Source organism: Capricornis sumatraensis, chromosome 12 (assembly GCF_032405125.1).
Source record: "Capricornis sumatraensis isolate serow.1 chromosome 12, serow.2, whole genome shotgun sequence".
Taxonomy (NCBI): domain Eukaryota; kingdom Metazoa; phylum Chordata; class Mammalia; order Artiodactyla; family Bovidae; genus Capricornis; species Capricornis sumatraensis.
The window spans coordinates 24,191,335-24,263,423 of NC_091080.1; positions in this window are offsets into that span (position 1 = coordinate 24,191,335).

Sequence of the window (72,089 nt, forward strand, 5' to 3'; positions counted from 1 at the left end):
AAGGGATTCTCCAGGCAAGAATATGGGAGTGGATTGCCATGCCCTCCTCCAGGGGATCTTCCAGACCCAGGGATCAAACCTGTGTCTTCTGTGTCTCAGAAGATTCTTTACCGCTAATCCACCGGGAAAGTCCATAGTGAGCATATGTAACAGAAAAGTGAAAATCTAAAGCATGACATTATTCAGTGATGCCAATGGTGGAACCCGGCTCATCTTTCCTTTTTTCTTTCATTGATCAGATGTAGCTTTTGTGTCATCTCTGCTAGAGCTCTCAAGAGACATTTTCCACTAAGCAATTACAGAGAAAGTAAAGGAACAACTCAGTGATAGGTGTGTGGCCCAGATTTTGGAAATTTTTAAAGACATTTCATCATTGGTAAATTTAACCTCTAGCAAACTGGAAGCATCACATAAAATTTCCAGGAAGGACATTCAACTGATTATTCTCCTAAAGGAACATGTTTCTGTAATATTTTAAAGATCAACTATAGAATTGTTTAGATTATGAATAAATAGAACACATACTCTCAAAAACTTAATAACCGACTGAGAACAGCCTTTGGAGTGGAAAGAGAAATAATCTGTAGATCAAGTCAGGTCTTGAGGTAAAGTGATGATAGCAGAGGGGCCACCACATTGTGGAATCACTTCCTTTCCTTTTCACATCAAGAAAATAAATTCTCAAAATGCATCTATTTTTTAAAAATTTGAATATAACTTCTTCACAATGTCGTGTTAGTTTCTGCTGTACAATGAAGTGAATCAGTATATGTAGATACCCTCTTCATGGCCCTGCTTCCCCTTCTTCCATCCCGCCCATCCAGGTCATCACAGAGCACCAAGCTGAGCCCCCATACCAAGTCATGCTAACCAAATCAGTGAAACACTCAAGTATAAATCAGATGTAAGTGTATTTATCTGTGCAAAGCAGAATATATCTATCAGAGTCTGTTATAATTGTTTCTTTTACTTTCATATCCACTTCTTGGAATCTGGGAAAACAAAAACACCTCACAGTTGAAAACTGAGAGTAGAATTGTAACAGAGAAAACTGACTATGGGAAAATTCCTAATGAACAAACTTGACTTAACCAAAAGCACAGCTCTCAGATATGAGTGATTTTATAACTGCCTGATGACTCTTGGGCCGGATGTCCTTCATTTGTAAATTGAATCTGGCACTTTCTTGATGTGAACCATTGGTTGAGACAATTGACTTTCTAAGACTCACAAAAATACAGTGCCTACCTCCTAAGGTTGTTATAACTTTGACTAAAATAATTAGTGTAAAGAGTTTAGCATTGTGTTTGATTAAGATAATTAGTTTAAAGAGCTTAACAGTCACATAGTTAATAAATTAGATCCATAGACCCTTTGTTGAATTTCATTTTCCCTCTTACCCTTGCATGTTTTCCTTTTCCTTCTTCCTCTCATTCTTAAAAAACTACATCATTTTCCCCTTAAAACTGAGATAAATCTGTATCTGAGAAATACTTAGTATTATTGTATGTATATGGTTTTAAAAGTTTACATAAATGACATTATACTCTAATCTCATTCTGTTTCATTCATTTTTCATGTTACTAAAGGAGAATCTACTTCATTAGTTTTGACTGTTAGTTACATGATATCTTGATATGTGTATAAGACACATTTTATTTATCTGCTCACTTGGTGATAAACATAGTGGCTTGCATCTCTTTGCTTCTCCCAAATAACTCTGTGATCAACAGACAAGTGCATTGTTCCTTGGGAAGGTACAAGTTTTTCTCTCAGGTATATTTCCAAGTGTGAAATTGCTGGGTCATAAATTCATGTGTTTCCGTATAATGGACCTGAAAGGACAGCTTATACTTTTACATACTTTTCCAGTAGAGCAAGAAGGGGAATGGGACTGGAGATGGAAAATGAAGGTAATGAAACAAATCAAAGACCTCTCAGATGGCTACTAATAATGTGAGTACGATCATCTCAGTCCTATGCACTTGAGGTCCTTAAAACTGAAATAAAAAGGAATATGACTTGGGACTTCCCTGGTGGTCCAGTGGTTAAAAATCTGCCTGCCAATGTAGAGGACATGGGTTTGATACCTGGTCCCGGAATATCCCACATGCACTGGAGCAACTGGAGCAACTAAGCCTGCGAGCCACAACCACTGAACCTGTGTGCCTAGAGCCCGTGCTTCGCAACAAGAGAAGCCCCTGCAATGAGAAGCCCCTGCACTGCAACGAAGAGTGTAGCCCTCGCTCACCAAAACTAGAGAAAGTCCACACACCGAACCAGAGACCACGTGCAACCAAAGAAAAAAGAATACGACTTGGTGCATCAACAATATAAACACAATGCTTACTACAATGGCTCAGCATCACCACCTGTGCTCCAGAGCCAGGATGTCAGCCTCCCATTATCCTATCAAGATGCTGCAATGAGATGCTGTCTGTGAAGTCCTTGAAACTCTTGAGACAGATTCTATATGAACAATGCAAATATTACTCTGAAAAAACAGCTCTTAAAATTTTGATGATTGATCTCTTTGTTAACCAACACTGGAGACAGCCATGACTTAAATAGTCTCTTTAAGCCTGACTGTGGCTGATTCTCAACTAGCCTATAAAGATGTCTTAAAAGTGGACACTTGTGCCTATTTCATCCAACCAAAGAATGAATGGAAGGTCTCACATTGAAGTCACATGTAATTTAGACAAATATATTAGCAAGAGGTATAGAGTCAGTTTTGAAGTAAGCAGTAAGTGCAAAAAGGAACATCAAACAAGGTTCAGGTGTTAGTTTAAATTTACACTCATAAATGGATATGCCTTTAAAAAAACCAAACATAGAAAATCACTAAAGCTATTTTGTCTATGCCAAAAGATTAAAATAACAATATCTTACATTTTCAATAGCACTTTTTCTTTTTTTTTCTTTTTTTGTAGATCCAGAGTCAAACAACAAGTATGACAGCTTTTCAAACCTGGATAAAGTGATTATTCCTTTAGGAATTAGAGACAGACCTGAAAAAGGGCTCCCCAGGTGGCTCAGTGGTAGAGAATCTATCTGCCAATACAGGGACACAAGAGACAGAGGTTTGATCCCTGGGTTGGAGAAAATCCCTGGAGCAGAAAATGCAACCCACTCCAGTATTCTTGCCTGGTAAATTCCATAGACAGAGGATTCTGCCAGGCTACAGTCCACAGGGTCTCAAAGAGTTGGACATGACTGAACACAGCACAGCACAAACCTGCAAAAGGGGTCATAATGATTTTCTTCAGAAACACTAAGAGAACTAAAGCAAAAGAACTGGACATGGAACAACAGACCGGTCCAAAATAGGAAAAGGAGTACATCAAGGCTGTGTATTGTCACCCTGCTTATTTAACTTATATGCAGAGTACATCATGAGAAATGCTGGACTGGAAGAAACATAAGCTGGAATCAAGATTGCAGGAAGAAATATCAATAACCTCAGATATACAGATGACACCACCCTAATGGCAGAAATAGAAGAACTAAAGAGCCTCTTGATGAAAGTTGAAAGAGGACAGTGAAAAAGTTGGCTTAAAACTCAACATTCAGCAAACTAAGATCATGGCATGTGGTCCCAGCACTTCATGGGAAATAGATGGGGAAACAGTGGAAACAGTGACAGACTTTATTTTTTCGGGGTTACAAAATCACTGCAGATGGTTACTGCAGCCATGAAATTAAAAGACACTCCTTGGAAGAAAAGTTATGACCAACATAGACAGCATATTCAAAAGCAGAGACATTACTTTGCCAACAAAGGTCCATCTAATCAAAGCCATGGTTTTTCCAGTAGTCATGTATAGATGTGAGAGTTGGACTATAAAGAAAGCTGAGCACTGAAGAACTGATGTTTTTGAACTGTGGTGTTGGAGAAGACTCTTGAGAGTCCCTTGGCCTGAAAGGAGATTCAACTAGTCCATCCTCGAGAAAATCAGTCCTGAATATTCATTGGAAGGATTGATGCTGAAGCTGAAACTCCAATACTTTGGCCACTTGATGTGAAGAACTGACTCATCTGCAAAGACCTTGATGCTGGGAAAGATTGAAGTTGGGAGGAGAAGGGGATGACAGAGGATGAGATGGTTTGATGGCATCATCGACTCAATGGATATGAGTTTGAGTAAGCTCCAGGGATTGGTGATGGACAGGGAGACGTGGCGTGCTGCAGTCCATGGGGTTGCAAAGAGTTGGACACGACTGAGTGACTGAACTGAACTGATCACCACTAAGTTTGAAAAACCTCTCCATTTTGTAAAATTGAATTTTATTTAATTTTTCCCTCTCTTTTTGTCTTTACCATTACTTGTCTAATATATGTGCACCCCTCAAACTGATCTGTATATATTCTATTTATAATATTTAAACATATATTTTATGTAAATATATCAGAGCTGAAGAAGGGACAATAATTTGTGATTAAATCCAATCTCTTAATCCAGTTTTTTGGAGTTTTCTGTGAAACTTTGTCCTCAGCGATTTGCCCCTTTTAACTCTAACTAGTTGTATGTTTACTGATTTAGAGAACAGGAAAATTCACCTCCTCAAATAGGGCATTTTCTGAGTTGAAATCTTTTTAGAGGGGTATTTGATGTGTCAAATAGCTGTGACCCTTTTAGAAGTAAGTAATAACTGCTGGTATAAAAATACCAGTTAAGATGTATACTCACCTCTGTCTATATATAGGATGTGTTTACATACCTGATATTGTACAAATATGTGTAGTACAGCATAATTTTCCAAATGTAATCTAGATGAATCCCCTTTTCTGGGGTAAGAAAAGCGACTTGTAATATAATCTGTTTGTCATAGCCCTCAAGTAGTATCTTCTGGGCTTGAAAGCATGCTGGAGGTTGTGTGTTAGCTTACAACTCAACATGAGGTCTGCACCAAACTCCTCTCTCTGTCTCCTCCATCACACCAGGATATACACCTTGGAACAGTCATCATATCATCTTACTTCACCAACCTTCTTCCTTGTGTCATTCAGTTCTAATAGAAGTTGCACTGTTCATAACAGAGATACTCTGATTCTAGAATTCAAAGACTGGAATTTGAGACACACACATGAAATATAACCTATTTTAGCTCTAAGAGCTCTGATGAACATTAAGGAACAGGTTTTTAATTTTTTGTTTTTAATATGATCCAGCAAATCTGTAGCATCTTCTTTATAAAGCAAAGCATCAACAACCACCCATTGGCTGGCTCCTGCTCTGCCTTGGGTCATCTGAAGTCAATTACTGCCATCCTTGGAGGGTGGTAGAAAAAGCCAGTGAAATCAGGCACTAATTCAATGACATGCTCATTGTTCCACTCATTTAGGCAAGCGGTTTTCAGAACAGGGAAGCATTCTGTATACCCCTGGGTATTCTCAATTAATTCAGAAAATAAATGTAATGATTCGATCCTTTGCTGTTTATCTCTAGTTCTCAGCTGTCATCCTGGGGTACAAGACCCCAGAGTCTTCTTGCTCATGAGAGGGCTAGTGAACATTCAGAAAAGCCTAAATGTACTCTCGCTGGGTCACAGGGATTTGGAAGGAAGAGCATATGCTGTGGTATTTGTGGTTCTGCCTTGTAGAATTGATATCCTTAATTATAGGCAGCAGATGGGGCAGTGAGTGAATGAATGACCTTGTAAGCTCATCCCCCAAGTAGACTTAATGCCATCACAGCTCAGAGGCAATCACTGTCCAATCAGCTCCAGGTCAGCGTGTGATGGGGCTATGAAAAAGAGATTGGCTAGGTCAAATTCATGGAATCAAAGAAAAGGAATGAATGGTGGCTACTTAGGGTCAAGGAGAGAAGGAGATGAGGAGCTGTTCACCAAGGGGCTTAAAGTTTCAGTTAAATAAGAGGAGTAAGTTCTAGAGATCTGTCCAACATTCTACATAGGTCAGCATGCCATATTGTACACTTAAACATCTGTTAAAGGGTGGATCTCACATTATGTGTTTTTACCACAATACAATAAAATTTAAAGAAAAAATTAAAAAAACCCAGCAGAATCAGACTCATTTTCCCCATGACTTAGTGGTAAAGAATCTGCCTGCAATGTAGGAGACACAGGTTTGCTCCCTGGGTTGGGAAGATCCCCTGGAGGAGGAGAATGGCAACCTACTCCAGTATTCTTCCCTGAAAAATCCCATGGACAGAAGAAGCCTGGTGGGCTATAGTTCATAAGGTTGCAGAAAGTCAAATCTGACTGAGTGACTGAGCTTGCAATCTTAGCAGATTACAGGACCCAAGAATCGATATCAGTGACAGTCTAAAGCATGACTCAGGCCAGAGGGAACCAACAATGAAAAGAAAAACCTTTCTCTTTTCAGAGTAATAATTCTCTGCTTTCAGAAACACTGGATGCCTCTTTACCCCACATTCCTATGGCAAAATGCTTTTCTCATCTACAAAACACTGGTTTACAGTTTACTAGAAGCTTGCAATTGTTTCACTACCTAGTAACCCACATTTACAATTTCTATCACAAGAGCGGCATAGATGAAGATGGAGTACAACACCTGAAATAATAGGATTTTACAGGAAATAATGTAGATGAAGCCTTTTGCCCTTAATGACCCATAATAAAATGCTCTTGTTACCAAGCTCTGCAGGCGAGCCTAGTGAGGTTACCATGGTAACATGCAGCTGCGCCTCTACACTGTTGCTTAATGATCAGTGTGATGTCAGGCCCTTGAGATAACCACGAGATTAGACGAATCTTTACAGCCACAGTGACAGTCCACTTGGGACTTCAGTTATGTCTGGATGAAGGCTCCTGTGTCCAGGTATAATTAAAATACACTCAGACTTATGATTGGAAATGCTTTCAGCAGAGAATTAGGTCATCTTTTTAATTCTCTGTTCACTCTCATTTCTCCACATGAGTGGCCAGTCAGAAGTGTGCCAGAAATGGGGCAGGCCTGGCACATCGTGGAGGATGACGCCTCCACACCTGTGCTGGGTGGGTGGCATGGATGGGATAATTGGCTGGTCCATTCTGGTCCACATCCAAGAAAGACATGATGAAGACCTTTCATCCCTTCTTCCCATGTTCCCTGCATCTACCTTCTGCCGTGGCTGAGCCTGAAATTCTCACTATGATTCTTTACTCAATTAATTAAAAAAGAAAAAAAGCCAGGATGTTTTGAGTATAATTTTCAAAATTTGTCATTTGGGAGGAAAAAACAAGTCCTTGAAGACTGTCCTTTTCCTTCTCCTTTTTTTTATTCCTCTTTTCCTTCCCCCATTTTTCTGTCTTAAAAGTGTATTATTAGTGCCATTATCTGCCAATTACCAGGAACATGGGGATGAATAAGGCTCAGTCAGTTCAGTTCAGTTTAGTTCAGTCACTCAATCGTGTCTCACTCTTTGTGACCCCATGGACTGCAGCATGCCTGGCTTCCCTGTCCATCACCAACTCCTGAAGCTTACTCAACCTCATGTCCATCTCCATTGAGTCTGTGATGCCATCCAACCATCTCATCCTCTGTTGTCCCCTTCTCCTCCTGCCCTCAATCTTGCCCGGCATCAAGGTCTTTTCCAATGAGTCAGTTCTTCACATCAGGTGGCCAAAGTATTGGAGTTTCAGCTTCAGCATCAGTCCTTCCAATGAATATTCACAACTGATCTCTTTTAGGATTGACTTGTTTGATCTCCTTGCAGTCCAAGGGACTCTCAAGAATCTTCTTCAATACCATGGTTCAAAAGCATCAATTCTTCAGCGCTCAACTTTCTTTATAGTCCAACTCTCACATCCATACACGACTACTGGAAAAGCCATTAGTTTGATTGTATAGACCTTTGTCAGTAAAGTAATGTCTCTGCTCTGTAATATGCTGTCTATGTTGGTCATAACTTTTCTTCCAAGGAGCAAGCATCTTTTAATTTCATAGTTACAGTCACCATCTGCAGTGACTTTGGAGCCCAAGAAAATAAAGTCTGTCACGGTTTCTATTGTTTCCCCATCTATTTGCCATGAAGTGATGATCTTCGTTTTTTGAATGTTGAGTCTTAGGCCAGCTTTATCACTCTCTGTTTCACTTTCATCAAGAGGCTCTTTATTTCTTCTTCACTTTCTGCCATAAGGGTGATTTCATCTGCATATCTGAGATTATTGATATTTCTCCCAGCAATCTTGATTCCAGCTTGTGTTTCATCTAGCCTGGCATTTCACATGATGTACTCTGCATATAAGTTAAATAAGCAAGGGGACAATATATAGCTTTGACATACTCCTTTCCCAGTTTGGGGCCAGTCTGTCGTTCCGTGTCTGGTTCTAACTGTTGTTTCTTGACTTACATACAGATTTCTCAGGAGGCAGGTAAGGTGGTCTGGTATTCCCATCTCTTTAAGAATTTTCCATAGTTTTTTCTGATCCACACATTCAAAGGCTTTAGCTTTTGAGTCAAAGGCTCAGTACATTTGCTCTAAGGAGCCTACAGGTTATCAAGTGGGATATGGCATGTAAGCAAACAGGGAAGATAGAGACAGACAGGCTTCCCTGGTGGCTCAGATGGTAAAGAATTTGCCTACAATTCAGGAAACCCAGGTTCGATCCCTGGGTTGGGAAGATCCTCTGGAGAAGGGAATGGCTACCTACTCCAGTATTTTTGCCTGGAGAAATCCATGGACAGAGAAGCCTGGCAGGCTACAGTCCATGGGTTTGCAAAGAGCTGGACACGACTGAGCGACTAACACACACACACACACACACACACACACACACACACACACACACACAAGAGACAGAGGCATGCACAAGGCCCACGTGAATAAATGCTACCTGAGGGAGAGCAGGACTGGCTTGGAGAGAAAGTGATGCTTGGGAGACTTTTTGAAAGGGAATTAGTGGGATTGGGGGAGGGTGGTAGAGGGGACAATGTGAGTAAAGACTCAAGGCATAGAACGTTTTGAGAACTGCAAGTAATTCAGAATGGCTGGAGCTATGGCCTTGAGAGCAGTCCAGGGGAGAAATAAGACACAGGTAGGTAGGCAGGGTCCAGATTCTAATGAGTTTTGCCTTCATTTTTCAGGTAAATAGGAGCTACTTTCCTTGAAAATAGGAAAGAAGACAGAGAATTATAATTGCTATCTAGGAAGATTATTCTTCTAGCAAAGAAAAGCATGAACATGGGGCAATTAGGAAGCTATTGAAATAATATGACTATAGAAGACATTTAACATGTTTTTTTTTTTTCATTTATTTGTTTTCTGTCTAGCATCTGCTTTTTGGAACAGAACTGCCTGGTTATCAACCCTTGGCCCATCTTCATGGGAGGGGACATAGGACCCAAACCCAGCCCATTATGGTACCCTAGTCCTGGTTCACTATGATTGGTCTGGGGAAGGGCACCTAATCTGAGCAGCACAAAGCAGCAGGCTTCTCTCATGAAACTTCACACACAGACTTCTGGATGTAGAATTCTTCTTTTTCTTTCTTTTGTTTTCTCTTCCTTCCTGATGAAAGGATGCAGCCTTTGATATCCAGAAGCCCCCTCTATTGCTACATACAGAGGGCCCTTTGATCATCAAGCCAGTTAGATGAAAATACATTAAAAGGTAGGAAAACCGAGCTTTATTGACATTCTTTGAGCCCCCTAGGATCTAGGACTTACATTCAGCTGTGTTGAAACAAGTATACCAGTGGACTTTCCAGTCACATGCATCAAAAAGTTCCTTTTTGCTTGAGCAAACTGGGGTTAGCGTTTCCTGAATAAGATAATCTGGTAAAAATGGTGAGACCCTGAGTTGGGGCTAGAGAGGATGGTTTCAGTGATGTTAATGAAACTTCAGGTATTAGAGAAGTAAAGTGTGTGAAAAGTACTAACAGAAGCACCTATAAAGTGCTGGAGGATCACATGTTAGACACACCAGCCATGAGCCTTCAACTCCAGCACAACTAGGGGTCATGAAGTTTCTGCTTTGGTGAGTATATTGATGAAGAGCATTTCTTCTTTCAAGAGGCTCTATCTCCTTTGGAGTGACCAGATTTATAGGAGTTTAACTTTATATTGAGCTGATTTTGTCTTCATGCTCAATGGCCCTGGTTCATTTTTCAGTTCAAACTTAATAGAATATATTTAGTCTTTCTTTTACAGAAAATCCTGTTTACATTGTAATAAGGCTTCCCCTGTGGCTCAGCTGGTAAAGAGTCCACCTGCAATGTGGGAGACCTGGGTTTGATCCCTGGGTTGGGAAGATCCCCTGGAGAAGGGAAAGGCTACTCCAGTATTCTTGCCTGGAGAATTCCATGGACAGAGGAGCCTGGCAGGCTACAGTCTATCTACGGGCTCGCAAAGAGTCAGATTCAACTTAGCAACTAAACCAGAAACAGTTATCACTATGTAATGTTATCAACTATTTGTTTATCTTTTTTTAATATAAATTTATTTATTTTAATTGGAGGCTAATTACTTTACAATATTTTATTGGTTTTGCCATACATTCATATGAATCCATCATTGGTGTACATGTGTTCCCCATCCTGAACCCCCCTCCCACCTCCCTCCCCATCCCATCCCTCTGGGTCATCCCAGTGCACCAGCCCCAAGCACCCTGTCTCATGCATCGAACCTGGACTGGTGATTCATTTCACATATGATAATATACATGTTTCAGTGCCATTCTCCCAAACCATCCAACTCTCGCACCCTCCCACAGAGTTCAAAAGACTGTTCTATACATCTGTGTCTCTTTTGCTGTCTTGCATACAGGGTTATTGTTACCATCTTTCTAAATTCCATATACATGCATTAGTATACTGTATTGGTGTTTTTCTTTCTGGCTTACTTCACTATGTATAATAGGCTCCAGTTTCATCCACCTCATTAGAACTGATTCAAATGTATTCTTCTTAATGGCTGAGTAATACTCCATTGTGTATATGTACCACAGCTTTCTTATCCATTCGTCTGCTGATGGACATCTAGGTTGCTTCCATGTCCTGGCTATTATAAACAGTGTTGAGATGAACATTGGGGTACACATGTCTCTTTCAATTCTGGTTTCTTTAGTGTGTATGCCCAGGAGTGGGATTGCTGGGTCATATGGCAGTTCTATTTCCAGTTTTTTAAGGAATCTCCACACTGTTCTCCATAGTGGCTGTACTAGTTTGCATTCCCACCAACAGTGTAAGAGGGTTCCCTTTTCTCCACACCCTCTCCAGAATTTATTGCTTGTAGACTTTTGGATAGCAGCCATTCTGACTGGCATGAAATGGTACTTTATTGTGGTTTTGATTTACATTTCTCTGATGATGAGTGATGTTGAGCATCTTTTCATGTGTTTGTTAGCCATCTGTATGTCTTCTTTGGAGAAATATGTGTTTAGTTCTTTGGTCCATTTTTTGATTGGGTCATTTATTTTTCTGGAATTGAGCTGCAGGAGTTGTTTGTATGTTTTTGAGATTAATTCTTTGTCAGTTGCTTCATTTGGTATTATTTTTTCCAACTCTGGAGGCTGTCTTTTTACCTTGCTTATAGTTTCCTTTGTTGTGCAAAAGCTTTTAATTTTAATTAGATCCCATTTGTTTATTTTTTCTTTTATTTCCAATACGCTTGGAGGTGGGTCATAGAGGATCCTGCTGTGATTTATGTCAGAGAGTGTTTTTCCTATGTTCTCCTCTAGGAGTTTTACAGTTTCTGGTCTTATGATTAGATATTTAATCCATTTTGAGTTTATTTTTGTGTATGGTGTTAGAAAGAGTTCTAGTTTCATTCTTTCACAAGTGGTTGACCAGTTTTCCCAGCACCACTTGTTAAAAAGATTGTCTTTTCTCCATTGTATATTCTTGCCTCCTTTGTCAAAGGTAAGGTGACCATAGGTGCATGGATTTATCTCTCGGCTTTTTGTTTTGTTCCATTGATCTATATTTCTGTCTTTGTACCAGTACCATACTGTCTTGATGACTGTGGCTTTGTAGTAGAGCCTGAAGTCCAGCAGGTTGATTCCTCCAGTTCCATTCTTCTTTCTCAAGATTGCTTTGGCTATTCGGGGATTTTTGTATTTCCATACAAATTGTGAAATTACCTGTTCTAGTTCTGTGAAAAATACCATTGGTAGCTTGATAGGGATTGCTTTGGGTAGTGTACTCATTTTCACTGTATTGATTCTTCTGATCCATGAACATGGTATATTTCTCCATCTATTTGTGTCCTCTTTAATTTCTTTCACCAGTGTTTTATAATTTTCTATATATAAGTCTTTTGTTTCTTTAGGTAGATATATTCCTAAGCATTTTATTCTTTTCATTGCAAGAGTGAATGGAATTGTTTCCTTAATTTCTGTTTCTGTTTTCTCATTGTTAATGTATAGGAATGCAAGGGATTTCTGTGTGTTGATTTTATATCCTGCAACTTTACTATACTCATTGATTAGCTCTAGTAATTTTCTGGTGGAGTCTTTAGGGTTTTCTATGTGGAGGATCATGTCATCTACAAGCAGTGAAAGTTTTACTTCTTTTCCAATCTGGATTCCTTCTATTTCTTTTTCTGCTCTGACTGCTGTGGCCAAAACTTCCAAAACTATGTTGAATAGTAGTGGTGAGAGTGGGCACCCTTGTCTTGTTCCTGTCTTTAGGGGAAATTCTTTTAAATTTTTCACCATTGAGGATAATGTTTGCTCTGGGTTTGTCACGTATAGCTTTTATTATGTTGAGGTATGTTCCTTCTATTCCTGCTTTCAGGAGGCCCTTTATCATAAATGGATGTTGAATTTTGTCAAAGGCTTTCTCTGCATCTATTGAGATAATCATATGGTTTTTATCTTCCATTGTCATTAAATAGTCACCTCTGTGTGAACAGGTACCTTGTGTGTTTTGCCCACCATTTATTCCCAGCACCAAAATCAGTGACAGAAACAAAGTAGACACTCAGTAAACATTTGCTGGGGAAAAGTTTCTAGTTTCTAGCTCATCAGCATCTCAATGCATCTCTTGTTTGCCTACAGCTCAACTAACATTCAGTAGCCAGTGCAGGGTGCTCTGGTATCAGTAGAGCCATCACAGAATGGAAGTGGGTAGTTGCCAACTTTTTCTGGATCTTTATATCTATATGATGTGCCCCTACATTGTACTGGCTTTGGGGGAGCTGTGCTACATTGTCGCCCTATGTCAGTCATCTCAAACCATTAAGTCTTTTTCATGAAGCAGCTGCTAAGCTCTGTCTTCCCATTCTGTAATGGCATTGCTAGGTTATTACATTTTTTGATCCTTAGTTCAGAATTTCACATATATCCATACTAAATTAAGCCCAATGAAGGTCAGTATGATCTTTTGCTTGTGACAATGTCATTAATTTTTTAGTTCCCCCAGCTTTCTACCAACAACATAATCAATGAATCTGACTTTAGCCTTCCAGAAGTAAAGCTTTCTGCATCACTTATGTCCAGTCTCCCCAAATCCTAGCATAAGGCCTGGTGTTTAGAGCATACTCAGTTGAATGTTTATAGCATACTCAGGTAAATATTTATTGGACAACTTGAAAAACATATCTCATAGTTTTCAAGTTTTGATTAAAATGTTAAAAAAGGACAGAATATTTTAGCTTTCTTCCAGAGACATTCTTTTCTGGTATCTATCTCTCGATGTGTATTAATCCAAATGTATTTGGATTCAGCTCATATTTCTCCTTCATCTTTGTCATAAAGAAGGTTTCGGGGATATTTTTCTGTCATCGAGGTACACTGCACTTACACTATAGAAACAATTTCAATGAAAGATGTGTTTATACTGATATAACTTAATGTTAAGGAACTGTACTGGCTCTCAGTAACTGTCAGCTCCTCTTCCACAGGTTCCAGAGTTTCCTTTTCTGAGCAGCATGTCTGATTAGCCCTCTTGTAGACACTCCAGTGGGAGCAGAATTTCTGGGAGGCAATTGTGAATCTACATTGACTTTTCAAGTTGCTGCAGCAGATCAGGATGCGTTGCAGGATGGGAGTTATAGGAGAGAAGCAGCTACTAAAACTCCAGATGGTATATTTTTAAAGTATTTATATTTATATTTTTAAAGTATTTATATTTATATTTTTGGATGAGATAAATTCTCATTTTGTTTAGAAAAGCCATCACATATCCATATACATTCAAACTATAGCCACTGACAATTATAAGTAGGCATGTTCTAGGTATACCTCTAGGGATGCCTCTATCCCCTGTTTAAGCAGGAGGATAATTTCTGGCACACTGCTCATCCTAGGTTTGGTCCAAGAGTATGCTGAATGGAGGAGGTAGGAAACAGGAGCTGGAGATTACTGTGCTCCACTCACATCCCCTGCTAGGGCCATCTGAGTTGAGTATGTTGGTTACATCAGCATTATTTTTTCCTCTATGCTATAGTAATGACTCTGGAATACTATGAAGGACCTTTCTTAGATTTTAATATCCTTCAAAACCAAAGAGCATATGGAACAGATCAAACCCTTAGCCTCTTTCAACATAAAGTGGAATGATCTTTCTGACTTGAGTGGCTTCCTCCAGAACCCATGGCATAAAGAGCCACATTTCCTTGAAATCCACAGGACGTTTAGTAACAACCATGGCATCTCCTGAATGATTTATGGCTACCTGTTCTCTGTCGGTTTTGGCAGGAAGAAGGGAATTCAGATTTGGCTATATATGGTCCACTTCAACAGGCTTGTTGCATCATTTTGGTCACGCTAATTTGAGGAGGCTGTCACTTTCCTCGAGACTGTGTCGGTATGATTACTATCACATCTCTATTTCATAGTCTGTAAATTAGGAATGGATAAGAATGCAGACAGTTCACAGACATGTTATTTTTTCTCATTTTTCTTTCTCTTTCAGGCACTCTTAAATGGCTTACGAAAATTGTTGCCAAACTTTATTTTTTGCTTCATAAGGCATAAGAGAGTTTATCTATCCCACCTACCTGTGTCCCGTTTCTCACCCTCTTCTTTTCTTTCTCTCTCTCTCTCTCTTTAGAAAATGCTCAGAAAAGCATGAGTATCACAGGGTCAGAATATCATTACAAAGTACATTACCACTATAATGAGCTAAATGGTACCTCACTGTCTTAAAGAGTCTCTGCCTTGTCATATGTGTTGAACTGATTGCTGGAAAATACTAAACCGTAGGGAAGATTTTAATTCATAGCCCTTCTGGGGACAAGGAGGGCTCAGTGATTAAAAAAAAAAATCTACCTGCAATGCAGGAGATGGGATTTGATTCTTGGGTCGGGATGATCCCCTGGAGGAGGCCATGGCAACCCACTCCAATATTCTTGCCAGGAAAATCCCATGGACATAGCAACCTGGCAGATTACAGTCCATAGGGTCGCAAAGAGTCAGACACAGATGAACTGACTGAGCACAAACACACACCAGGGCCAAGGAAAGAGTCTGGCTTATTTGAAGTGCATTGAGCTTAATGATATCAAGTACCTCCCTCAAAGAGTACTATTTGAATAAAAAGAATGGATAGTAGTAATAGCCCCATAAACATTTGCTGACATGCATTTATGGATTCAGTGAAGACACCTTACTTTCACTGCTTCCCTATTTCTCCACCAGATGGCAGAAGAAGGGCCAATACGAGATGTACCAAAGGCAGGAAATAAACTGTGATATGTATTGCTATGATTTTATTTTTATTATATGTCCTAGATGGAAATATCTGGAAATGAAGAAAAGGTTGTAGAGACTTAAGTGACTCTTAGAATTTAGGTTGGAGATTAAGCCAGGGATTACAGACCAAAGGATATATTAATCCTCTTTGTGGTATCCTGATGAAATGGCTACTGGGGACAGGAGAATGACTCAATGGGTTCACCCATTCTCCCTTTGTATTTAGAAATATAATAAGAAAGACAAGAGGATATGAGAAATGCTCATTTATCCAGTACTGTAATGGCTCCAGGTCTTACAGGAATTACATTTTCTACTCCTATTTACTGTTACTTTTGAAGCTAAACCCTTAAAATCTATCTCGCTGGATAGTTAAAATGTATGAGGAAATAAAAAGGGTTAGCTGGGGACCCGAGGGCCATCAGCCAATAAAAAGAAGAGCCTGCATTCTTACAGCCGGTAAATGTTTAACATCTTGGCACTGTCAAGTGTTGCCCAAGTTTATTTACCAAGTTCTTAAACAGACTGGGGAAAATACTTTATTATTCCTGTATAAATGGATTTAAAAGGGGAAATTTGTAAAAGACAGTGTGCTTCAGTCAGAAAACAATGCCAGTCCCCTTCACTCTCCTCCATATCAAACACCGACAGCATTTCTCATGATTTACACAGTCTGTCTTTTGAGATAAATGTCCATTAGATTACAGTTGAGAGAGAAAGGGAGTGAACTGTAAAATAAATTGTTTTGAGAATATTCTTTTCAGGTAATAACCTGCATGGTAGGAGTGGAAAATTAATTTTAAGACAGTGGATCAGAGATATTTTTTATCCATATTTGTGAAGAATATTTTAAGAAGCACACACATATTTATGATACTTTTTTTTGCACAGCCACTCTGTTTTCTGAGACTTTGGCTTTAACCTTTTCTAGTCACCATAGCAACAAAGATACAAAAACAACATCCACACTAAGAGCTGAATATATGAGGAAGAATTTCCAATGATACACACAGAATGTATATTTGACCTAAGCATTACAAAAAGAGATTAATGTAATCTTAAACATAGTAAATTGTCTGAGTGAGTCATAAAATGGAAATAGTGTATATGGCTAGGAAAATGTAATCTCATAAATGATCTGAAGAAAAATAGTGTTGGATTCCCCTTCTCTCCAGAAACTCCTTCTTGCCTTCTCCCTTCTCACTTCCTGATGTAAAGAATGTCATGGGGAAACTTGAAGAAAATCATTCTAAGGCTTTATTTTTCTTCTTTCTAAAGTCTAAGTCTATTTTCTGAAATAAACTATTTATTTTTAGACAAATCATAAACCTGTAATCTGAGACACAGGTCTTGCGAAAACACTTCAGCACTTCCAATTCCTGGCTGTAAATTGCTTTCCTAAAAACCCTTTTAAATGTTCACTCTGCATTCTGAAAGAAGAAAACAGATGCTGAAATTTCACCCTGATAAGCTCTGACTACTGTCTAGGGTGTTTCTCGCACAGAATCCGTGAAAGCAGGGGGATGCATAGATTCTACAGTGGAATAAAGGCTAGACCCACGCTCACAGTTCTGCCCTGGACTTTGAGTAGCATCTTGAAAGGAACCAAAAAGAGGTCCTGCTCTCGCTGTGACAAGGGTAATACCAGCAGTGAGATGAATGAGCACTGGGGAGTTTTTGGGCAAGGGTGAAGAGCCACGGGAGAGAAGCAGGGAAGTGTGAACGTCACAGACACAAAGAGAAGGGCAGCAGGGAGCCTCACACAGATGCTAAATAAACGCTCTTGGATATGATTGAGTGATCAAAGTGTGGTGTTCGTGTCAGGCAGTCTTAGCATCATCACCTACGGATGCCTTTGGCAAGCTAGATCCTGACTTATTTGGGGGGTTGGACTGTTGAAGGAATGCTGTGCCCTTGGGCTCATTGTGAATGGGCAGCCATTCCTCTTGATTGAGCCACACTCCTCTGGTTTTGGAAGCCTGTGTTGAGCACCTGCCCTGTGAAGAGCTGTCTCAGGTGTATTTTTCAGACTCCATGGCAGTTGCTACAACCTAGCTCTTCAGTTTTCTTATGTCTAAAATGAGATACAAGTCCACCAGTAATAAGTTACTTATGTAAGTAACATTTAAGTACAAAATCTAACTCATAATACTGCATGGTGGTAAAGAAAAAAATTTAAGCAGCTGTTGTAAAACTTTAAGGCCCTTTTCATCAGAATATTCTTCTGCTAGCATCCATCAAGGAGGTGGCATAGCAGAGTAGGGAGAATGTTGGCCTGAGAGGCCGGAGAAGCAAATTTAAGTCCCATATGGTTGGAGACCTGCCGTGAGACCTGAAAAGACCTCTCAGCCTCTCTGCTGTCCAGTTTTCTCATTGGCAAAAGTAAAATGCTGGTCTAGAACACCTTATTTTGAATATTTGATTATTCTCATGAGAAGTAACTAAAGAATTGAGAGTGTAGTGTCTCTGGTAAGTCAATTCTACTTCTGACTCCCTCAGATAATCCTCTAGACACCCAGAAAAAAGGGAGATACATTTACATTCAAAATTTCCAGTTGGGTTTGGGAAATCAGAATTAAAAGCCAACACATCTTACATTCCAGAAAACATGGCCCTAGGGTGGGAAAGAGAGAAGCCAACTGCTATACAGTTAACACCAGACCTGTCTCTGCTCCTGACCTGCCTGGCCACCCCTGTCCAGGTCAATCACTTGGAAAGGCTAGCAACCAAACAGCCATGTGCATAAAGGGTGTGGGTATGACAGCAGGTGGGAGAAAGAGATAAAAGACTTTTCTGGTCCCTAAGTAAATAAAATTTCTTAGTATTGAGTGGAGAAGAATACGCATTATTATTGGTTACCTAAGACCAACTTTTAGGACTTTCAACACTCTTAGATTTTTCCAGTTAAAAAACAATGTGGTGTGTGCACATACATATGCATTGTATGTACATGTATATATTATATCCTGGGCTTCCCTGGTGGCTCAGCAGTAAAGAATCCACCTGCAATGCAAGAGTCACAGGAGCTGCTGGTTTGATCCCTGGGTTGAGAAGATCCCAGGGATCCCATAGCAACCCATAGCAACTCACTCCAGTATTCTCACCTAGAGAATCCCATGAACAGAGGAGCCTGATGGTCTACAGTCCATAGGGTTGAAAAGAGTCAGACACCACTGAGCAACTTATCATGCCCACATTATCCCTTATATAAGAATCCCAGGGAAGTGCTAACCTTTCCACTAGTAGGCTCCTCTTTGATTCTACATCTTACTCTTTGTCTTTAGCAATAAGGCATAAGCCCAATGAGATACAGAGATTTGAAACGTGCCAAAGTCTTTTCTAGATATTTTTCTTTGTGTGAACACTCCCTTCATCCCGCCTTCTGCCACAGTTCTCCCACCATTACAAAGTATAAGTACAGAACTTGAGAATTCTAACTACTGTGGGAAATTGTAATTGCCTACACATCTTATATTTGCTACTGTTTCCATGACAGACTGCCTTCTTTCTAGGAGAAAGAAACATTTCTAAAAGATCATCATTATATCACTTTGAAAGATTAAAAAAAAAAAAAAGATGGAGGCTCTGGGAAAGTATTAAGATGGAATAACACTGTATGGATCTAAAATTACTTATAACATTTATAAAATTCCTCAAGCACTTCTAATCTGCTAAAATTTAAAGTTCAGCCTTTTCCTTGCGTTTCTTTTTTTTTGGCACAGAATACAAAAGGGTAAATAACTTTTGAACATTTTTTGGTGATACCATAAGATTTGGATTTATTGATGTGGATCAATGTGGAATGATACATTTTATGCTGAAGAGGTCATTGCTTTTTTGGCATAGAATAGAGAGGTTATATTATCTCTTCAGTGATTCTCACTTGGACTATATTTCTCTTTGCTTTCCCCGTATTGTTCTACAGTTACTCACATAAGGATTTTACAGCCATCAATCTATTTGCCAATTCTTTCTGTAATTTCAACATCAGTTTTTGATCCTCCTAGAAACTTGTGAAGTGATATGTGATGAATGTTAATTTATATCCCAAAGAGATATTGTTCCTCAGCCTAGATACACAGGATTGGATAGTTTCAGAAGACCCAGTTGAGAATACATAGGATACCACACACAAACACACACACACACACAATTAATAGCAATAATGAAAATGACTCCCCTCTCCTTATTCTTCACCTCTGTTTCTCTTATGGATCATCCACCAATAAAATTAGAGATAATGTTATTAAAAGATAAAGTTCCCACACTTGGCCATATCTTTATATAAAGTAGCTCACAATTAATTACTGACAACTGTGAGTGAGTTTATCATAGTCTCTGAGTTCTGACAGAAGAGATAGATTTTTGTATGAACCACTAAGTATCTGAAAGGGCATGGGGAATGTTACAAGGGAAAATTATTTGAGTGAGGAGAGCATGCTGGGAAGAAAAGAGAGAGAAGGTGTTGAAGAAAACTCTGCAGTATCGTATTAAGTCTAACAGGACCGGATCCAAATTCTGGGTCCTTCGTTCAATACTTGGTTTTGTATGCTTGAACTAGTTATTTGATATCTATGATCCCTAGGTTATTCAGGTGTAAAAAGAATAAAAATACCTACATCACTGGATTGATTTGAGAATTATGTTAAATTATAAGTTTAAAGCACATAGTACAATTCTATTAAAATAATTTTTACTTTCATCAATTTGTAATTTCGCAAGCATAAAAATAATCTCCATATGACTATGGAGAAAAACTTGAAACATTTCTTTTTTGAAGAATGGTAACTAAATGAATTTCTTATTCTAAGGGAGTAGTTAAATGTTTTGAAGGAAACTATCTATAAAACAGAGCTTAACACTGATACCTAACAATGGAGAAAAAGAAAAGTGAATTAGAGAAGGTTTATGCTACAAGGGACACATTTTAGAGAGATATATTATGCAAAGAATGACCAAAAGAAAGCTGGAGTGGCTGCACTAACATCAGATAAAATAGACTTTAAGACAAAGGATATTCTTAGAGAAAAGGGGGCTATTTAGTAATGATAAAAGGAAACAAGAACATATAACAGGAAGATATAATAATTATTAAGTGTATATTATGCTCCTTACAACAGAGATTGCTCCAAAATGCATGGAACAAAAACTGACAAAATGATAGTAGCAGTAGACAAGTCAACCATTTCAGTTGGTGATTTAAATACTCCTCTCTCAGTAACAGACAGAATTAGAAAGATCAGTAAGAAAGATCTGAACAATGTGAACCAAATTGGCCTAAGTTGACATATATAATGCACTCCATGACCAACAGCAGAATGCACATTCTTTTCAAGTGGATGTGGAAAAGTTTCCAATATAGATATTATGACAATTCCATAAAGCAAGTAATAATAAATTTAATAGGATTAAAATTATACTAATTCTATGACTACAATGAAACTAAATTAAAAACCAAATCACAAAAAGAAATCTGGGAACTCAAAATCTGGAAATTAAACAGCACAATTCTAAATAGCTCATGTGTCAAAAAAGAAGTCATACTTATGAACACGGGGCCAGGGAGGAAGGAGAGAGTGGGGATGTATGGAGAAAAGAACATGGAAACATTATTACGTAAGTAAAACAGAAAGGCAGTGTGAGTTTGCTGTGTGACTCAAGGACTCAAACCTCCTCAACCCGGGGCTCTGTAACAACCAAGAGGGATGAGATGGAGAGGCAGGTGGGTGGGAGGTTCAAGAGAGAGGGGACATAGGTATATATGGCTGATTCATGTTGGTGTTTGGCAGAAACCAATCTGGTCCCATCACTTCATGGGAAATAGATGGGGAAACAGTGGAAACAGTGTCAGACTATTTTTTGGGGCTCCAAAATCACTGCAGATGTTGATTGCAGCCATGAAATTAAAAGACGCTTCCTCCTTGGAAGGAAAGTTATGACCAACCTAGATAGCATATTCAAAAGCAGAGACATTACTTTGCCAACAAAGGTCTGTCTAGTCAAGGCTATGGTTTTTCCAGTGGTCATGTATGGATGTGAGAGTTGGACTGTGAAGAAAGCTGAGTGCCAAAGAATTGATGCTTTTGAACTGTGGTGTTGGAGAAGACTCTTGAGAGTCCCTTGGACTGCAAGGAGATTCAACCAGTCCATCCTAAAGGAGATCAGCCCTGGGTATTCTTTGGAAGGAATGATGCTAAAGCTGAAACTCCAATACTTTGGCCACCTCATGCGAAGAGTTGACTCATTGGAAAAGACTCTGATGCTGGGAGGGATTGGGGGCAGGAGGAGAAGGTGATGACAGAGGATAAGATGGCTGGATGGCATCACTGACTCGATGGACATGAGTCTGAGTGAATTTTGGGAGTTGGTGATGGACAGGGAGGCGTGGTGTGCTGTGATTCATGGGGTCGCAAAGAGTCAGATACAACTGAGTGACTGAACTGAACTGAACTGAACACAATATTATAGAGAAATTATTCTTCAATTAAAATAAATACATTTAATTATAAAAATAAATCACAAAACAAGTTAAAAATATTGTGAGCTAATTAAAAATGAGAACAAATCATATCAAAATCTGTACACTATGGCTAAAATAGTGCTTAGAGGAAAATTAGTGATAAATACTTACACAGTATTAAAAAGAAAGATCTAAAATCACTTATCTAAGTTTCCATCATAAGAAGCTGGAAAAGAAAAGTAAATCAAACCCAAAGGGAGCAGGAGAAAATAATAAAAAGCTGAATGGAAATGAGTAAATTAGAAAACAGAAAAACAATTTCAATTACACTAAATTTTGGTTGTGAAAACATTAACAAAATTGATAAACCTTTACTTAGCCCGACCAAGGAAAGATGAAAGTAGACATAAATTGGCAAAATCAGGAACAAAAGAGATACATTAACACAAACTGTGAAGAAATTAAAATAGTTATAAGGGAGTATTATGAATACTTTTATTTAACAAACTAGACAATTTAAATGAAATGGACAAATCCCAAGAAAAACACAAATTACTAAAACTGACTTTAAAAGAAGTAATAAATCTGAATGGATCTACATCAAGTAATTAAATTGAATTAGCAATTAAAACTCTTTCCATATAGAAAATCTGAGACCAAATGACTTTACTGGTAAAATCTATCAAGTCATTTCTTCTAAGGAAGAAATAACACTGATTCTACACACAGAAAATAAAGGAAGGAGTACTTATCCATTTATTTAATGAGGCCTGCATTACTTTGATGGCAAAGCAAGACAGTTATCATAAGAAAAGTGAATAAATAAAACTATGGAATAATGACCATCACTCACTAATTTTAACTATGGAATAATACCAAAGTTTATTTACAAAACATTAGCAGATCAAATTCACAGATATTAAAAAAAGGACTATAAGTGATGTAAAGCGGGATTTAGGAGAGTAGTTTTAAGTTCAAAAATCAATCAATGTATTGTGCAATATACAATATTAAGAGGGAAAAGGGCAAAAACCATATAAACATCTCAATAAATGTTGAAAAAGAACTAGAAAAAGCACAATACCCATTAGTGTTTAAAATTCCCAACAAACAAGGAAGAAAACAGAACTTCCTTAATTTAATAAAGAGCATCTATAAGAAAACACAACAACCCTACAGTTGATATCATACTTAGTGAAAGACTAAACTCTCTCCTTAGGCTGGTACATTAATTGTATATTGGGCGCTGTATTCAGTGAAGTAAAGCAAGGAAAAAACCTAAAGTTATACAGATTAGAAAGGCAGATGTAAAATATTTCATTCACAGATGAAATGATCTTGTATATAAAAAATCCTAAGGAATCTAAGAAAAAGCTGTTAGAACTAATGGTAAGTGTTTAGCAAGGTAACATGAAGATGAACACACAGACAGCAATGTATTCTTATATACTAGCAACAACCTAAAAATACAAGTAATAAAAGAATCCCACTCACAACAATATAAAAGAGAACATAATACTTAGGAATAATTTCTATTTCTTTAAAAAAATAAGACCTCTACATTGAAAACTATAATACATTGCTGAAAGAAAGAAGACCTAAATAAATGAGAAATATGTCATGTTCATGGATTGTATAACTTGATATTAAGATGTCAACTTTCCATAAATTGATCCAGAGATTAAAAATGATCTCTACCAAATTCTGGCTGGCCCTTTTATTATGTTCAATTAGTTGATCCTAGGAACCATATGTAAGAGCAAAGACATAGAATAGTCAGAACAATTTTGAGAAAGAGGAACAAAGTTGAAGGACTTAACATTACCTGATTTCAAAGCTCTCCATAAAGCAATAGTAGGCATGACAGTGTGATGTCGGTATAATGGCAAACATAAAAACCAATGGTTCAGAATAGTCCAGAAATAAGACCACATATATATGTTCTCAACAAATGTGCCAGGGTAATTCACAGGGAGAAAAACAGTCTTTTCAACAAATGGAGCTGAAATAATTGGATATCTATTGGCAAAAATTTAATAATAACTTTAAATTGATCACAGAAATTGAATATAAGAGTTGAAACTCAAAGAGAACACAGGAGAAAAATCTTTGTGATTTTAGATTAGTAAATATTCCTTAGATATGACATCACAAGCACATCTTCATAAGATACTACTAAGAAAATGAAAAGACAAGACAGAGGGAAATATTTTCAAAACATCTGATAAAGGGCTTTCATAATGGCATTCTATCATGTATACTATCATGTAAGAATTGAATCGCCAGTCTATGTCTGACGCAGGATACAGCATGCTTGGAGCTGGTGCATGGGGATGACCCACAGAGATGTTATGGGGAGGGAGGTGGGAGGGGGGTTCATGTTTGGGAACACGTGTAAGAATTAAAGATTTTAAAATTAAAAAAAACACAAAAAAACAAACAAAAAAAATAAACAAGTAACTTTTACAATTCAATAATAAGACAAACAACCATTAAAAATGAGAAATGATTTGAACAGACATTTCTCTAAAGAAGATATACTAATGATTAATAAACATACGTGTTCCATGCCACCAGTCATTAACGAATGCAAATTAAAACTTCAGGAACCACCACACACTTATTGCATGCACATGTGTGTGCTAAGTCGCTCCAGTCGTGTCCGACTTTTTACGCCGCAATGGACTGTAGCCCTCCCGGCTCCTCCGTCCATGGGATTTCCCAGGTAAGAATACTGCAGTAGGTTGCCAGTTCCTTCTCCAGGGTATCTTCCTGACCCACGCAGCGAATCCATGTCTCCCACATTGGCGGGCAGACTCGTTACCACTGAGGCTCCAAGGAAGCCCTCATAGAAGTAATGGCAAACAAAAGAAGCCAAATGCATTAAGCTATAATGATTACATTTTAAATACTTTCTAAAAAAGACAAAAAAGCTTGGGGCTAGGAGAAATCAAGGATTATCTGAAAATAGTTCAAGGGAATTTTTTCATTGATGAAAATGTGCTAAAACTGAATGCTTCTGAATGTTTATAACATCTTTTTTTAAAAATCAAAACTAGAAGCAACCAAGATATTCTTTAAGAGGCAAATGGCTAAACAAACTACAGTACAGCCATATGATAAAATACTATTCAGTCAAAATAGAAACGTGTTATCAAGACACAAAAGGACATGGATGCATCTTAACTGCATCAGTTCAGTTCAGTTCAGTTCAGTTCAGTCGCTCAGTCATGTCCGACTCTTTGCGACCCCATGAATCGCAGCACTCCAGGCCTCCCTGTCCACCACCAACTCCTGGAGTTCACTCAGACTCACTTAACTGCATACAGCTAGTAAAAGGAGACAAGCTGAAAGAGCTATGTACCAAATGAAGAGTCAGTGTTACAGAGATAGTGAAAGAATCACTGGACAGGGAAGATGGACAGGGAAGCACGCTGCAGTCCTTGGGGTCGCAAAGAGTGGAACGTGACTGAGTGACTGAACTGAAAAGAATCACAGGTTGCCAAGAGTTCAAGGTCGTGGTGGGGGAGTATTGAATAAGTGAAGCACAAAGGATATTTTAAAGTGGCAAAACTATTCTGTATGATACTGAAAGTGTGGGTACACACCACTCTGCATTTTGTCCAAACCCAGTGAACTTTAAGCCATGAAGAATGAAACTCGGCTTATGTAAACTTGTAAGAAATCATTTAAGATGTCAGGGGATACAGGGAGTAATGCAAACTATAACAAGAGACTCTAACTATATCACAGTGTATGAAACAACCTCACTAACAACAAAGAAAAGGTGCTGACCCAAGTAATTTAGGAAATGAGTGGAGTCTGTAAGACTTAAAGGAGAAAGAATTTGCACATAAGCACTGTACTCTGACTAGTAAAGTTGTTTCTAACAGGAACGTGGACTAACGATTCTGAAACTACTACCTGTATATTGGAATTGACTAAGCAAGTGAATGGATGATAGATAATGAGAGTGAGATTTCTCACTATTACAGCGGATGTTAACAGACAAGCAAGGGAAGAAGGCCACAGTGAACCATGAATGGATTAGGTTTGATGACATCAGTATGAACTCACGTTTAGCTTAATAAAGATACAGATAGTTATATAACAAAATATTTTAAATATGTATAAATACATAGGTTAGTACACTTACATAGATTTCTTTGCTCTGTCTGCTGAAAGGCTCCAGAAGCACCAACACCCCAGTAGCAATAAGCACACCTTGTATGCAAATCTTAGTTTCTAATACCATTCCCAATAAAAGGAACTTGAACTCCTTGGAGAAATGGCTGGTTCTAAGGCTAGGTCAACAAGATGATCCTGGAGCACCTTACAGTCCAGAAGGTAAGGAAGTGTCCAAAAAATAAAATGAGACCAAAACAAACAAAACCGCACAATAAGGGATATAGGAGTCAACTAAAAGAGCTCCCAATGTCCAGTGCTGAAACCATTTGGGGAAAAAAAATCAGATAAGAAGTATCGCCTTATAATTCAAAGTGCAAAATAATGTCTGTGAGCACATATTGATATAAAGAATTGAATGGATAAATTACTGGGTATAAGTATCTCCTATGAAGAAGAATTCCAAAAAATTTACGTAGATACTCTGTCCTCAAGAAGTGGGGCATCTCTCCCCACACTTTTAGTGTGGCTGTGCAGCCTACACACAGTGCCTTTCTTCAGAAGAGTACAGTATGAAACAGGGAATGAAAACATAACTTCGCAGTGCAGAAATCTGATAGACATGACCTCAACCAGGTGACCAAGGTTAATGACCACAGTGATGTTATGTTGATATGATTCTTAATACAATGTAATGAAAAATGGTACTTAATCTCTTTGGTCTTCCTCTCCCAAACCATAATCCCAATCTAACCATGAGAGGAAAATCAGATAAATTCCTGCTTGGTAACAACCTAGAGGGGTAGGATAGGGAGAGGGGGAAGAGATGTTCAGGTGGGCAGGGACATGGGTAAACCTAGGGCTGGTTCATCTTGATGTTTGGTGGAAACCAACACAATACTGTAAAGCAGTATTAAAAATAACTTTAAAAAATAACTTTTAAAAAATTAAAAATAAATTTAAAATAAAAATAAATTTATTTTTTTAATTTAAAATAAATTTTAAAAAATCAGACAAATTCCATCCAAGAGTCATTCTATAAAATACCAGACAAAGTCTCCTCAAAACTGTCAAGTCATCTATAACAAGGAAAGCCTAAAAAAGTGCCACAACTAAGAAGAAACTTAAGGAGACTTGATGACTAAATGTAATGTGGTGTCCCAGATGAGATTCTATAACAGAAAAAGGAAATTAGGTAAAAACTAAGAAAACTAAACTATGGTCTCTAGTCCATAATAATGTTTCAATACTGGCTTATTAATTGCAGCAAATATACCATGCTAATATAAGATGTTAACAGAGGAAAGTGAGTGTGGGTATATGAGAACTCTCTGAACCACTCTCACCGGCGTTTGGTAAATCTAAAATTGTTCTAAAAATAAAGTTTAGTTACAAAAAATTTACTCTTTTTTCTGTGATATTATAAGACTGATCAAGGGAGAAATATATAGAAGAGTCTGGGATAAACTGAACTGATAGCATACAGATATAATCCAGAAAAATGTGTTCCCTGTGGCTCTGTACTTGTTTAGTGCTAAAGTGGCAGCCAGAAAAGATTCAGAGTTAGAATGATCACTATTATATATTTGGCAGAAATTTCCACTATTAACAGCTGAAAAAACATGACATGGAACCCTTGAACAGAACTGAAACAGGAAAATACAAACTCTCTCAACTTTGTTTTCTGTATGCAGCTGACATCTCCTAGGAACAAATGGCTGGATTTTTCTTTGTAGAGCCTGCAAGATGTTTCTTTCAGGAAACTAGCTTTAATAACTGTAGAATGCTGTCTAATGTTCAAAGACTCCTTAATTCATTTGATGCCTAAAAGGACTTTGTGAAGCGGGTTTTGTTATTATTTAGAGGAAGAAACACATGCAGGGACAGTGAGTAATTTGCACAAACTATACATCTAAACAGTGGGCTTCCCTGGTGGCTCAGTTGGTAAAGAATCCTGCAATGCAGGAGATGAGGGTTCAATCCCTGGGTTGGGAAGACCCCCTGGAGAAGGAAATGACAGCCTACTCCAGTATTCTTGCCTGGGAAATCCCACAAACAGATGAGCCTGGTGGCTACAATCCATGGAGTTGCAAGAGTCAGATACACTTAGCAACAAAACCACCATATATCTAAATAGTAGTGGAATTGGAATTAACATCTAATACCCTTTCTACAAAAGCAGAGATATTACTTTTTTGACCAAGGTCCGTCTAGGCAAGGCTATGGTTTTTCCAGTAATCATGTATGGATGTGAGAGTTGGACTGTGAAGAAAGCTGAGCACCGAAGAATTGATGCTTTTGAACTGTGGTGTTGGAGAAGACTCTTGAGAGTCTCTTGGACTGCAAGGAGATCCAACCAGTCGATTCTGAAGGAAATCAGCCCTGGGATTTCTTTGGAAGGAATGATGCTAAAGCTGAAACTCCATTACTTTGGCCACCTCATGCGAAGAGTTGATTCATTGGAAAAGACTCTGATGCTGGGAGGGATTGAGAGCAGGAGGAGAAGGGGACGACAGAGGATGAGATGGCTGGATGGCATCACTGACTAGATGGATGTGAGTTTGGGTGAACTCTGGGAGTTGGTGATGGACAGGGAGGCCTGGCGTGCTGCGATTCATGGGGTCACAAAGAGTTGGACACGACTGAGCAACTGAACTGAACTGAACTGAACTGAACCCTTTCTACAACTAAAATGTGTTTTGAGAACACCTTTGTTCTGTCCTTTGGCACATGTTAGAAAATACCAGGCATTTAGAACAAAGTGTCATCTGTTGAGTGAGAACGCCACAGGTGGTCTTTGGCCTTCTAAGTGGGCGTGGGTACAAAACTCGAATTTTTTCTGCCTATCACTGTCTCAATTCAGTCATTTAGTTTCTTCTTTCAACCTGTTCCCCAAAGGCTCTCATTGTCTCTGCTTCTTGTACGAGTCTGATCTGATCTTTGGGTCTCATCATTCCTGCTCAGCTGGTAAGCAGTCCCTATATACCTTACTTGATCTTGCTTCATACCATAATTCAGCTTTCTTTTTAAAATTTTGTTTCTCTTCTTTTTTTGGTGATAACATTTAAGCTCTACTCTTTTAGCAAATGTCAGTTATGCAGTGTAGTGTTATCAACTATACTCACGTCTTTTAGATCCTCAGATCTTATTTATCTTACAGCAGGAAATTTGGCTTTGAATTTCTCACTCACTTGCCTGATACTGAGACACTGATCTCTGTCCCTGTTTTGCCTTGGTCCTGACCAAGACTGATACCTGACAAAGAGCATTAGACTGTTAGAGATGACCCAGATGCCATTTCAAATAGGCTCTCTGTGCTATTTTTAAAAGTTCACTGAAAAATGAAGTACTTGAGAATTCACAGAGTTATTATGAACATGTAATTCTACTTCAGCTCTCTTCTCAGGGAGATAAGTCTTAATATGTGCCACTTCTATTGAAGGCGTTGAGGAATTGGGTCATTATCTTCAGTTTCACAGTAATATTTCACTGACCCTTAAAAATACTATTAAAATGGCATAGAAATGAATTCTTCAAATCAGACTTTAACAGGGGAGAAAAATAATACTGTACATTAGAAAAACAAGCTTTTCTTTAGGATGGGATCTTGGGTTTAAACAATCTAACCTATTAAGGTACAAGACATTATGAGATGTATTTATAAATAGTTCCTATCTTTGTTGGGGTTATTATGGAAGAGATTCACATATGACATGACAATGTGGAGGGCCTTGAGAAATGGAACTGATGACTTTTGAAGTCAGTCTTTTAAATCTATGTATCAAATGAAGTTTTGTATTGGTTCACCCCAGTCCATTAAAGCTCATCTGTGTTTCCAGACTGATATTTTCCCTATGCAGTGCTTTGGGAATTCTCATCACCTCTGGCTTCTACTTCTGAATTTGAGTCTACATGCTCCTAGGAAGACTGAGAGAGTCTTAAACTTCTAAAGGCTGTAGAGCCACTGGTTTTTGCCTCCATGTGACCAGGCACTGAATGGCAATGTTCTCTTGTCTTCAGAGGCTGCCAGGTAGGCTAGGAAAGAACAACCTTGGAGGGCTAAAAACTTAGAACGAGAAAGCAGGGAGAAGGGTTTCACCTACAAGTGCTGAGAAGTGAGCTAACAGAGGGAATGCTGTCTCAGAGCATATGGAAATAAGCCATAGGTATGGGCAGGGGCATTTGAAGTAAGAAGATTGCCTTGTAGAGGAGGGGCTCAAAGCAGAAGAGCAGGGACATTATGAGAGACAAGAAGAGGAATGCTGTGAAGACTGCAGAAGGAAGGGATGGATATTGAGAAGTCCAGGCAGGCAGGAATTATACAGAATCTGTTAGCAAGTAGCAGGGCTTCACCTTCTATGTCAAAGTTCAAAAACAAGACTCTAGTCTCTGACTCATCCTTGTGGCTTGGGAACAAAGAGGTGGGCAGGCAAGAGTAAGGCAGGGCTTGGTGCAGGAGACAATGGCCAGCAAATAGAACACAGGCTACCTGGGATGGTGGGCAAGGGGAAACGGGGAGCTGGTGTTTCATGGGTATAGAAATTCAGTTTGGAATGATTAAAAAGTTCTGAAGGTAGATGTGGTGACGGTTGCTCGACAATGTGAATGAATGTACAATATGAAAATACTGTGCATTTAAAAATGGTTAAATTGATAGATTATATGTCACGCCTACTGCAATAAAAACATTTTAAAATAAGAAAAAGAGTTTTTAATATAGAAAGCATAAGATTTGCAATGCAGGAACTCAGACACTAGGGACAAGGGAGAAACCAAATTCTCAGAACTGGCACCTGAGGTAGAGACTGGCTCTTGGGGCTAAGATAGAAGGGCCTGTGTATAAGGGCAGAGCTGGACTGGGAAACACGTAACTTTATGCAGAGACTCAGGGTGTGTTCTGGAACTTTTTGTTGCTGTTTAAACCTCAGAAGGTTGAGCCTGACACTGGATGTAAGTAGCCTCAGCTATGGAGGGAGAAGCCTGGAGAGTTTGGATATTGGGCAAGACTAATTCATGTTGGTTTCCTGTGATCTCATTTTCCTTACCCAGAACTCACTTTGGGGATGACAAGAAGAAACATCAGCCCTGAGAAAAACCAGAGCCCCCACTGAAGGAAATAATTTGGGAATGAACAGAGTAGAAAGAGGATATGGAGCTTCTAAGATTTTAGGCCAACTCACTAACTGGTAGACAATTGTTCCTTTTAATGAACTCTATGCCTTTTCACTAATGAATTCATGTCCCCATAGAGCCATAAGGGATGAGAATTTGGCCCAAATGTATACTTAAACTGGATCGCCTTGTAAGAAGGCTTTAAAAAAAATAAAAGGCAGCCACCTGTGACTTATTAAGACTGTTAATGTACTCATTGACATAAATACCTGAAGGGTTTTTCTACAACAGCTGGAACATGGCTCACAGATCTTTTGTGTCTGCTTTTTAATGTACTTCCAATGTGACTTCATAAAATTGTAACCACTACCACCAGTGGGACTATGGCTTTGTTTAACTCCCTGAGTCCATCTTCCATCACTATTGATGTTAAGTGGTTATTAATACGGCCTACTTTAAATGTCTTAAAGATAAAAATCAAAACCCACAAAAGTTACCAATTGAGAGACAAGGCTTAAAAGTCTTAGGCAATTCAAATCTGCATGTCCTTGGCCACAACCCTCACGAAATGGCATTTCTCTAGCTCTACCCTCATACACTCTCTGTAGAGTCTTCAGCCCCCTCAAATTCATCCAGTGAGGGTCTTCAGTTCAGTTCAGTTCAGTTGCTCAGTCGTGTCCGACTCTTTGCGACCCCATGAATTGCAGCACGCCAGGCCTCCCTGTCCATCACCAACTCCTGGAGTTCACTCAGTGAGGGTCTTAGGAAGGCTCAAATTCTTCCCATTTGGCACATCCCAAGGGTTCAAACAACTAACCTTCTTGGCCCCCATGAGACCCCAGTGTGCCCAGACTTCCATGTACTGTATCTTCTTTGCCTGAGGGAAGAGGTTGGCCTTCAATGCCCACTAGAGAGGCTGACTGTTCCAGATGTCCAAACTGAGGCTGACGGTGACCAAGGTAAAAGGAATGAATATCTGGGTCACTGCTATCCGTCATGACAGACCCTGTACTGTCCTCAAAGCCATTCTGTCTCCATCTCATTGTCCTTGAGCTTTGTTCAGTTCAGTTCAGTCGCTCAGTTGTGCCTGACTCTTTGCAACCCCATGGACTGCAGCACACCAGGCTTCCCTGTCCTTCACCAACTCCTGTTTGAGCTTGCTCAAACTCATGTCCATCGAGTTGGTGATGCCATCCAACCATCTCATTCTCTGTCCTCCCCTTCTCCTCCTGCCCTCAATCTTTCCCATCATCAGAATCTTTTCAAACGAGTCAGCACTCTGCATCAGGTGACCAAAGTATTGGAGCTTCAACATCAGTCCTTCCAATGAACACCCAGGACTGATCTCCTTTAGGATGGACTGACTGGATCTCCTTGCAGTCCAAGGGACTCTCAAGAGTCTTCTCCAACACCATAGTTAAAATACATCAATTCTTAGGCTCTCAGCTTTTTTTATAGTCCAACTGTCACATCCGGACATGACCACTGGAAAAACCATAGCTTTGACCAGATGGACCTATGTCAGCAAAGTAATGTCTGTGCTTTTTAGTAAGCTTTCTAGGTTGGTGATAGTTTTTCTTCCAAGGAGCAAGCATATTTTACTTGCATGGTTACAGTCACCATCTGCAGTGATTTTGGAGCCCAAGGAAAGATCTGTCATGGTTTCCGTTGTTTGCCCATCTATTTCCCACGAAGCGGCATGAAGTGAACATGAGCTTTGTTCAACTACTGTCTATTCTTTCAGTCCACAGTGTTCATTGACAACCTATTATTTACTGAGCCCCAAAGTAGGCTCGTGGTGTATAGTTATGTCCAAGTAAGCATCACGGAGTTTAGATTCCTGTGTGTAGACCGACAGCCAGCAAGCGAACAAGCTATATAAGATGGACAATTACCATCAAGAAGTGCTGAGAAGGAAATAGTCACGGCGCTGTGATGAGGAATGAGTTGATGGGACTGCCAGGAGGCGGCCTCATTCAGTAAATGACATTTACATTGAGAACCAAAGGGAGAGAAAAACAACCCTTTAAGGATTACACACACACACACAAACACACACATCTGTTTATTTAACAATATTTTGGAATCTCTGTTGTGCTTGGGAACTGGGCTGGATTCTGGGAGTAGAGCCATAAACAAAACAGAGGTGGTCTTGGCCTTATGAAATTTACAAGCAAGTAGAACAGAGACTGCACAAGTAACTAACATGACGTAGGTACTGATGTAGGAAGTCAGAGGGTTTAGGGAGGGAAGAAGAGAAGGAGCCAGCAATCTGAGGGGCTCCAGGGAAGGCTTCCTGGTGAAGTGATATTTAACTCAGCTCCGAAATATAAATGAAGTTAGTTCAGTAAATGCATGGATACAGAGTTTCAGGCAAAACATGTGCAGAGCATGTGTAGAGGCCCGGAGGCAGAGGAGATTAGTCTTTCCAGGAACAAGTCTTGTAGTACTAATTCTTCCTCCAGAGAGTCTCAGTCTTCACAGAAGCAGCTTGCCATGGGCTCGTTCCATCAGTCCTCCAGACATGCTGGCCACGGGGTCCACAGCTCACACTTCAGCCAGGACTCCGGCTACCCCACGGTGAAAAGACCTGAGTTCAGGCTTTCAGTCCGCAGTTTCTTGAGCACCTAGCCATGAATTATGGTTCTCTAGATGAACTTCTTGCCTTCAAGAAACAACTGGTCACTTAGTAGAGGAGTAAAGAGTGTTATATTAAAATTATGCATAAAGAACTATGGAAGATGGAGCAAGGAGTTACTGACTCACCCTGGGGGCCACAGAGAGGTCATCTCAGAGGGAAAGGAGGGAGAGAGGAAGAAAAGGTAACACTGATATGGGGATGAACACCTGGAAAACGTGTGTGAGAGAAAGAACTGTGTGCCTGGGAAATAACAAGATATTGGTGAAATAGACCATTCTTATGAACTCGATGGACATGAGTTTGAGTTAACTCTGGGAGTTGGTGATGGACAGGGAGGCCTGGTGTGCTGCGATTCATGGGGTCACAAAGAGTCGGACATGATTGAGCGATTGAGCGACTGAATTGAACTGAACTGATGAACTCTGCAATGAACATATTGCATACATTGTATACACCTCTAATACATTTTCTTCCCTAGTGCTGACTTCTCTGCATTTAGCAATCGCTGTGAATTTGTAACTGATGAGATTCTCCAAGGAGGCAGAATTAAAGGCTAAGGAAATAAGTGATCCAATGCCAGTGGTCATATGAGTGAAAGAAAGGAATCCCCCAGGAGCCAAACTGAGGCCACAAACCTTTACTTCCCCTTGACACATTTCAGCTGCCTTCACAGATAATCAGGGATTATATACAATATAGATCCTCTTCTTACCAGGAAAGAAGTCACCTGCCATCCCCACAGGAAGGCCCCCCAGCCCTCTGGTAACACTCCATATTCCCCAGCCGATCCCCAGTGTTGGCGCCTCTGCCATTCGGAAGCTTTTAAGCACAGCTTTTCCCCTGTGACTGATGGGAAAAATCAATTTGCTTGTGGCCATTTCTTAATTAAGGTGGCATTACACAAAAACAAATTTAGAAATTGCAGTAACTCAGAGCTGTTAGAAAATGAAGACAAGAAGAAGGGGGGAAAGTGGGTGTGGGGAGAATCCTAGAAAGAGGAAATGAGTCCATGTGAGAAACTCTTTCCCAGTGAGCCCCCATATTAATCACAGCTTTCAGGCGGCAGCCTCAGAGGCCACAGCTGGGTGATAATTAGGAACCGAGCAATCATTCGGAAAGGAGTACAAGACGGAACATTATTAGATGACTTTTTTTTTTTCTTTTTTTAACCCAGAAATGTACTCTGGTTCCTTAACAGCTTTGAAAAGCAAAAGCATTAAACATGAAGGCAGTATGTCAGGAGCAACGGAAAACTCAAGCGTGGGCTTTCTTCTATTGGTCCTAGAAAGAGTCTAGTCACGTAGTCACATTAAATTAAAATACTCCAATAGCTGCCAGGGGCTGGGAAGGAGAGAGGGATGAACAGGTGGAGTTTAGGGAATTTTTAGGCAGTGAAACTTTTATGCATGATACTTTCAGGTGGATACATGGCATTACATATTTGTAAAATCACAGAAATGTACAACACAAAAATTGAACCCAATGTACAGACTTTAGTTAATAATAATGTGTTAATATTGGTCCGTCAATTATAACAAATATACCAAATCAATGAAAAGGGTTAATAATAGGGGAAACTGGAGGGGAGAAAGGGAATAAATGGGAGCTTTGTACTTTCTATGCAATTTTTCTGTAAACCTAAAAATGCTGTAAGAAATAAAGTCTTTTAGTTAAAAACATTTAGATATTCCAAAGGTTAATTGCTGAATTTGATCTCTTTTACTTTATTCAGTATTCCAGGACATTTATTGAATTTCCATCATATGCTATTTCCTATTTCAGACACTCAGGACTCAATGGTTAGAGACAAAATCCCTGCCTTCTTGGAGCTTTTTTCTGGTTGGGAAACAGATAATCAATTCATAAAAACACAAATAATGTCAGGCAGTAAATGTTATGGAGGGATATGGATCAGCGCAGTGCACAGGCAGGGGAGGTAGAAGCAGTGTGTGTTAGATTTGGTGGTCGGGGATGTGCTCTCAGCAGGGATGTGTGAGGGTGGCCCTGAGTGAGGAAGCGAGACAGGAGCCATGAAGACCACTCAGAGAGAAGTCCTGGAGTCCTGCAGGGAGAGAAGAAAGCCCCCCTGCAATGCAGGCCTGTGTGGCTGGGGAGCAGTGAAGAGGAGCTTATTATGCAAAGAAGCCAAAGTGATGGTTAGAGATCAGATTATATAAGGCCATGCGAGCTGTATAGGGACCCAAGATTTTATTCCAAGCAGGACAAAATGTCATGGGAGAAGAAACCCAAGTGTCCATAGACAGATGAATGGATAAAAAAAAATGTGGCATATACATTACATACAAAGTGTGGTATATATACAATGAAACATTATTCAGGTTTTAAATGGAAGGAAATTTTTGCACATGCTACAACATGGATAAATCTTGATGATATTATCACCATTATTGGCTAAGTGAAATAACAGTGAAAGTTAGTCATTCAGTTGTGTCCAACTCTATGATCCCATGGACTGCAGCCTGCCAGGCTCCTCTGTCCATGGAATTCTCCAGGCAAGAATACTGGAGTGGGTAGCCATTTCCTTCTTCAGGGGATCTTCCTGACCCAGAGATTGAATCTAGGTTTCCTTCATTGCAGGCAGATTCTTTACCGTTTGAGCCAGCAGGGAAATAAGTCAATCACAAAAAGATAAACACTGTGATTCCACTCATATGAGGTACCCAGGGTAGTCCAATTCATAGACAGAAAGTAGAAGGGTAGTAGCCCAAGGATGGGAGGAGGAGGCAATGGGGAATGGTTGTTTAATAGACAGACAGTTTTAGTTCTGCAGGATGAAAAGGGTGCTAGAGATGGGTTGCACAACAGTGTGAATGTACTTATACTACTGAGCTATGCCAACTGGATCACAGTTCTCAGATGACATGCTTGTTAGATGTATCCCAATCTCAAAGATGTTAAAATGTAAAGAAAAAACTTATCTATGTCCATTTCCGGGTTTTCCTGGTGGCTTTAGAGGGTAAAGCGTCTGCCTGCAGTGCGGGAGACCCAGGTTCCATCCCTGGGTCGGGAAGATCCCCTGGAGAAGGAAATTGGAACCCACTCTAGTACTCTTGCCTGGAAAATCCCATGGACAGAGGAGCCTGGTAGGCTACAGTCCATGGGGTTGCAAATAGTCAGACATGACTAAGCGACTTCACTTTCCTTTCCTTATGTCCATTTCCGATGATTATTGTAATAAATTGCCACAAACTTGGTGGCTTAAAACACCAGAAATTTAGGTCCAAGTTGTATCATGAGGTTGAAACCAAAACCATATTCCTTCAGAGGCACTAGGGGAGAACTCATTTCCTTGCCTTTTTCAGTTCTTAGAGCTGCAATCCTTACATTCCTTGGCTTGTAGCCCCTTCCTCCATCTTTAGCTGCAGTGTCTTCTTTCAATTATCACATTACCATCTGTGTCTACAGTCAAATCTCCCTTGCCTCCAATTTTTTTCCTTTTGTTTTTTTTTAATTGGAGGAAAGCGAATGTTGTGCTGGTTTCTGCTGTACTTGCCTCCATCTTACAGGGACATTTGTGATTTTATTTAGGGCCCACCTGAATATCCTGGGCAATCTTCCCACATGAAGATTCTAAATCACATTTACAAACTCTTTTTTGCCTTATATGGGAACATTTACAGATTCCTAGGATTAGACCCTGGATATTTTGGGGGGCCGATATTCAGCCTATCTCAGAATCTTCAGTTCAGTTCAGTTCAGTTTGTGACCCCATGGACTGCAGCATGCCAGGCTTCCCTGTTCATCACCAACTCCTGGAGCTTGCTCTAATTCATGCCCTTTGGGTCAGTGATGCCATCCAACCATCTCTTCCTCTGTTGTTCCCTTCTCCTCCTGCCCTCAATCTTTCCCAGCACCAGAGTTTTCTCCAGTGAGTCAGCTCTTTGCATTCAGGTAGCCAAAGTACTGGAGCTTCAGCTTCAGCATCAGTCCTTCCAATGAATATTCAGGACTGATCACCTTTAGGATGGACTGGTTGGATCTCCTTGATGTCCAAGGGTCTCTCAAGAGTCTTCTCCAACACAACAGTTCAAAAGCATCAATTCTTTGGTGCTCAGCTGTCTTTATGGTCCAACTCTCACATCCATACATGACTACTGGAAAAACTATAGCTTTGACTAGACGGTCTTTTGTTGACAAAGTAATGTAAAAGCTTTTTAATATGCTGTCTAGGTTGGTCATAGCTTTTCTTCCAAGGAGCAAGCGTCTTTTAATTTCATGGTTACAGTCACCATCTGCAGTGATTTTGGAGCCCCCTAAAATAAAGTCTGACACTGTTTCCATTGTCTGCCCATCAATTTGCCGTGAAGTGATAGGACCAGATGCCCGATCTTAGTTTTTTGCATGTTGAATTTTAAGCCAGCTTTTCACTCTCCTCTTTCACTTTCATCAAGAGGCTGTAGTTCCTCTTTACTTTCTGCCATAAGCATGGTGTCTTTTGTATATCTGAGGTTATTGATATTTCTCCCAGCAATCTTAGGCTTGCTCAGAATCTTAGGCTTGATGAAATATGTGGATGTCCCTCAAAGCCATAGCCTGCATGAGATCAAAAGGGAGTGAATATGGATAAAGAGGAGTCTGATGACTTGCTCTTGTGCACTCCAACATTCTGAAATCATGAAAAGGAAAGGATCCATCAGAGAGGACTGAGGAGTAGTAGCCTCTAAAGTCTGAGACAGGCAGGACATTATGTGTCTTTGTAGCCAATTAAAGAAGGTTTTCTCAAAAATAGGAAATTATCACTTGCTGAGTAAGATGACAGTTGGTGCCTTTGATAAAAACAATTTAAGAGGAGTGGTGTGTACAAGAGCCAAACTGGATGAATTTAAGTGAAAATGAGTGGAGAGGGAGTGGGAAGAACCAACATAGAAAACTCGAGTTTTTCTGTAAGGAGAAATGGGGTGAGGATGAGAAGGTTGGTGTTTTGCCAGGCCTTCAGAATGGAAAGGGAAGGGACAGAAACATCAAGTGGGAGACAGGAAATTCTAATGATGGGCCGTGGATTCTCAATCCAGTGAGGTAACGTGAGGATGTGGAGGCAGTGATGGACATTGGAGGTAAGGTCTGTACAATAGAGATTCTCGTTTGTGAATAATCATTAAAGTTGTGATAGAAAGAGCCTGTTGATCCATGTCCAGGTCATTATGCCACAAATTAATTCTGCATTTCTAATCACAATGACAAGGAACTAAAGCTACGTTGAAGTCTTACTGCATTCAAATGATAAACGGAATACAAGTCATAATTACAAAGACCACACTCCATTTGATTTTGATTTCTTTTTTTCTCAACCTTATAATGTTTAATTGTTTCATTTCCCCATGAGAAACTACTAATAGCTCTTGGGACAATTATTATGAATTCTTTTATTGAAAGCATTATTTCCCCGTTTTGCTAATTTCACACAACTCTTCTAACACAAAAATTGAAAGTTCATTTTGAGAGAATCTCAAAGGCAAATTATCTTCCATGTAAATGATTACATGACAATATGTAACAAGATATACATTATTATTCTGGAGATTTTGAGAAAGAGATAGCAAGAATACCAATTATTGAGACCCTATTTATGTCAATCATTTTTCTAGGAAATTTCTAACCTGTGCAACAACATTGCAAGGTAGGCATTATAATCCTCACTTTACAAATGAAGAAGCAAAGACTCAAACAACATAACTAAGACCACACGGCTGAGAAGTGACAGAACCTGGGAATTTGAACCCTAGTTACCATGACTTCAAGACACCTTCTCACTCCTCCACTCTTCCTCTGTTTCTTCCATATACTCTCTGGTACCATCTGCTTGGCGAATTACAGTATCACTGTCTAGTGAAGGGCGGGTTGGTGGTTTGTTTTAGGCTAATAACCCAAGCAAACAGTCTGGTGGTTGTGTTTGTTCATTTCCTCCCTTATTCACTCATCTGACGTGACCACTTACTAGAGACTGTACACAGAACGGTGCTTTCCCACTGAGGCTACCACATTGTGCTGTCATATAACTGATGCACCTGAGACTTTTCAGTAGCTGAGGAAAAGGGGCTACTCAGTTCTGCCACCTTATTTTCAAAATTTCAATATAAAATGATTAACTTCACCTGCCTCTCAATCATACTTTCTTTTACCATGTTACATGGTACCATGTTACTATACCATGTTACATGGTTCAGTTCAGTTCAGTCACTCAGTCATGTCTGACTCTTTGCGACCCCATGAACTGCAGCACTCCAGGCCTCTCTGTCCAGCACCAGCTCCTGGAGTCCACCCAAACACATGTCCATTGAGTCGGTGATGCCATCCAACCATCTCATCCTCTGTTGTCCCCTTCTCCTCCTGCCTTCAATCTTTCCAGGCATCGGGGTCTTTTCCAATGAGTCAGCTCTTTGCATCAGGTGGCCAAAGTACTGGGGTTTCAGCTTCAACATCTGTCCTTCCAATGAATATTCAGGACTGATCTCCTTTAGGATGGACTGGTTGGATCTCCTTGCAGTCCAAGGGACTCTCAAGAGTCTTCTCCAACACAACAGTTCAAAAGCATCAATTCTTCTGTGCTCAGCTTTCTTTATAGTCCAACTCTTGCATCCATACATGACCACTGGAAAAACCATAGCCTTGACTAGATGGATCTTTGTTGGCAAAGTAATGTCTCTGCTTTTTAATATGCTGTCTAGATTGGTCATAACTTTCCTTCTAATGAGTAAGCATCTTTTAATTTCATGGCTGCAATCACCATCTTCAGTGATTTTGAAGCCCAGAAAAATAAAGTCAGCCACTGTTTCCACTGTTTCCCCATCTATTTCCCATGAAGTGATGGGACCAGATGCCATGATCTTCGTTTTCTGAATGTTGAGTTTTAAGCCAACTTTTTCACTCTCCTCTTTCACTTTTATCAAGAGGCTCTTTAGTTCTTCTTCACTTTCTGCCATAAGGGTGGTGCTACTAGATAAATGATCATATTTTTAGAATGAAATAACAGCCCACTTACTTTCTAAAAATGAATGAGCTATTAATGGTTCTCTTCCTCTTATACACACCCACACTGACATTGCAGAACTTGTTTTCCAGTACCTTTCCCTTTGGTTTCAACTAATACCTTGCTGGTAATATTATCTCATGGTTTATTTTGTTCCTCCTATCACTTGGTTTCCAGCATGACTACAGTGTAGTCATCTATTAAAAATGTGGTTGTCAAGTAATCAGTGTCCTAACTTCAGGTTGTTATTTTACTTGACAGAAGAAATGTAACGCTTCTTTGATATTTAAATGTTTTTCATCAAAATGATATTTAGAAGTAAAAGAAAAAAAGTGAAAGTTGAATTCATTTACATTTTAAAGAATCATTGAGTACTTTATAATATCAAATCAACTCCCTCTCTGATAACATCAGTGAAAGCTGGACAAATACTAAAATGTAGCAATTCGAAGGCATTAGAGAATAATCAAGGGGGTAAGGAGGGAGGGGACAAATAACCTGGAAAGAAAGAAAATACCATGAGACAAGCTGACACTCTGTTGCTCTTCCCTTTGAGATGTTTTCCCAATGATAAACTGTGTAGGGTGAAAAGATTAGGACAACTCCTGGGCCACAGATTTCTACCATTTCCTGACCTGTAGAATCGGGCTGCACAGCAGGAGGTGAGCACAGGCTAGGGAGTGAAGCTTCACCTGTATTTACAGCTGCTCTCCATTGCTCTCATTACTGCCTGAGCTCAGGAAAACAAATTCAGGGTTACTCTCTCATTATGCATTATGGGGAGCTGTATAATTATTTCATTATATATCACAATATAATAATAATAGAAATAAAGTGCACAATAAATGCAATGTGCTTGAAAGATCCCGAAACCATCCCCGACATCCTGATCTGTGGAAAAATTGTCTTCCATGAAGCAAGTCTCTGGTGTCAAAAAAGCTGGAGATGCTGGAGTAGCAGACAAGCATTTTTGCAATGACAATCTAGTGTCATGCACACAAAAGAAGTTAAAAGTCTAGCAAACTTCTGTTGATATCATGATACTGGGAAGACACAACTTGGAGTTTAAATTCCAACCAAGGAGGAGAAGCAGTGGGCAACATTCTATTCTCTTAGTTGAGATCCATGAATAACTAACTGTATTCTGAGAGTAAAGGCAAACTGGGAATAGACAAGCCCTTACAAGAATGGAAATTCAAGCTGATTTCTCCTAGTCCCTCACTGAATCAAGACTACATGGTCCTACTCGAACTGCCTATATGCGTGCGTGCTCAGTCGCATCTAACTCTTTGTGACCCATGGACTGTAGCCTGCCAGGCGCCTCTGTTCCTGGGATTTTTCAGGCAAGAATACTGAAGTGGGTTGCCATTTCCTCTTCTAGGGCATCTTTCTGACCTAGGGATCCAAACTGCATCTCCTGTCTCCTGCATTACGGTCAGATTCTTTACCACTGAGCCATCGGGAAAGCCCCTAACTGCCCACTAGAAGGAAAATAAACCCTTTATGGAAGTAGATAATAGCACAAAAGTCTCTACAATTTTTCGTAGCTAATACTCATTTTTCAATTGAAAATTAGGTGTTCCCAGAGACAGGACTAAATGACTGAAAACCAAGAAATAGAAAGAAAATGACTCAGTTATTGGAATTATCAGGAAAATACTTAAAATTAATTGCACCCCATATTTCTGAGAAAACTGTATGACAAGCTGGAGAATAGGAATCTGGTATCTTTTAAATAAAGAATACATAGGAATTTTAGAATTGAAAACAACCGTATTTTAGAATAACAACTCAATAAATGAGTTTAACATAAAATTAGAGCAGAAGAGAGAAATAGTAAACTAGAAGATTGGTAAGTGAATAAAAATTCAGATTGAACCACAGAGAGAAAAGAGGATGAAAAATACAGAAAGACAGTAGAGTATATGAAATACAAAAAGAAAAAAAGAGACAACATTTGAGATTGAATTTACAGAACTAGAGAAGAGAAAATTGTGAAAGAAATAATATTTGAAGAGATAATTTTCAAAACATGAAGAAACATATCAATCCACATTCAGGAAGCCAAAAAGATTAAATACAAAAAGAAAAAACAAAACAAAACAAAACCCAATTACAGACACAGTGTAGTCAAACTGCTGTAAACTAAAAACAAAAGCAATTTAAAAGCAGCTGGAAGAAAAAGACTCATATCTTCAAAGTAACAATTATAAATTGATGGCTTCTCAATAGAAATAATGGAAGTCAAAAGACAGTGGGGTCACATCTATATAAAATCTGAAACAAAATAACTCTCAACTTAAATTCTATATTGAATGAAATATTCTTAAAAAAGGAAGGGGAAATCTTAATTTCCCCCTGTACGTTTTCATACAAAATCTTAGAGCATTCAGTTCAGTTCAGTTCAGTGGCTCAGTCATGTCCGACTCTTTGCAACCCCATGAATTGCAGCATGCCAGGCCTCCCTGTCCATCACCAATTCCCAGAGTTCACCGAAACTCATGTGAATCAAGTCGGTGATGCCATCCAGCCATCTCATCCTCTGTTGTCCCCTTCTCCTCCTGCCCCCAATCCCTCCCAGCATCAGAGTCTTTTCCAATGAATCAACTCTTCGCATGAGGTGGCCAAAGTACTGGAGTTTCAGCTTTAGCATCATTCCTTCCAAAGGGCACCCAGGACTGATCTCCTTTAGAATGGACTGGTTGGATCTCCTTGCAGTCCAAGGGACTCTCAAGAGTCTTCTCCAACACCACAGTTCAAAAGCACCAATTCTTCAGTGCTCAGCTTTCTTCACAGTCCAACTCTCACATCCATACATGACCACTGGAAAAACCATAGCCTTGACTAAATGGACCTTTGTTGGCAAAGTAATGTCTCTGCTTTTGAATATGCTGTCTAGGTTGGTCATAACTTTCCTTCCAAGGAGTAAGCATCTTTTAATTTCATGGCTGCAATCACCATCTGCAGTGATTCTGGAGCCCAAAAAATAAAGTCTGACACTGTTTCCCCATCCATTTCCCATGAAGTGATGGGACCAGAGGCCATGATCTTCGTTTTCTGAATGTTGAGCTTTAAGCCAACTTTTTCACTCTCCTCTTTCACTTTCATCAAGAGGCTTTTAGTTCTTCTTCACTTTCTGCCATAAGGGTGGTGTCATCTGCATATCTGAGGTTATTGCTATTTCTCCCGGCAATCTTGATTCCAGCTTGTGCTTCTTCCAGCCCAGTGTTTCTCATGATGTACTCTGCATAGAAGTTAAATAAGTAGGGTGACGTACTTCTTTTCCTATTTGGAACCAGTCTGTTGTTCCATGTCCAGTTCTAACTGTTGCTTCCTGACCTGCATATAGGTTTCTCAAGAGGCAGGTCAGGTGGTCTGATATTTCTATCTGTTCCAGAATTTTCCACAGTTTATTGTGACCCACACAGCCAAACGCTTTGGCACAGTCAGTAAAGCAGAAATAGATGTTTTTCTGGAACTTTCTTGCTTTTTCGATGATCCAATGGATGTTGGCAACGTGATCTCTGGTTCCTCTACCTTTTCTAAAACCAGCTTTGAACATCTGGAAGTATTAAGTACCAGCAAAAGTACACAATAATAAATATTTAAAATAACTTTTCAGGAAGTGGAAATAGCTGATAGACATCAAAAGAGAAATAAACATATCCACAGTTACATGAGCTGGAGATTCTGACTCATTTCTCTCCCTAATTTGTAGAAAAAAACTAGATAGAAAATCTTTAAAAGTATACAAGATTGAACAACACTATCATCCAAGTGATATAATTGACATTGGTAGTAGAACTTCCACCCAATAACAGAATACATGTTCTTTTCATAGGACAATCACTAAGACCACATTGAGTGCCATAAACAAAATCTCATTATTTATAAAATAATTTAAGTCATACAAAGTTTGTTCTCTACCCACAAGGAATTAAAGTAGAAATCAATAACAGAAAGATATTTGGAAGTCCCCTAAAGAACTGAAGATTAAACAACATGCTAATAATTGATAATCATGAAGTCTTATAATATTGACCAAGCAACCCCCATATTCTAGAATTACGTATAAGTTATTCTTGTCCTTTTCCTGGATTAACTGTATCTACATTGGCCTCTTTGCTGTTACTCAAATAAGCTATACTTTTCTTTTTGAGGCCTTGGCATTGACTGTTCCCTCTCTCTAGAAAACGTCTTCTCCCATAAATTTGCATAGCTCATTCCCTTGCCTCCTACAATGTGAGTATAGTCAGTCACTTCAGTTGTTTCCGAGCTGCCATGCCCTCATCCAGGGATCTGCCCCACCCAGGATGGGATCTGTGTCTCCTGCATTGCAGGCAGATTCTTTACCCACTGAGCCACCTGGGAAGCCATCTCCTACAGGTCCTTGTTCAAAGTCAAGGCCTGAAATGGTAGCAAGTGAAACTTTCCCTAAGCCATGATCACCTTCCCTGACTAATATTTTTAATGAGTACTTCCTAGCCAAGTTTTTCTATTTAGCACATATTTATTTTTCCAACCCCACTAAAAATATAAGCTCTGTGGTGGTTTATTCGTTCAGTCATGTTTGACTCTAGCAACCCATGGACTGCAGCCCTCCAGGTTCCTCTGTCCATGGAATTCTCCAGGCAAGAATACTGGAGTGGGTTGCCATTTCCTTCTCCAGGGGATCTTCCCTACCCTGGGATTGAACCCGGGTCTCCTGCACTGCAGGCAGATTCTTTACTGACTGAGCTACCATATGAGGATGACAAGTTCTATGAGGGCAAGAATTTTGCCTAATTTCCTCACATTGCATTCCTGAAATGTCTGGCACATAACAGAGCCAAGCTACCTTTGCATACACTATTTCTGGCAGAGCTTCCCTGGTGGCTCAGATGGCAAAGAATCTGCCTGCAAAGTGAAAGACCTGGGTTCGATCCCTGGGTAGGGAAGATCCCCTGGAGTGGGAAATGGCAACCCACTCCAGTATTCTTGCCTGGGAAAGTCTATGGGCTTGCAAAGAGTCGGACACAACTGAGTGACTATCACTCCATTTCTGCCACCGCCAAGCCTCCTTCTTACCATTCAATGTTTAGGTTAAATAACACGTCCTCAGAGAAGTCTTTCCTGACCACATTAATTAAAGTACTCCAGTTCCATTCTGTTCTTTCTCCCTTTTAAGATTTCTTCATGTGCTCATATTCCTCTGAAATTACATTACTATCTATTTCTTTGTTATCAGGGTCTTGCTGTTGTAATGTACGTTACACTGTACACCTGGTTCATACATAAGTAATCCTAGAGCCTGAAACAGAACACTGCCTGCTCAGTAAACACTATACAAAGGAATGAATGGGCTTGAGTCCTTTGTACTTTTCATTACCTTTGCTGGAATGCTCATATTAGCCAACCTTCAAATCTTAACTTTATGACTTTTTGCTCTAAATAATCTGACCTGTGATTCATATATACAATATAAACTTGCATGGTGACCCAGTGTTTTCTAGTTTTATGAAACACTGTGGTCTTAACATAAACAACCAAAGCAATAACAGCAAAATCCTAATTTGAGGATTTTACTCAACTACCCTGGGACTAATGAAGCTAAGCTCTTTCTGTTCAGTCTCCTCTTGTTTCATCTGAAGTCACTCCACTTTTGTATGTTTCACCTTTCTAAACTGAATGTCCTCAGCAACAAAAGTGAAATCCTTTAATCTTCCATTTTGGAGCCTATGTTTGAAATGGATTAAAGAGTCAAACAAAATTAGTTTCCAAACCTTCAATTTTCCAGGCCTACAGGCACTCTCTCTCACTCAGAAATGAAGGTGGCTTCGAGCCATCTGTTACTTCCTGTGAAACATTTCCCTTGGCTGTCACTGCTGATTGTTCTACTTCTTTTTTTTTTTTACATAGGAGAAAAAGAAAATTTTAAAGAGAAGGACCTACCTTACCCTCCCAAAGAGAGACATCTCCTGGCCACCCAAACACACAGCTTTGCTTATAGGTCCTTTAGCTTTCTTAGGAGACCTTGCCAACAAGAAGCTCCATCTAGCTGACAACAGCCATTTCTCATTAAACCCCCAATTTAAGCATGACCCAGAGTGGAAAATTGCAAAACAGGAAGCTTGCAAATTGCATCAAAGTAGTGTTACTAGACACTGGAGTAAAAGACCCTTTATGATGCTGGCTCTTGGGACAAGAACTAAACTCTATAGGAGTTTAGGGCTTTGTGTGCAAGGCTCTTGTGGGCACTAGTTTCTCTTTATTCAGCTGAATATATACTGAATGCATGTACCTACAGGCAGTAACCCAACTTCTTTGGGGAATGTTCACAAAAGGTAGAGTAACCATGTGTCCTGATTTGCCAGCAGGGATAGTCTTTGCATTACGCCTATTGTCCCAGGGCAATTTTTAAGAATACCTCTTTTCTCTCTCAAAAGTATTCCTGTTTGTCAGAAACAGTCTCACAGACAGAGAGAATAGACTTGTGCTTGCCAAGAGGAAGGGAGGGTGGGAAGGGAAGGACCGAGAGTTTGGAATTAGCAGATGCAAAGTATTATATACAGGATGATAAACAACCAGGTTCTATTGCATAGCACAGTTCAGTTCAGTTGCTCAGTTGTGTCCGACTCTTTGCGATCCCATGGACTGCAGCATGCCAGACTTCCCTGTCTATCACCAACTCCTATATAGCACATTTAATATACTACAATAAACCATAATGGAAAAGAATAAGAAAAAGAATACATATATGCGTAACTGAATCACTTTGCTGTACAGCAGAAATGAACACAAGATTGTAAATCAACTATATTTCAATAAATTTTTTTAAAGTATCCCTGATCTAATGATCAATAATATCTACAGTCATCCTAACTGAAGATCAATGTGGTTGATGAAGCAATAAAAAAAAGTCCTGTTCACATCTGTGGCAGATTGTAAACTTGTTTGGATGGCAAAAAGAAATCCCTGCCAAGTTTCAACAGTGTTTAACCAAGTGCATCCACGGATTGACTTTAGCTGGCTGGAATCTTAGTTCAGACTCTTTGAAGCCAGGCTTCCCAGCTTTGGTGTCTCAAACACTGAAGACAACTAATTCCAGAGAAGCATTTACAGTTTATCTCATGAGCCATCCAGAAAACTGAACTTTGTTCTCTTATTTGGCTTGTTCTAGAGCTCCATGCTGTCTGACACAGTGGCCATTGGCCATGTATGACTCTTGAGCACTTGAAATGGGCCAGGTCAAACTGAGAGAGTTCACAGTATATAATATGCACAATGGAATTTGAAGACTTTGTACCAAAAAAAGGGGAAAGTATTTCATTAATAATTTTTATATTGCTTACATGTTGAAATCGAGATGTTTCAATATATTGAGTTAAATAAAATATATTTCTAATGTTAATTTTACTCCCTTCATTTTCACTTTTAATGTAGCTACCAGAAATAATTATCTATATGGCTTGCATTGTTTTTCTATTAGACAACACAATCTAGCCTTTTTCATTTCTACCCAAGGAGTCCCACTGAACTGAAACCAAGCAGAAGATTTGGCTTTATTTCAGACTACTATTTGGCAATCTTTGTTTTCCTTGGGTCAGGTATTTACTAACACTTCCAGATTTAAATGAGATAACAAATATTAATTATCTACCATGGATAGAAACTTGGTGTTAATGCAGTTCTCCTTCCCTGGAGCAACTGATTTAATCTCTCAAACAATTGTGATTTTTTGCCACAGAAAGCCTACTCTTCCTATTTAATCAATAAGGAAAAACTGCTTAATATAAATTCAACTTGTCAATTACTTATTCACATTCCCTTACTTAAGTGGATAATACTAGCAGCATTTTAGGAAACTTGTCTTATATTTATACGAGTGGAATGGGAAATACACATATATTGTAAAAGTTGCTGAAATTATCAGGTTGGGTAAGCTGTGGGTGTGAAACATGATTCATAGGCAGTGATTGAGGTGGAATTTAGTGAACTGAAGAGCATAAATAAATAAAAATTATCTGTACCATTATAAAAATTGGAGATAATTTTCAAATTATGTTAAAAACCTTTCAGACCAAGACTGTTGGTGAATTTGTGAAGACATTTAAAAAAAGAAGTGCTGCACTTTGAATATATCCTGAATGCATGTACCTACAGGCAGTAATTTTGTGGGAAAAATGGAATGATACCTGGGAAGGGCAGTGTAGACATTTGAAGGAACACCCTGTACTGCTAAGAGACTCTGGAGACCCGGGGAATTATTTCTGTTCTTTGGGTCCTAAGACTGTCTCTCCTCCCTATTGATCATGTAGATTGTCCAGATCGTTTCTTAAATATGAGATAATAAGTAATGTGTGTATAATGCAGTGAGGCTTACAATTATTTTACGCCAATCAGAACTGCAATTAATAAAAATCAAATTTGTAAATGTCTCCTTATATTTGCATTAGAAACTATAGCTTTCATTATTTTTCTATTTGTAAATCTGTTATTGATTCTAACCTGATGTGAGAATTAGTATGTTTCTTAGTATGAACAATTCTTTCAATTCAGTCCCCAGAATAGCAAGAGTGCTCAGACTCAGTGATAGCAATTTTCTCATATCTGATTAACATCAGCATTCTTCCAAAGAACTTCTATTTACTTGGCTGTCTCTCCTTTTCCAGAAGTACACTGAATAAGATTAAAAAAAAAAAAACCTCTGTATAAGCAAAGTTAGTGTTATCTTTGTGTGAAGCTCTGAGAATCATCTTCTAACACTAGTTGCAAATTTGTCCAAACTTTTCAGGCAAAAATTTTTATTTTGCTGTAATATTTTAGTGTGCAATTAAGCAAGGACTACTGAAATATTTTTTATTTAATTCCAATGTGCTTCATTTGGATGGGTGAACATCTATTTCTCCTCTATTTATTTTATAGGTGGAAAAACAGAAGTACTCTGGTAGTAAAGTATGTGTCCAAGCCTCACAATGAATGAATAACAGATTTCTCAAATGGAATCCAGTTGCTATGCTATTTAAGCTTCTCTCGTGTATAATACATTCCATATCCTGTATTTCAGCAACTAGTATTATATTGTTTTATTTTATTGCTTTTAAAATCTAATTTCTCTATAGACAATGGACCATTGGTTTAAAAAGCAGGAGTAACAAAAGTCAGAAATGAATGGCTTCTGTCACTATAAATAATGGCCATTTTGATAACCTTGATTCAAGATGTGACAGATAGTACAATGAAACTTATGCTAGGTTAATTATATTTCATGTTGCAAGCACTGAAAATTAGATTGCTTATTTACAGTCATTTATTACAGGTAGGAAGTACTGTCATCAAATTTGATTTAGATGGATTTTTTCGAGTAGGAGGGAATGGGTTTAATTGAAAAAGTTTCTATTTTAAAGCACACTGGAGTTTTCTATTCTCTAGTTTTGAACATGAAAGGCCTATACTTGTTGCTCCTCAAATATTTCCCGCATGTACTTGATTTAATTAAATTGAATAATGAAACATGTAACCAGACAGAAATTTCAAATTAGAAAGGCCCAAGAATATAATAATTATTTGAAAGACATAATTATAGCAGATATATTTATATCAACACATCTTCAGACAATATAATCTTCTACATTAAATGATTTCTATATCCTTGAGCCAACACTCTTAAACAGTCTCAAAAGAATCAAAAGATCACATTTGTATTAAGATGAAAATCTTGACTTCTTGAAAGCACTTTAAGGCACACTGAGTATACAGCTCTCTATTTCCATCAATAACTGTTCAACACAATATCTTCAAGTGTACTAGGTATTATATAGAATGCACTGGAGATTTGAATGGGCCAATCAGTTTTATCTTATGGGGAGTATCACTTTTATATGATGAAGAAGGTTCACCTAAATGATATCGAGGAAATCAGAAACAGACTCAACCTGATCCAAAATTGAAAGGAAAGTGAAGTGAAAGTCTCTCAGTCATGTCCGACTCTTTGCAACTCCATGGACTACACAGTCCATGGAATTCTCTAGGACAGAATATTGGAGTAGGTAGCCTTTCCTTTCTCCAGGGGATCTTCCCAACCCAGGGATTGAACCCAGGTGTCCTGCATTGCAGGCGGATTCTTTACGAACTGAGCTATCAGAGAAGGCCTATCCAAAACTAGCTACAAAGATTTCTGTATTTCATATTTATTTTTCAAAGAGATGTGCTTTTTTTGTGAAATCAAAATTCCTTCTTAATCTGAACATCCTTCTATGCCCCTCTCCTCATGGTTCAGTTCAATTCAGTCACGCAGTCATGTCCGACTATTTGCGACCCCATGAATCGCAGCATGCCAGGCCTCCCTGTCCATCACCAACTCCCAGAGTTCACCTAAACCCACGTCCATCTAGTCAGTGATGCCATCCAGCCATCTCATCCTCGGTCGTCCCTTTCTCCTCCTGCCCCCAATCCCTCCCAGCATCAGAGTCTTTTCCAGTGAGTCAATTCTTTGCATGAGGTGGCCAAAGTACTGGAGTTTCAGCTTTAGCATCATTCCTTCCAAAAAACACTCAGGACTGATCTCCTTCAGAAAGGACTGGTTGGATCTCCTTGCAGTCCAAGGGACTCTCAAGAATCTTCTCCAATACCACAGTTCAAAAGAATCAATTCTTCTGTGCTCAGCTTTCTTCACAGTCCAACTCTCACATTCATACATGACCACTGGAAAAACCATAGCCTTGACTAGATGGACCTTTGTTGGCAAAGTAATATCTCTGCTTTTGAATATGCTATCTAGGTTGGTCATAACTTTCCTTCCAATGAGTAAGTGTCTTTTAATTTCATGGCTGCAATCACCATCTGCAGTGATTTTGGAGCCCCCCAAAATAAAGTCTGACACTGTTTCCACTGTTTTCCCATCTATTTCCCATGAAGTGATGGGACCAGATGCCATGATCTTACCTTAGTTTCTTACCTCAAAACCTGTTTTCCTGCTATAACGCTCAGTCATGCCGTGCCTCACCACATGTCTGAATCTCTACTCATAACAGCCTTTTGGACAGGAATTCCTATTGCTCCTTCTTCTCTGGTGAATGTCTATTCAGCTTAAAGCACAACCTTCAGATAACCCATGAAAGCTTTTGTAAAACATCTTTATTCCCCACAACTCAGAACTTACCACTCCCTCTCTATCAGTTGCTAGGGCTGTCTTGACAAAGTAACATGGATGGAGTGGTTTAAACAACATAAACTGATTGTCTCACAGTTCTGGAGGCTAGAAGTCCAGAATCAAAGTGTTAACAGTATTGGTTCCCTCTGAGGGATATAAAGGATGGGTCTGTTCTGGACCTCCCACCTTGATTTCTAACTAGTTATCTTTTCCCCTTCTCTTCACACTTCCTCCCTCAGTAAATATCTGTATCCAAATTTCTTCTGCATATAAAGATACAGTTATACTGGATTAGGGCCTATCCTAATGACCTCACTTTAACTAGCTCACAGTTAAATCACATTACTCCTTACCATCTTACACCTCCTTTTTGAAAACAGAAACTAAATTTTGTTGGGGGAGGCAAGGTGTTTCAGGCTACCTTGTGGATATGAGAGGCTATGTGATGGCGTTATGGCCAATGAGATGTAGGTGGATGTGTGCATGGGATTTCCAGGAAAAAAGGAATAGACTCAGCTGACATGCTTTTTGCCCTTGCTGTTTACCTTTTTCCTACCCAGAATGCAGAGGCAATTCAATTCTAATTTACAACCATTCTATGACAAGGCAAATAGCACATTGTAAAGATGGCTAAGCAAAAGGAAAATATCTTTACTTCGCCTAAGTCTTGAAAGTTTTTTTAGTATAAGGTTCTAAATTGACATTTATATTCCCTCAGCATGAAGAAATTATCGTTGCCATTTTTGCTCTTGAGAAGTTAGCTGCAGTGATAACTGCTTTTTCTTTGCAATGTCTTCTTGCTTTTTCTTAAAATCTCTTATATGTGTATTTTGTTTCACTGTGATATGTTTAGGTATAAATTTCTCTTGTTTGTCGTATTTGTGGACTCATTGACATTCTTGAAAAGAGCATTCGTTTTTCAGCAGTTACAGAAAATTCTCAATCATCATCTCTTCAAATGTTGCCTTTTCCCATTATTATCATAATTGTTCTCTGAAATTTTAATTAATGTATGTAAGATAATCCTACTTTATCCTCTGTGCCTTTAGCATCTCTTTCGTATTTTCTATCTCTTGATCTCTCTGGATTATACTCTGCATAACTTCTTTAGCTATATCTTCTAATTGACGAATTTTTTCTTTCGTTGTGTCTGTCTTACCTGTTCTTTACATTTCCGTGTTACTTTCAATTTGTAAATTTATTTCTTCTAGAATTCTACAAATTCTGTAGTGATTTTTTACAAACATATTTGGTTCTTCTTTTTAAATTTCTTATTCTTATCTATATCCTTAAACTTTTCCTTTCTCAAAACATTAAATATAGTTTATAAATTATCAGACACTCTTTATTGTCTGATATTTGCATGTCTGATTATCCTGCTTATTATTTCTGATGGTTTACATCCATAATGTCTTGTTTCCTTATGTGTTTTGTGAATTTTGACTGTAGACTGATCATTTTTGTTGCCATATTATTGGTGGGAATTCTTCGCAACCTGAGGTGAAATCTTGCCAAAAAAAATTAGATTTGTTTTACTTACATAATATGCCTAAAGGCAGCACTAACCTGGGTTCACTTTATAATCTTTACTTGATGTTTTCTGAAACATGCAGACATCACATGAAATAGATTGCAAACTCACATGAAGTCAGGCTTATTGTTTTGCATTCTCAGGAGAGATTACTCTTATTCTCTACCCAGCACCCAAACTAAGCCAGATCAATTTATTTATTTTTCTATCTGGATGGTGGTTTTATTTCTTGTTTACTGTTACATTGAGGGTATAGTCCCTTGGATGCCAGCTTTATGCTGGGTCTTCTCTATTAGCTTCAGCTTCTTATACGGATGTTATGCTTTACCTCCTGGCTCATGCATCTCACCAAGCAGTAGCTCAGGTTTTCCTGGATTCAACAGAAAATCTCAGAAGAAAAGACAACTTTGTCAATTTTTTGTTTCACAGGGTCTCTGCTTTCTCTTTGCTTTTGACCTCTGAGGATTCTTTCTTTGTGCACCACTTGATACACTCTACGTTTGTTCCAGCAATCTGGTTGTTTCAATTCAAAGTTATCTATCTGTCATACTATCAGAAAGAGAAATAAAAATAATTGTTTACATTGGGAAACATTCCAAAATAAACTGAATATCTACCACTAGAAATTGGGGGCATATAGTATTCTTGCCTGGAGAATTCGATGGACGGAGGGACCTGGCAGACTACAGTTCAGGGGGTCACAAAGAGTCGGGCACAACCGAGCAACTAACACTTTCACTTCTCATACACTATAAATGTCATAAAGCCATTAAAAGTAATGTGGTGGATGCACATATCCTAACACAGAAATATCTCTAACATATACTTTTAAATGAAAAAGCTAGTCACTCATCAGTATGCATAATGCTGCTGCTGCTGCTGCTGCTGCGTCACTTTAGTTGTGTCTGACTCTGTGCGACCCCATAGACCGCAGCCTACCAGGCTCCTCTGTCCTTGGAATTCTCCAGGCAAGAATACTGGAGTGGGTTGCCATTTCCTTCTCCAAGTATGCATAATATAATAGGTTTTATCTAAATAATAAGAAATGTACATACTTTGCAAAGATTCACCATTAATATAAATGCACAGAAAAATATTTGTATATTTACATACTAAAATTAAGAAATTTTCTTTACATTTCTGTTTTTTTGTAAGAGAATTTTTCTTACACTACATAGGTTTATTTGAAAATAACACAAGTTTAAAGATGTAAAATGAAAGTGAAAGTCACTCAGTTGTGTCCAACTCTTTGTGACCCCAAGGACTATACAGTCCACGGAATTCTCTAGGCCAGAATATTGGAGTATTCCCTTCTCCTTGGGATCGTCCCAATTCAGGAATCAAACCCAGGTCTCTCTCATTGCAGGTGGTTTCTTCACCAGCTAAGCCACAAAGGAAGCCCAAGAATATTGGAATGGGTAGCCTATCCTTTCTCCAGCAGATCTTCCCGATCCAGGAATCAAACTGGAGCCTCCTGCATTGCAGGCAGATTTAAAGATTAAATATGATATATAAAGCATTACAAGAGGATTCTTTAGCAGCTGAGCTACTGCTGCTGCTGCTGCTGCTAAGTCGCTTTAGTCGTGTCCGACTCTGTGCAACCTCGTAGAAGGGAAGTCCAAATGCTTTAATGCTTTGTACATATCTTATTGCATTGGAGTCGCAAAGTCCCATAGTCCATGGGGTCACAAAGAGTCAGACACGACTGAGAGACTTTCACTTTCACATGTAGCATTAAGTATAGTGCCTGACATATCATAAGAACTTAACAAATTCTCTCTTAAAAGTAAGTTATTGATGGGGTATAGCAGGATATAATGGTGATTTGTGATTTATTACAAATCAGTTGTAGACCTTGAATTAGAAATTTTATCTTTTAAATAAAGTACTGATCTGCTTTCAAACTATAATTTACAGATCACTTTCTTCACTTAATGGCCTTCATATATTCCCCCCTCCCAAAATAAGTTTTAAAATATGTTCTGTGATCAAATGAATTTTAAAAGTTCTGGGTTTTACCAAGTATAATAGTTTTGTTTGTTTTGTTTTTTAACAGAATGAGTTGTCAGAGCTGTAAAATCCTATTATGCATTGTGAATTTCAACGAGGGCATTCCTGTAAGAAACACTTCCAAATCTTAATGAACTCCAGAATCCCTTCTCTGAAGCACCACCAAGTGCTTCTCTTCTGTGAAATGCCCTTTAGGAAATACTTTACTAACCCATTATTCAGATAAGAGATATCACAATATCCATTTACTGACCCTGAACAAACTAGGGTTTTACAGCCAGTTTGTCATGATGTTTAATGGATAGTGTAGCCTCTTTTCCCTTTAATTTGTTTAGAAGAGAGTCCAAGAATAAACACTAACTTGTTTTTAAGGGAAGGAAGGAGACCTGCCTTGTCTGTGCCCCATTCTACTTTGGATTAGCATTGGTTAATGGATGGAAAATATGACGCATCTAGAGCTGTTACTCGGCATCAAATTACTTAAAGCCAAACAACAAAGAGCAGGCATGGAAAATAAAAGGAGAGAAGAACAAGACACCTGATGTCCTTGTTTCTCCTGACTGCTACTACAGAACCAAGGACCCTGATCAGGAAAAAATATACACTGCCATCTGCAGCTAGCTGAGAAAGTATTTATTGCCCATGCTTGGACTGAATAAAGGAAAATGAATGAGGTGAGAAGATATCAAAACATAATATGTAATTGCTTAACTCTAAGCTATTAATAAATGTAAACAGGCTAAATATCTCCTTCCTCCACCTTTCACACCTGCCAGTTTCACCACATTTGCAGATAGCTATTGTCTTGGCATTCTTCATTCCTTTGAAAATGTGCCCTTCAACATGTAAATTTGTTTTCACAGCACCAACTAATCAAAGGACAGGCATGGAAGAGAGGAGATAGAACAAGAGCCCTGATGTCTTTGTCCCTGCTGACTGTTAGCACTTTCAGATACAGTCATCCCAAGGGCACAAACATTGTGAAGATTACAAGCTGGAAATGTGGAGTAATGTATATATATAGTGAGTTAGACAGGGTTTAGCATGATTTTGTCCTACAGTATGCTAACTAGGCTTGACTTAGATTATTCCACATTGTGGGCAAGCAGAGAGTCTTTACCTCTACAAGATGACTGCAAACCAGACCCTCTGGAAGACATATTTTTAGAAGCCTCCTGGAAGGAGACGATCTCTTTGCTGACATCAGAAATGCATCCTTCCTCTAATCTATAATGAAGTTGAATTGAATAGAAGCTTTTCCACTGCCTGAAATTATACCATGACTTTTTTCTTCTCAGTTATGAAAAAGCAAAAGATCAATGATGTGGATTTCTCAATTCTTTAAGCATAAAAGTGCTAACCGAATTCAGTGTTTCCTGACCATTGCTTTTGAGTGGGTGTGATGTAACAAGGGCACTGGTAAGGTGGTATATGGGTTGCTGTTTGTGTCCAGGAAATTCTTAGTTCTGGTAAAGCTGAAATTGATCATTCAATTATTAATAAGTGACAAAGCCTGGAATACGTTCTTAACCTTCCATATTTGTTAAAATTGTTAATCTGTGTTCTCTTGCTGTTCATGAAAGTGACAATGAAAAATAGCTGTCCATTAACATGAAAGCAAAATGTAATGCAGTAATGATTCTTGAAGCTTCCTGCAGTGCTGGAATTTTTAGAAATCATTAATAATAAATTTTCAGCAATGCCATGAGCAACTGATAGCTCTTCTCTTTAGTAGCTAGAACTCTCCATTATAAATGATAATATACTAGGTCAATATGTCACAGCCTTCAGCAATTTTCCTAAAGTTATTTTATATTAACACCAGCATTGCCAGTATTAAATTCATTTTACAGATAGGAAAATCAAGGTTGTTCTACCAAATGGTTGTTCAGAATGAATCAGAGTATTTCATCTAAGATCACCATGTTAGCTCCAGATTTAATTAAGGCCTCTGGCATATTTGTTAATATGGCAGGCATAAGTAGAAGTCATTGGTTAATGAGTAGGGATGGAGTGGAGATGGGGTTCCATTAATCACAAATCTGGGTCATCTGTTTCATCCATCAAGTTTAAGTACAAGCAACATGATAAATTATTAAAAGGTAGACTTGGCCTGTGTATCTCAATATGTGACTGGGGGCCACATGGGGAGTAAGCCAGTGTCCTCTTAGAGGAAAGGAAACAAACACAAAGGTTGAGAATGTGAAAGCAAAACACTCTTGTTCAAGGTCCTTGTTTATCAGTTCAAGAGTGGCATACTCTCTGTGCAGAAGGGATTCAAAGTAAGGGGTAAGTTTAGACATGTGCTGAGATGCGTCCCTCTTCTCATTCCCCTCAATTCCACTCAGCTGCAAGAAGCTAGTGGCTTCCTCCTAATTGCAGGGTTTGCAGAAATCCAAAATGGAAATAAAATGGCTTAAGCACTTCAAAGCACAGAACCCATGGAGAGGGACTTCATGTCGAATAGTTCTTCCAGTGCTATTATCTGAGATTTTTTCTTTGTAATATTTCACATCACCCAGTTAGAGTAAAGACTAGCTCAAGTTCTTAGTTCTTTTCTTTGAATAAAATTCATAAGAAGGTGAATTCTGAGATACAAATCACATGAGTTTTATTGCCACTTCCGCTCTTAGACTTTGCTTCCCTATGGATACTGAGAGGTAGGAGGATTAAAACAAGGACCCTGAATTACAGCCTTCCAGAGAGCCCTGGATTACCTGATGGCTTAAGATCTTCCCCACTTCAAAATTTTGTGGTGTTTTTATTAGAAAGTTCATACACCATGATCAAGTTGGGTTTATTCCAGGGATGCAAGTATTCTTCACTATATGCAAATCAATGTGATACACCATATTAACAAATTGAAAGATAAAAACCATATGATCATCTCAATAGATGCAGAAAAAAGCCTTTGACAAAATTCAGCAACCATGTATGATTAAAACTCTTAAAAAAATGGGCATAGAAGGAACCTACTTCAACATAGTAAAGGCCATATATGATAAGCCTACAGCAAACATTATTCTCAGTGGTGAAAAACTGAAGGTATTTCCGCTAAGAGCAGGAACAAGACAAGGGTGTCCACTTTCACCACTATTATTCAACATAGTTCTGGAATCCCTAGCTACAGCAATCAGAGAAGAAAAAGAAATAAAAGGAATCCAGATCAGAAATGAAGAAGTTAAGTTCTCACTGTTTGCAGATGACATGATAGTGTACATAGAAAACCCTAAAGATAGTATTAGAAAATTACTAGAGCTAATCAGTGAATTTAGTAAAGTTGCAGGATACAAAATCAATACACAGAAACCTCTTGCATTTCTATACACTGACAATGAAGAATCACAAAGAGAATTAAGGACTCAATCCTCATTCACCATTGCAACAAAAACAATTAAATATCTAGGAATAAAAGTGAAGAGGAACTAAAAAGCCTCTTGATGAAAGTGAAAGAAGAGAGTGAAAAAGTTGGCCTAAAACTCAACATTCAGAAAACGAAGATCATGGCATCTGGTCCCATCACTTCATGGGAAATAGATGGGGAAACAGTGGAAACAGTGTCAGACTTTATTTTTGGGGGCTCCAAAATCACTGCAGATGGTGACTGCAGCCATGAATTTAAAAGACACTTACTCCTTGGAAGAAAAGTTATGACCAACCTAGATAGTATATTCAAAAGCAGAGACATTACTTTGCCGACTAAGGTCCATCTAGTCAAGGCTATGGTTTTTCCTGTGGTCAGGTATGGATGTGAGAGTTGGACTGTGAAGAAGGCTGAGCACCGAAGAATTGATGCTTTTGAACTGTGGTGTTGGAGAAGACTCTTGAGAGTCCCTTGGACTGCAAGGAGATCCAACCAGTCCATTCTGAAGGAGATCAACCCTGGGATTTCTTTGGAAGGAATGATGCTAAAGCTGAAACTCCAGTACTTTGGCCACCTCATGCAAAGAGTTGACTCATTGGAAAAGACCCTGATGCTGGGAGGGCTTGTGGGCAGGAGGAGAAGGGGACGACCGAGGATGAGATGGCTGGATGGCATCACTGACTCAATGGACATGAATCTGAGTGAACTCCGGGAGTTGGTGATGGACAGGGAGGCCTGGGGTGCTGTGATTCATGGGGTCGCAAAGAGTCAGACATGACTGAGCAACTGAACTGAACTGAAGGAGACAAAAGAACTGTACACAGAAAATTGTAAGACACTAATGAAAGAAATCAAAGATGACATAAACAGATGGAGAGATACTCCATGTTCCTGGGCAGGAAGAATCAATATTGTGAAAATGACTATACTACCAAATGCAATCTACAGAGTCACTGTGATCCCTATCAATTTACCAATAACATTTTTCACATAACTAGAACAAAAATTTTCAAAATTCATATGGAAACAGAAAAGACTCCAAATAGCCAAAGCATTCTTGAGGAAGAAGAATGGAGCTGGAGGAATCAACCTTCCTAACTTCAGATTATACTATAAAGCTACAGTCCTCAAGACAGTATGGTACTGGCACAAAAAAAGACATATAGACCAATTGAACAAAATAGAAAGCCAAGAAATAAGCCCATGCACCTATGGGTACCTTATTTTTGACAAAGGAGGCAAGAATATACAACGGGGCAGAGACAGCCTCTTCAATAAATGGTGCTGGGAAAACTGGACAGCTATGTGTAAAAGGATGAAATTGGAACACTTCCTAACACCATACACAAAGATAAACTCAAAATGGATTAAAGACCTAAGTGTAAGACCAGAAACTATAAAACTCTTAGAGGAAAACATAGGCAGAACACTCAATGACATAAATCAAGGCAAAATCCTCTATGACCCACCTTCTAGAGTAACGGAAATAAAAACAGAAGTAGACAAGCAGGACTGATTAAACTTAAAAGCTTTTGCACAGCAAAGGAAACTATAAGCAAAGGTGAAAAAACAACCCTCAGAATGGGAGAAAATAATAGCAAATGAAACAACCGACAAAGGATTAATTTTCAAAATATAAAAGCAGCTTATACAACTCAATACCAGGAAAACAAACAACCCAATCAAAAAGTGGGAAAAAGACCTAAAACAAACATTTCTCCAAAGAAGACATACATATGGCTAACAAACACATGAAAAGATGCTCAACATCGCTTATTCTGCTGCTGCTGCTAAGTCACTTCAGTCGTGTCCGACTCTGTGTGACCCCATAGACAGCAGCCCACCAGGCTCCGCCGTCCCTGGGATTCTCCAGGCAAGAACGCTGGAGTGGGTTGCCATTTCCTTCTCCAATGCATGAAGGTGAAAGGTGAGAGTGAAGTCGCTCAGTCGTGTCCAACTCTTAGCGAACCCATGGACTGCACCCCACCAGGCTCCTTTGTCCATGGGATTTTCCAGGCAAGAGCACTGGAGTGGGGTGCCATTGCCTTCTCCACAACATCGCTTATTAGAGAAATGCAAATCAAAACCACAATGAGATATCACCTCATACCGGTCAGAATGATCATCATCAAAAAGTCTACAAACAGTAAATGCTGGAGACAGTGTAGAGAAAAGGGGACTCTCTTGCACATTGGTGGGAATGTAACTGACACAGCCACTATGGAAGATGGTATAGAGATTCGTTAAAAAACTAGGAATAAAATCACCAACAATCCCACTCTTAGGCATATACACTGAGGAAACCAAAATTGAAAAAGACACGGGTATCCCATTGTTCATTGTAGCACTATTTACAGTAGCTAGAACATGGAAGCAACCTAGATGTCCATCAACAGATGAATGGATAAAGAAGTTGTGGTACATATACACAATGGAATATTACTCAGCTATAAAAAGGAACACATTTGAGTCAGTTCTAACGAGGTGGATGAACCTAGAACCTATTATACAAAGTGAAGTAAGTCAGAAAGAGAAAGATAAATATTGTATTCTAAGGCACATATATGGAATCTATAAAAATGGTACTGAAGAATTTATTTACAGGGCAGCAATGGAGAAACAGACATCTAGAACAGACATATGGACAAGGGGAGAGCAGAGGAGAGGGTGGGATGTATGGAAAGAGTAACATGGAAACTTACATTACCATATGTAAAATAGATAGCCAATGGGAATTTGCTGTATGGCTCAGGAAACTCAAACAGGGGCTCTGTATCAATCTAGAGGGGTTGAATGGGGAAGGAGATAGGAGGGAGGTTCAAATGGGAGGGGATATATGTATACCTATGGTTGATTCATGTTGAGGTTTGACAGAAAACAAAAAAAAAATTCTGTAATTATCCTTCAGTAAAAACATTAATTAATTAAAAAAAATATTTTGTGGTGTTTTTCATTAGTTGTTGTTGTTTAGTCCTTAAGTCATGTCTGACTCTTTGAGACCCCATGGACTGCAGCATGCCAGGCTCCCTGTCTTTCACTATCTCCAGGGATTTGCGCAAACTCATGCCCATTGAGTCAGTAATGCTATCTAACCATCTCATCCTCTGTCACCCCCTTCTCCTATCCTCAGTCTTTCCCAGCATCAGGCTCTTTTCCAATGAGTCAGCTCTTTGCATCAGGTGGCCAAAGTATCGGAGCTTCAACTTCAGCACAATGAATATTCATGGTTGATTTCCTTTAGGATTGACTGGTTTGATCTCCTTGCAGTCCAAGGGACTCTCAAGAGTCTTCTCTAGCACCACAACTCAAAAGCATCAATTCTTCAGACTCTTTACCGTCCAACTTTCATATCCATACACAATTACTAGAAAAACCATAGCTTTGAGTATGTGGACTTTTGCACTGGTATTAAGCAACATTATGCTTAAAACCAGTTAGGGCTGGTATTAAGTTCTAAGTTAGAACTGGCTCTTTGACCCAGGCTACCTACATATAGCATTTATAAATTCTTAAGATGATAATCAGGCAAATCAGAAATACAGAAATCACATAAAAGAACAAGTTTCTGAACATCTACCACATTTCTTTCTTTGACAATTGAATTATGTTCACAGCTTGTGAAATAGGTATAAATCATCTGTCTCCTCCTTCTTCAGACAGTTACAAAACTCAAAATTCTATTCCAAGTAAGGAATTGCCAACTATTGAAACTGTGGTGGTTGTGGTTTAGTCGCTAAGTCATGTCTGATTCATGCAACCCCATGGTCTATAGCCTGCCAGGCTCCTCAATCCATGGAAAGAATACTGGAAAGTTTTCAGGAAAGAATACTGGAGTGGGTTGCCATTTCCTTCTCCAGGGGATCTTCCTGACCTAGGGATCGAACCCGGGTCTCCTTCGTTGCAGGAAGATTCTTTACCAACTGAGCCACCAGGGAAGCCCAGGTTGAAACTTCAGGCAAACTTAATAATAATGATTTGGGGCAAAATCTTAAAATTTAAGCTGCCTTAAAGAATAACACATAATTTAATCCTCATAAAATCTACAAAGCTCATTCTAATCAGATGCCATAATCAAAATTTTTAAAATCAGATATCTACAGACAGAAATCCAATTTCATCTTTTAAGCCTCAAACACAACTAAAGGATATATACAGGCAGAAGAAAATAAAAATGTGTAGAAAAAAGGTCCAATATGTCCCCATAAGGTTATTGGTCAATGCCAGAGAGAGAGAGTGTGTATGTCATGACTGCATAGTCCCTTTCCCTGGATGTGAATTGACTTGCATAGCCTGTCATCTTCACTGTGTGCTTTCTCATGGGAAGGATTTCAAGACAACTTGCCAACAGGATCTCAACCAGCCTGGAGCAAGGGAAATGGCATCTCCCATCCCAAAGCTCTAACAGGAAATTGCTTTGAAAGAGCTAATTGGCCTCTCTTTCACGTGACACCTGATTCATATTCTTGACAGATCTAATTTTCAATGAAGGAAAAGATCATTAGTGTTTCTCTGAAACGTCCCTGTGTATTGAGAGCCAATTCTGCTAAACTTGGCTTGTTCATCCTTGTGCAGCATCTTCAAGAAAAGCAATCTTGCCTCAATAGGTGGCCTTTGATAGCCAGAGCCAGGAAAGTTCCCTGACACATTTGGAGTCTAACTGGGGTCAGTGTCTGACATCCTGCAAGTACTTCACAAATTTTCCATCTTCTCTCTTGTTTTCATTACTCCCCAGGAAGGTTCAAATTAGGCAAGCATCAATATTTGGAAGCAGAGACATGATAAACCGCCACAGTCTGAACTTGTGATTGCATTTTTTAAAGTGTTAGACTGGGAGAGGTAAGAAAAATAAGTAAAACAAATACCACAGAGAATAATCAATTAAGAATCTTGAAAAGACATTCTATAGAATATGCTTTTATAGAAAAAAAAATCCTCAATCTGAATATGTCCAAAACTGAATTTATAATCTTCCTTCCAAAACCTGGCCTTCTTCTGTGTTTCTTGTCTCCGAGAATGGCATCACTATCTGACCCATTTGCACAAGCAAGAACGCGAGAAGACATCCTTGATGCCTCCCTTGTCTTCAATCACCATGTAAAATCCTTCTCCCAGACCTGCTGATTTTAACATGTCTCTTGAATCTGACACCTCGCCATCTCCACTTTCTCCACCACCATCTCTCCTCTGATAAAAACTGCTGGGTGGTTTAGCCTCCTCTGACTTCACCTTCTACAATTCATTCTCATGCCACAGCTAGAATAATCTTTTCCAAACATAAATCCAACAACAATATAAACCTATTTGAACATCTTTTTGTTGAAGTGCAGTTGATTTACAATGTTTCAAATATACAGCAAAGTGATTCAGCTTGTATACATATAAAAAACTTATACAAACTGAATGACCTTGTTGTATACCTGTTTGGAAAAGATGATTCTGGAATGGGTCGCCATCCTTCTCTGGGAAATCTTTCTTCAATGGCTCAAGTGGTAGAGAATCTGCCTGCAATGGAGGAGACAAAGGAGATGTGTCTTCAAACCCTGGGTCAGGAAGATCCCCTGGAGAGGAAAATGGCAACCCACTCCAGTATTTTGGCCTGGAGAACTCTATGGACTGAGGAGCCTGAGGGGCTACAGTCCATAGGGTTGCAAAGAGTTGGACATGACTAAGCATGCATTCACACACACACACACACACACACACACACACACACATATATATATATATATATATTTATATGTATGTATACATATATATGTATATAAATATATATAATATATATATGCAAATATATATATTCCTTTTCAGATTCTTTTCCATTATAGGTTATTACAAGATATTGAATATAGTTTCCTGTGCTATACAGTAGGTCCTCATTGTTTATTTTATATATAATAGTGTGCATTTGTTGATCTCAAATTACTGATTTATCCCCTTCTACCGTTCCCTTTATGTAACTACAAATTTGTTTTCTATATTTGTGAGTCTATTTCTGTTTTATAAATAAGTTCATTTGTATGGTCTTTTATATTCCACATATAAGCAGTATCATGATATTTATCTTTTTTTGTCTGACTTTTTTCACTTAGTATAATAAACTCTAGGTCCACCCATGTTCCTGCAAATGACATTATTTCACTCTTTTTTATGGCTGAGTAGTATTCCATTGTTTATACGTACCAATCTTCTTTTTATTTTTTTTTTCATACCACATCTTTTTCTGTTCATCTGCTGATGGACACTGAAGATGGCATCCATCCTTGGCTGCTGTCAATAGTGCTGCTTGGAACAATGGGGTGCTTGTATCTCTATGAGTTAGTTTTCATCTTTTCCAGAAGTATGCCCAGGAGTGGGATTGCTGGATTATATGGCAACTTTATTTTTAGTTTTTTAAGGAACCAGGATACTGTTTTGCATAGGGGCTTCACCAGTTTCCATTCCCATCAACTGTGAAGGAGAGTTCCCTTTTCTCCACACCCTGCTTTAATGCTCTTGATTGCCTTCCCATTCATTACGCTCTGGATAAACCCCAAGATCCTTAACACAACCCACAAAATTCTCAATGTTCTGGCTTTACCCTTCTCTCCAGCTTGAGCTGAGCTGTTTTCCTTCATACACTGTGCTTTGGTTACTCTGACCTTCCAGTCCTTCAAACTCGTATGTTTCTTCCTACCACAGGATTTTTGCAGATGCCATGAAGCCCAATATCTAATGCTCCTTGCTTTATCTGTCCACTTTCAATCTTTTAATTAACCCTATTTTCTTTCAGATCTGAAAGATCTAAGATCTTTCAGGTTGGAGGTCAAGTTTCACTTTCTCAGAAAAGCCTTTCTTGATTTCTTCCACCTCAGTTCAGTTCAGCCACTCAGTCATGTCCGATTCTTTGTGACCCCAAGCACTGCAGCACGCCTGTCCATCACCAACTGCCAGAGCTTCCTCAAACTCATGGCCACCGAATGGGTGATACCAGCCAACCATCTCATCCTCTGTCATCGCCTTCTCCTCCTGCCTTCAGTCTTCCCCAGCATCAGGGTCTTTTCCAATGAGTCAGTTCTTCACATCAGGTGGCCAAATTATTGAAGCTTCAGCTTCATCATCAGTGCTTCCAATGAATATTCAGGACTGATTTCCTTTACAATTGACTCATTTGATCTTCTTGCAGTCCAAGGGACTCCCAAGAGTCTTCTCCAACACCACAGTTCAAAAGCATCAATTCTTTGGTGCTCAGCTTTCTTTATAGTCCAACTCTCACACCCATACATGACCACTGGAAAAACCATAGCTTTGACTAGATGAACCTTTGTTGCCAAAGTAACATCTCTGCTTTTTAATAAGCTGTCTAGGTTGGTCAAAGCTTTTCATCCAAGGAGCAAGTGTCTTTTAATTTCATGGCTGCAGTCACCATCTGCAGTGATTTTGGAGTCCCCCAAAATAAAGTCTGTCACTGTTTCCATTGTTTCACCATCTATTAGACATGAAATTATGTGATGATCTTAGTTTTTTGAATGTTGAGTTTTAAGCCAGCTTTTTCACTCTCCTCTTTCCATCAACAGGCTCTTCAGTTCCTCTTCATTTTCTGCCATAAAGGTGATGTCATCTGCATATCTGTTCTCCTGGCAATCTTGATTCCAGCTTGTGCTTTATCCTGCTCAGGATTTCACATGATGTACTCTGCCTAAAAGTTAAATTAGCAGGGTGACAATAAACAGCCTTGATGTACTCCTTTCCCAATTTGGACCCAGTCTGTTGTTCCATGTCTGGTTCTAACTGTTGCTTCTTGACCTGCATACAGATTTCTTAGGAGGCAGGTAAGGTGTTATGGTATTCCCATCTCTTGGAGAATTTTCTATATTTTGTTGTGAGCCACACAGTAAACATGAGTTTGAGCAAGCTCTGGGGATCGGTGATGGACAGGGAAGCTTGGTGTGCTGCAGTGCATGGGGCCACAAAGAATTGGACACAACTGAGCTACTGAACTAAACTGAACTGACACAGTCAAAGGCTTTGGCATAGTCAATTAATCAGAAATAGATGTTTTTGTGAAACTCTCTTGCTTTTTTGATGATCCAGTAGATGTTGGCAATTTGATCTCTGGTTCCTCTGCTGTTTCTAAATCTGGCTTGAACATCTGGAACTTCACAGTTCATATACTGTTGAAGCCTGGCTTGGAGAATTTTGAGCATTACTTTGCTAGTGTGTGAGATGAGTGCACTTGTGTTGTAGTTTGAACATTCTTTGGGATTGCCTTTCTTTGGGATTGGAATGAAAACTGACCTTTTCCAGTCCTGTGGCCACTGCTGAGTTTTCCAAATTTGCTGGCATATTGCGTGCAGCACTTTCACAGCATCATCTTTTAGGATTTGAAATAGCTCAAATGGAATTCCTTCACCTCCACTAGCTTTGTTTGTAGTGATGCTTTCTAAGGCCCACTTGACTTCACATTCCAGGGTGTCTGGCTCTAGGTGAGTGATCACACTATCGTGATTATCTGGGCTGTGAAGATTTTTTTGGTACAGTTCTTCTGTGTATTCTTGCCACCTCTTCTTAATATCTTCTGCTTCTGTTAGGTCCATACCATTTCTGTCCTTTATTGAGCCCATCTTTGCATGAAATGTTCCCTTGATGTCTCTAACTAACTTGAAGAGATCTCTAGTCTTTCCCATTCTGTTCTTTTCCTCTATTTCTTTACATTGATCACTGAGGAAGGCTTTCTTATCTCTCCTTGCTACTCTTTGGAACTCTGCATTCAAATGCATATATCATTCCTTTTCTCCTTTGCTTTTTGCTTCTCTTATTTTCTCAGCTATTTGTAAGCCCTCCTCAAACAACTATTTTGCCTTTTTGTATTACTTTTTCATGGGGATGGGCTTGATCATTGCCTCCTGTACAATGTCATGAACTTCCATCCATAGTTCTTCAGGCACTGTCTATGAGATCTAATCCCTTGAACTTATTTGTCACTTCCACTTCGTAATTGTAAGGGATTTGATTTAGGTCATACCTGAATGGTCTAGTGGTTTGCCCTACTTTCTTCAGTTTATGTCTGAATTTGGCAATAAGGAGTTCATGATCTGAGCCACTGTCAGCTCCTGGTCTTGTTTTTGCTGATGGTATAGAGCTTCTCTTCTGTATATTCTTTGGCTGCAAAGAATATAATCAATCTGATTTTGCTATTGATCGTCTGCTTATGTCCACGTGTAGAGTCTTTTCTTGTGTTGTTGGAAGAGGGTGTTTGCTATGACCAGTGCTTTCTCTTAGCAAAACTCTGTTAGCCTTTGCCCTGCATTATTCTGTACTCCAAGGCCAAATTTGCCTGTTACTCCAGGTATCGCTTGACTTCCTACTTTTGCATTCCAGTCCCCTATAATGAAAAGGACATCTTTTGGGGGGTGTTAGTTCTAGAAAGTCTTGTAGGTCTCATAAAACTGTTCAACTTCAGCTTCTTCAGCATTATTGGTCAGGGCATAGACTTGGATTACTGTGATATTGAATGGTTTGCCTTGGAAACGAACAGAAATCATTCTGTCATTTTAAAGATTGCACCCAAGTACTGCATTTCAGACTCTTCTGTTGACTATGAAGTTTGCTCCATTTCTTTTAAGGGATTCTTGCCCACAGTAGTAGATATAATGGTCATCTTAAGTAAATTCACCCATTCCAGTCCGTTTTAGTTCACTGATTCCTAAAATGTCAGTGTTCACTCTTGCCTTTTCCTGTTTGACCACTTCTGATTTACCCTGATTCATGGACCTAACATTACAGGTTCCTATGCAACATTATTCTTTACAGCATCAGACTTTACTTCTATCACTAGTCACATCCATAATCTTGGGCATAGTTTTCACTTTGGCTCTGTCTCTTCCTCTTCTCCAGTAGCATATTGAGCACCTACTGACCTGAGGAGTTCATCTTTCAGTGTCATATCTTTTTATCTGAAATCATCTTCATTGTCATAAAACTGTCTTCCTTCCCTTCAGAGCACTCAGCTAATGCAATTTCATATTTGTTCATGTGCTCACTTGATTATCCTTAACTCTAGTGCAAGTTCAATATAGGCAGAGACTGTGTCTGATTTTTCCAACCTCTGTTTTTTGTTCTGTCAGTTTCAGTGAACTACGTTTAAAGCTTCCACTGTGACGAGCATTTGCCCATTTCTCCTTTAATTCTATCACTTTTTCTTTATATATTCTGAAGCTACATTATTAAATACTACAAATTTAAATCCTAGTGGACTGACAAGAAAAGCAATGCCAAAGAATGCTCAAACTACTGCACAATTGCACTCATCTCACATGCTAGTAACGTAATGCTCAAAAGTCTCCAAGCCAGGCTTCAGCAATACGTGAACCATGAACTTCCAGATGTTCAAGCTGGTTTTAGAAAAGGCAGAGGAACCAGAGGTCAAATTGCCAACATCTGCTGGATCATGGAAAAAGCAAGAGAGTTCCAGAAAAACATCTATTTCTGCTTCATTGACTATGCCAAAGCCTTTGACCATGTGGATCACAATATACTGTGGAAAATTCTGAAAGAGATGGGCATACCAGACCACCTGACCTGCCTCTTGAGAAACCTATATGCAGGTCAGGAAGCAACAGTTAGAACTGGACATGGAACAACAGACTGGTTCCAAATAGGAAAAGGAGTCCGTCAAGGCTGTATATTGTCACCCTGCTTATTTACTCCTATGCAGAGTACATTATGAGAAATGCTGAGCTGGAAGAAGCACAAGCTGGAATTAAGATTGCTGGGAGAAATATCAATAACCTCAGATATTCAGATGACACCACCCTTATGGCAGAAAGTGAAGAGGAACTAAAAAGCCTCTTGATGAAAGTGAAAGAGGAGAGTGAAAAAGTTGGCTTAAAGCTCAACATTCAGAAAACGAAGATCATGGCATCTGGTCCCATCACTTCATGGGAAATAGATGGGGAAACAGTGGAAACAGTGCCTGACTTTATTTTGGGGGTCTCCAAAATCGCTGCAGATGGTGATTGCAGCCATGAAATTAAAAGACGCTTACTCCTTGGAAAGAAAGTATGACCAAACTAGATAGCATATTCAAAAGCAGAGATATTACTTTGCCAACAAAGTCCATCTAGTCAAGGCTATGGTTTTTCCTGTGGTCGTGTATGGATGTGAGTGTTGGACTGTGAAGAAGCCTGAGCACCAAAGAATTGGTGCTTTTGAACTGTGGTGTTGGAGAAGACTCTTGAGAGTCCCTTGGACTGCAAGGAGATCCAACCAGTCCATTCTAAAGGAGATCAGTCCTGGGTGTTCATTGGAGGGACTGATGCTTAAACTGAAGCTCCAATACTTTGGCCCCCTCATGCGAAGAGTTGACTCATTGGAAAAGACTCTGATGCTGGGAGGGATTGGGGGCAGGAGGAGAAGGGGACGACCGAGGATGAGATGGCTGGATGGCATCACGGACTCGATGGACATGAGTCTGAGTGAACTCCAGGAGTTGGTGATGGACAGGGAGGCCTGGTGTGCTGTGATTCATGGTGTTGCAAAGAGCTGGACACGACTGAACGACTGAACTGAACTGAACTGAACTGGACTGACCTCTATCATTTTTATAGGATTCTTTTTTGTCTTACAATTTAATTTGGTGCTAATATAACTATGTCAGCTTCATTTTGGTTATGGTTTGTATGGTCTATCTTTCTTCATTCTTTTACTTCTATTCTTTCCATATCTTTTTATTTAAGATGCATCTCTTATAAACATTGTACTATTGGGTCTTGATATTTTTAATACAGCCTGATAGTACAAAATTTAACAATTGTTTATATTTAATATAGTTGCTGAAGCACTTGAGGTTAGATTTACCATTGTAACTAATTTTTTCCAGTTTCTCCCATTCATTCTAAGTTCCTTTTTCTCTTTATCTTCTTTAGGGTCAGTCAGGTAGATTTTAATACTCCATTTTTCATATATTAGCACTTATGTAATCTTTTGGCATTCTTTCAGAGATGATTTAGAGATTTAACATGAATCCTGGGTTTATTAAAGTTTAATATAGAGTACTATTTTTAAAAGCAATTTCTGTGCAATGAAAGGACTTTTGAACACTTTCACTTTACTTATTATCTTCTTTCTGACTTTTATGCTATCATTGTCACATATTTTAATTCTCTGTATATTTAAAACCTCATATGACAGCATTCATATTTTATAGGCTCAATATTATTTAGGTTTACCTATACACATGGACATCACCAGATGGTCAACACCGAAATCAAATTGATTATATTCTTTGCACCCAAAGATGGAGAAGCTCTATACAGTCAACAAAAACAAGACCAGGAGCTGACTGTGGCTCAGATCATGAACTCCTTATTACCAAATTCAGACTTAAATTGAAGAAAGTAGGGAAAACCACTAGGCCATTCAGGTATGACCTAAATCAAATCCCTTATGATTATACAGTGGAAGTGAGAAATAGATTTAAGGGCCTAGATCTGATAGAGTGCCTGATGAACTATGGAATGAGGTTCGTGACATTGTACAGGAGACAGGGATCAAGACCATCCCCATGGAAAAGAAATGCAAAAAAGCAAAATGGCTGTCTGGGGAGGCCTTACAAATAGCTGTGAAAAGAAGAGAAATGAAAAGCAAAGGAGAAAAGGAAAGATATAAGCATCTGAATGCAGAGTTCCAAAGAATAGCAAGAAGAGATAAGAAAGCCTTCTTCAGCAATCAATGCCAAGAAATAGAGGAAAACAACAGAATGGGAAAGACTAGAGATCTCTTCAAGAAAATTAGAGATATCAAGGGAAGATTTCATACAAAGATGGGCTCAATAAAGGGCAGAAATGGTATGGAACTAACAGAAGAAGAAGATATTAAGAAAAGATGGCAAGAATACACAGAAGAACTGTACAAAAAGGATCTCCATGACCTGGATCATCACGATGGTGTGATCACTCACGTAGAACCAGACATCTTGGAATGTGAAGTCAAGTGGGCCTTAGAAAGCATCACTACGAACAAAGGTAGTGGAGGTGATGAAATTCCAGTTGAGCTATTTCAAATCCTGAAAGATGATGCTGTGAAAGTGCTGCACTCAATATGCCAGCAAATTTGGAAGACTCAGCAGTGGCCACAGGACTGGAA